The 60,948-nt window shown below is 39.6% G+C and overlaps 1 protein-coding gene across 2 annotated transcripts; it reads right to left on the bottom strand.

The window, feature by feature from the left end:
• Nucleotides 1–20,831: 20,831 nt before the first annotated feature.
• Nucleotides 20,832–59,759, bottom strand: TMEM161B (transmembrane protein 161B). Of its 2 annotated transcripts, XM_072359809.1 has the most exons (13): nt 59,610–59,740; nt 53,494–53,597; nt 49,655–49,735; nt 46,520–46,617; nt 45,424–45,580; nt 43,595–43,746; nt 42,921–42,981; nt 41,052–41,192; nt 37,107–37,220; nt 35,327–35,501; nt 33,143–33,239; nt 32,131–32,335; nt 20,832–21,025 (listed from the first exon to the last, which is right to left on the bottom strand). In XM_072359809.1, the coding sequence occupies exons 1-13, from the start codon at nt 59,610–59,612 to the stop codon at nt 20,962–20,964; spliced, it is 1,452 nt and encodes a 483-aa protein (XP_072215910.1). In that variant the 5' UTR covers nt 59,613–59,740; the 3' UTR covers nt 20,832–20,961. The 2 variants fall into 2 exon arrangements, with proteins under 2 accessions (XP_072215910.1, XP_072215911.1); XM_072359810.1 differs by lacking the exon at nt 20,832–21,025 and having other exon boundaries at nt 31,956–32,335; nt 59,610–59,759.
• Between the last annotated feature and the right edge of the window lie 1,189 nt (nt 59,760–60,948).

The raw sequence follows: 60,948 nt of genomic DNA on the forward strand, positions 1-60,948 counted from the left end.
ACCTATTGCATCAGTATCTGTCACACTGTAAACTGTAGGGAAGTGGGATGAATATGAGGCTACATGAGATCCCTTCAGTGCAGCGGACAGAGTCCCTGCATGGTGGTATATTTAATGAAATTTTTCTGAACTAACTGAAATCACATCAGAACTTCTACCACGTCCTACATAGCATCATGTCTACAGTAACCTCTTTGAATTATGCATATCTGCCATTTATTCTTACAATGATGTCTCATCAGATCACACTACACAGTTCACCCCTGGAAACATCACACATACTTGATGTTCTTCAAAATTTGCAGTGTTTTACTCAAGAATTGTTAGAAATGACTACTTGGAAAACAGCAAAATAACATACCGAATAATAGTAAAAAACTTTGTCTTATTGTCACAGAGCTGCAATCATTAATTTGAATGCAATATTTAAAAAAAATAGAAAGATAATCTCCATCTACAAAAAAGATAAACTGTGTTTATTTAAACTTCACTTAAGCTGCTCTGCTTGATGTTTCCATCACCTGTGAGACAAAGGGTACTGAAAAAGGAAGAACTTTTCAGGGGAATCTAACTGCATGTTACTTTCAAGAGAAAAAAGGAAGCCCAGGTTGTAGGTAAAAGAGATTTGAGGGATTGTGAAAAGCTTTGAATGAATCAAATCACCACATTTCCAGAGGCTTGTTTATCATTTATTACCAGCATTTGACTTATTTTTGTTTCATCTTAATATCTGCTTTTAGTTTATTGTTTCTTCCCAAGGTAAACCTACATTAAAACACCATCAGTCCTTGTCTTTATTTTACTTTGACAGTCCTCTCACCTGCCTCACATCTGCTATCACCATGTTCCTCAGTCTAGAGAAGAGAACACCTTCCACCAGCTTCTAATAAATTATCTTTTTTAATGTGTTTGGCATTGAGGAGCTCTTTCACTGCCTCCTGCCAGCAGCCTGACCCAGCAGTGCTTTTTGCGCTGCCAGAGGCACACAAATTCTTCATGGCCTCATGACTAAGGGACAGTATCTCCAAGAATTAAACCATTTGAGGATCTTTTTAGTCAATTTAGCATTTTCTCAAGACTTTTTCTATTGTGATTTTTTTTCATTAAGAAGAGGTTGCAATTATTTTCTTCAGTTATTCTGCTCCTCTTTTTGCTGCAGCAAGATGTAGTCAGAATCCCAAACAGACCTCACCAATACACCTCGAGAACCATTTTATGACCCTCATGTAACACTTTACATGACTGTTTAATTTCCTATTTAAAACAAATTAACTGTTGCATGCTCTAATCAGGACACAAAGGACCCTTTTCTAGCCGAGGAACTGTCAGGACTAATTGACAGGTGTTTAAACTAGGTACGAAGGGGGAAGGGGACAAAATGAGGGCCGCTGGGTCTGAGGCGGCAGTTCAAGGCTCAAAGCAGAGCGTGTTGGGTGCTGACAAAGGGGTTCAAAGGCATGGAGAGAGGTGGGGAGATGCTCCTTCTCTCAAGTGCCTGTATACTAATGCGCGAAGCATGGGGAATAAACAGGAAGAATTGGAGTTTTGTGTGCAATCGCATGGCTATGATCTCATTGCGATCACAGAGACGTGGTGGGACAGCTCGCATGACTGGAATGTTGTCATGGAGGGCTATGTCCTTTTTAGGAGAGATCGGCTAGCAAGGCGGGGTGGTGGAGTTGCTCTTTATGTGAGAGAGCAGCTAGAATGTATTGAACTCCACCTGGGGGAGAGTGATGTAGCAGTCGAGAGCTTGTGGGTGAGAATCAAGGGCCAGGCTGGTAAGGGGGACACTGTAGTGGGTGTGTACTACAGGCCTCCTGATCAGGAAGAGGAGGTTGATGAGGCCTTCCGTAGCCAACTGGAAGTAGCATCACGCTCCCGGGCGTTGGTACTTTTGGGGGATTTCAATTATCCAGATATTTGCTGGACGACCAATATGGCCAAGCATGCGCGGTCCAGACAATTCTTGCAGTGTATTGAAGATAACTTTCTAATGCAGATGGTCGAGGTACCGACGCGGGGCGGGGTGCTGCTGGACCTTATTCTCACCAACAAGGAAGGACTCGTTAAGGAAGTAAAAGTCGGGGGTAACTTGGGTTGTAGCGACCATGAGATGGTGGAGTTCGAGATCCTGAGCGGAGGAAGCAAAACAAAAAGTAGGATTGCTACCCTGGACTTCAGGAGAGCCAACTTTGATCTCCTCCGGGACTTACTTGGGGCCATCCCGTGGGCCAGGGTGCTAGAAGGCAAGGGGGCCTGTGAGAGCTGGCTAGCATTCAAACGGCTCCTCTTCCAGGTTCAGGATCGGTGCGTCCCTGTAACTAAGAAGTCAGGAAAAGGTGCCAGGAGACCTGCGTGGATGAGTAAGGAACTCATGTGCAAGCTCCGCAGAAAGAAGAAAGTACACGATATGTGGAAAAAGGGTCTGGCCACTTGGGAACAATATAAGAATGTAGTCAGGGACTGCCGAGATGCGACCAGGAAGGCTAAAGCCCACCTGGAGCTGAATCTAGCTAAGGAGATAAAGGATAATAAAAAAGGGTTTTTTAAGTACGTTAACAGCAAAAGGAAGGCTAGGGAGAATGTGGGCCCCATACTAAGTGAGGGGGGTGTTCTGGTAACGGGGGATGCTGAGAAGGCGGAAATACTGAACGCCTTCTTTGCCTCTGTCTTTAGTGAAAGGGCTCTCCCCCAGGAATCCCAGTCCCCGGTGGTTGATGAGAGAATCTGGGGAATGGGAGATTTCCCTTTAGTCAGGGAAGAGGTGGTCCGTGAGTGCTTAGGAAACATTAATGTCCATAAATCCATGGGACCTGATGGGGTGCACCCGCGGGTGCTGAGAGAGCTGGCGGAGGTTATTGCTAAGCCGCTCTCTGTAATTTTTCAAAGGTCTTGGAGAACTGGGGAGGTGCCTGAAGACTGGAGGATGGCCAATGTCACCCCAGTCTTCAAAAAGGGCAAGAAGGATGACCCGGGTAATTATAGGCCAGTCAGCCTCACCTCTGTCCCAGGGAAGGTGATGGAACAGCTTGTGCTGGATGCCATCTCCAGACAACTGGGAGAAAAGGAGGTTATCAGGAGTACTCAGCATGGGTTCACCAAGGGGAGGTCGTGCTCGACCAACCTGGTGGCCTTTTATGAAGATGTCACTAGCTGGGTGGACGGGGGGAGAGCGGTAGATGTAGTCTACCTTGATTTCAGTAAGGCTTTTGATACGGTCCCCCATGACATCCTTATAACAAAGCTGAGGAAGTATGGGATAGATGAGTGGACGGTGAAGTGGATCGAGAATTGGCTGACTGGCAGAGTGCAGAGGGTTGTCATTGGCGGTGCGGTGTCTGGCTGGAGGCCTGTGACTAGTGGTGTCCCCCAGGGGTCTGTGCTGGGTCCAGTCTTGTTCAACATCTTCATCAACGACCTTGATGAGGGGATAGTGACCACCCTCAGCAAGTTTGCTGATGACACGAAGCTGGGAGGATTGGCTGACACGCCTGAAGGCTGTGCAGCCATTCAGAGAGACCTGGACAGACTGGAGAGCTGGGCAGTAAGAAACCGGATGAGGTTTAACATAAGCAAGTGTAGAGTCTTGCATCTCGGTAGAAATAATTGCATACACCAGTACAGGTTGGGGGAAGACCTGCTGGAGAGGAGCTCTGCTGAGAGGGACCTGGGCGTCCTGGTGGACGACAGGTTGGCCATGAGCCAGCAGTGTGCCCTTGTAGCCAAAAAGGCCAATGGCATTCTGGGGTGCATTAAAAAGAGCGTAGCCAGCAGGTCAAGGGAGGTGATCCTCCCCCTCTACTCTGCCCTGGTGAGGCCTCATCTGGAATACTGTGTCCAGTTCTGGGCTCCCCAGTACAAAAAAGACAGGGATCTCTTGGAAAGAGTCCAGCGGAGGGCCACAAAGATGGTGAAGGGCCTGGACCATCTCCCCTACGAGGAGAGACTTAGGGAACTGGGTCTGTTTAGCCTTGAGAAAAGAAGGCTGAGAGGGGACTTGATCCAGGTTTATAAATACCTGAGGTGTGGGAGCTATAGTGGCGAGGCTGGTCTCTTTTCAGTAGTGCGTGGGGACAGGACTAGGGGCAATGGGCTGAAACTCCAGCATAGGAAGTTCCGCACGAATGTGCGCAAGAACTTCTTTACAGTGAGGGTGACGGAGCACTGGAACAGGCTGCCCAGGGAGGTGGTGGAGTCTCCTTCTCTGGAGATATTCAAGACTCGCCTGGACGCCTACCTGTGCGACGTGGTGTAGGGAGCCTGCTTTGGCAGGGGGGTTGGACTCGATGATCTCTAGAGGTCCCTTCCAACCCCTATAATTCTGTGATTCTGTGATTCTGTGATTCTGTGACCCCAGATCTTGTCTGGAAGTATGTAGAGGTTACTGGGAGGTTTTCTAGATTGATGGCTGCTCTAAGTGTATGACCTGAGGATGAACTTTAACTAAACTTTGCTCTTTGTGCATTTGGCAGTCTGTATTTGGAAAGCATCAGTAGTCTGCATTCAATGTATTAAATGTAAGACATATACTTGCCACAGACTTGGAGATTCTTTGTTTTCACAGAACCAAAAAGCTTTGTCAATGTTATTTATTTCAGATATATCAACTGCTCCATAATTTTTTCAGTCTGCTATAATAAGCAGTTATTTCATTAAAAAAAAGATGTCAGTCACCTCAAACTTTTTCATCATGGCCTCTTCCAGATTGTGTATCCTCCTTGTCACCACTGTGGCAAGGATGAACAGCAATAATTGTGTCCTGGTTAGTTTAAAATATAATATATACAAAATATATTCCGGACAAAAACTGTTCCACAAACTATTTGGCAACATTGTAGGTACAGTGAGTGGTATTAATACAGTTACAAATTGAAAAGGGATATACATGCATGAACAACATAACTACACTATAATATTCTTTCATTCACAAAACTCTCAGGCTAACATAAAATTTGAGTTACCACAGGCATGCTTCTTATCTCTGGGAATATCAGACTAGGACTTGAGATCTGATTTCTGGGCATTTCAGCATGTTAATCAGATGACTAATACATACCTTTCCATGAAGTTTCTCAGTTGAAGGAGACACATTTATCCTCACTATCTCTTCCAAAACCCCAATTAATTCACCTGCCCTGTTTTAGGAATGACCCAAGCATCCAGTTTCATTTTCTAGGGTTCTGAAAGTTCACTGAACCTGCCTGTGTCTGCTTAGAGACACTACGTAGATGGACCTGAAAGAGAAGATGTAGGAAAGCAGATCACAGTGGACAAGAGTACTCAACCTAACATTTGCAAGTAAGCATCCTCCCCTGCAATTACAATCAAGCCATGTGGGCTACACAGCATGTTGCAGACATTCCTAGACTGTCCAAGTGCTTGATGATATTCCACTTTCTCATTTCACTTTATAGCATTTTTTAAATGAAAAACATATTCAATACTTCAGTTCTTGCTGTACAGCTCTGTGTGTGTGCTGAAATTTTCAGGTTTTTTGTTCTTTTTTTTTTTACTTGCCACCCACCTTACCATGACACCATAACACATTTTCTGCTATCTATGTTTTGTGCATCTGTCTATAAAAATTGCAGTTGCAACATCATCAGTAATCTACAGTTGTAGCTCAGTGACAGAAACATATCAAGGCCATAGCAGAAGAACTGTGTATTGACAATCATTCACAGAAATCCTTCAATGCTATAATGGTAGTGCTGAGATAGCCACAGGCTAGATTATTTTATTTCTGTTCTGATCCAGACACATCATTCTGCAGTGAAGAATGTTTGCATTTTTCTAGTCTCACAAAAAGCAATGCATTCTCTCAAAAAGTCAATCAATCTTCTGACACTTCTCAGACAAACATGGAACTGCATGAAGCTCATCCATAAAGGAATAGCCCGTTGTAAACAAATGAAGAAACAGAAGATTTTCTATGCCCACAACGTGCAACAATACCTTTTCAATCAATTGCTTCCCTATTGGTTAGTCAAACAGATCAATGAATGTCCAACAACAATCAGTGCTTGTGATATTTTTTCAGAGTAAATGACATATAAGTGCAATTGCTTTGCTTTAACTTCAGAGTCCTTGAAGAGTTTAATTTATCTCCTGTGAATGATGCATATCTAGTTCTTTAGCAACTCAAGTGTGTTCTTCAGTTACCCCTTGTTAACTTCATAGGTGAACTGTGGAGGCATGTAACTTCAGCTTTGCAGACACACCCCTAAACAGAAACTCTTTTTTCTCTTCTCAGGGCATGCTCTTTGTGGCTGCTCTTCAGAATCTTTCTATACTAAAATTTTAATGTTAAAAGCATTTGCTTCATCTGACTTCTTCTAGCCAGGAAAGTATACATAAATGACATCCAATTCAATGTATAATTATATTCCAGAATTTTTGTCTCTGAGTCAAGCTGAACTGAATTCTCCATAACTTCCTCTGGTGGAGCAGTAAGGATCTCTTTGAATAGATCTCTAAACTTCGCTGTAGCTTTCTGTGACATTTGCAAGCATCTGGAGATTAGAAGACTCCCACTTGAATTTATGTTCAGAAAGTGACTGCACCTTCCTGGTGAGCAAGCCCCTGTGTGAACTCCCTTCTTGCTCCTGGACCAAAGTTAGGCATACTTGCAGGTTAATGTGACTGTCACTTTCCACACACTAAAGGTCCTTCTGTCTGTGCAAGTTGGAGATGGGAATCTTCCATTCTGAATACACTCAAACCATCACTTCTTCAAAACAGTATGGACAATATTACGCTATCACGTGTTTTCATCCAAGAACACATAACAACTTTAGCTGCATATGACTTAACGTTTTCCTGCTTCTTTTCAAAATCTCAGCTCTCTCTTATAGGGCTATGTCAGCTAGATAAGAAGCACTGCATATATGAGACAGGGATGAAACATAATTAAATTTCTGAATAATATAGTAGGATATAAAAAATACTGTTTAAAAGCTTTAAATGGATGTTTGTTTTAACTGTCACAAGGTATTTTGTATAAGTTGATGAAAGAGCAAACATCTCTGACAGGGAAGAACATGTTTGAGGTTTGAAAAATACATGAGAATAATCCTCAGTCTCACACCAAGATCCACATCACTGTGACTTCAAGCACTGCTCATTTCCAAGCATATGGAAGCAGGAGCTGGGGAGAATAGTCTCACAATGTGCTGCAATTAGGGCAGGGGCCCATTCCCAATCCTCATTTGGAAAGTCCTACACAGGAGAAAAATATCAGTCATCAAGCAGCAGGCACAAGGACAGCCTGTTATTTTAATACACACTCCTCTTCATTAGCACCATGCTCAGTGGACAGAGATGGGTCCTTTGTGGCTTCCCTGCAGCCCAGTGTTGTATAGAGACTTGAAATGTCCTCCCCCATTAAGGTCAGAAATGAACTTATAGACTTAAGCCAACATGTTCCCGCACAGGTTTCAAAACACCCAGACGGCACATTCGCAAGTGCAGCATCCTCCCAGGGAATTTAAAAATAGTATCAGTCTCCTTGGTTCAGGCCTTAACCTGTCACTGTGCAATCTCCTCATCTGACCAGGAAAATGACTCTGTTAATATACTAGATTAACACCTAGACACCGTCTGAAATTGGCCTCATTGCCACTTATGCCCCAAAGGCTGAACCTTTTAGATAGGTCATTGCATTATCTAAAAATGATTGCTTGAGGAATGAACCAGAGATTTGCTACTCACTGCCTCTGGAAAGCAGATATCTCACCCCTAGAATTGAGAGGCTGGCTATCAACACAGTCTGTATACATATAGCAGTTTCATCACCCAAACAGCTGACTGCTCTTTGTAGGATGAAGCTACCTTTTGAATAAGTCACATCCAGCCAAAAAGACAAGCATTGCATCAAAGTCTTTTACTATATATATATACATATATATATATATAGTTATTATTTTAATCCACAGTTACAAGTGAGTAGAAAAATTAGTCATTCCAAACTGAGAAGGAAGGTAGAATGCACGGCTGTGTTTTGAAATCATGACCGTGTAACCAAACTGACAGTTTTACTGGAAAAAGACACTGCTGAAAACACACAGAACAGTTCTCTGAATTGTGACTGTCTCACAACCTGAATATCAGAACTGCAACTAACACAACTTTTTACTTTATTCTCCACCTTATTCTCAATTTTCTTTGGAGAAATATTCAGAGGAAATAAAAAACGCACTGTTTTATATTTGAATCAGTACAGACACCTTATGATTTTCAAATTATTCTCTGTTAGAAATGACCTTTCTAAAACATATCGTGTGAAGAAAAGCTGCCTCTTGCCTTCCTTCTTGTTCTTCTCTTTCACCCTCAACATACGTGGAGGGGCAAGAAGCTCCAGCTTCTCTGGTTCTCCTGGAGGTAGGTTTCAGAGGTGCAGTCTGTCAGCCTGACACAAAACTTAAAGATCAGAAAGTGCTTAATCTTAACAAAGACCATTGCTACACACAAGTGTATCTTATGCACTCGCCTTAAATAACTTAGAAGAAAATGCAAGCAAATAAAATATGTTACACAGTGTAGTAGAGGTAACTCAGGACCACTGGACCACTGGTACTTCTCTCATGACAGTGCTATGAATTTTCCAGTCTGCAGAGGAGTTTTCTAACAGAGGCCTGGATTTTGAATTTATAGCTTAAATAAAATCCAAGAGGAAACATTTTCATCTAAAATTCTTCCCTTAGACACACCTTGTATATCATTTTTTAAAAAGAAAAGAAGTGATCAGATACATTTATTTCCCTTTTCAGGTGGTCCTTGAGACAGATTTCTGCACCACTGAACCTTACCAGTAGCCCAGGTTTGCTCAGATATATTTTATGCTCCACAGAAGATACGGTCATCCCACTCCAGCTCTTAGGAAAGATTGAATAGTGGAAGCCACAGCATACCACTAGAACGATTATTTCTATTGTATTTTCTGGAGTTTTCATCCCATTCTACAATCCACTGGAAGAATACAGAGGCAAAACTCAGTTAGACAAAGTGCATTTCATGATTCTTTAATTGTATCAGATCATTTACTCACCAGTGAACAGTGATCAGTCGTTTGATTCACATGCTGAGATGCAAGCTTGTGAAGTTTCCGTGGCGCACGCATAATAAAGATGCTCAAATGAGAGCAGTGGCCAAAAGGTGACATTAGAGACTTTGATTCTGCTCAGTATTCTACAAAACTCCATACAGATGCAGGTAAAATGGGTGAAATTCAACATATTGTGATCAGCTCAGCAAAACGCTTCAGGGTTGCATTAACCCTGAATAATATAAATTAAATGAAATACATCTATACTGATTATGCAATCGTACAATATTAAGGTTGGAAAAGACCTCTAAGATCATCTAGTCCAACCATCCACCTACTACCAGTGATTTCCACTAAACCAAATAAACTGAAAAGTTTGAAAGGAAAGATATCAGAAGGAGAAAATTAATTTAAAAAAATAAAAAACAAACAAAAAAAACAAAAAAACAAAAAAAAAAAAGGAACACGAAAGAAAATAAGATATGCATAAACCTACAAGTAAGACTGAATTATTTAAGTGGCACATGTTTTTAGGAATTTGAGAAGTGTGTATAGACAGATAAGTAAGAAGGAAATGTAATGAAGTAATAATGAAAGCTATTACTTCCTAGAAAAGTGGGAACTAAAACTTCATGTAAAAGGCATATATATATACATACACATACATAGATATGTATATATATATATGTATGTATATATGTATATGTATATGTATATGTATATGTATATGTGTATGTGTATGTGTATGTATACACATATTTTGTAGTGAAGCTGCCACATCTTAGCATCAACCCCTTTATTAATTCTGACATGAGTGTTGTTTCCACCATGTGAACTATACTGGTAATGCATAAAAATCCCAGATAGAACCAAGTGGATGGCACAGAAACAAACTGCATGTGAAATGGATATCTTCCAGAGTCTGCACCAGGGCAGGAGCATGCGCACCATGATGGCACTGGCAGTTTACAAAAGCTCCCCTTACTTGTGGTTGTGCTTCAATTCAAGAAACAGACGGTTTCACTGTTAACAGGCACCGCAGCCTAATGGGGGGGATCTAAAGCAACAAGAAAACATGAAAGGAGTAAATTTTAAATAGTGTTAAATAATTCAGCACCTCAATATGGGTCTTATACTTGTTGCTACCTACGATGTGGAGGTTGTTTAGGGGATATGCACTGATTAATATAAATAAACTAACAAATAAATAAATGTTACATTGGGATAGGTGGACAGAATAGCTATGCACCCCACATTTCATAAATGTTAAATAGGAATTAATATAACTAACAAAAGCAGTGCTGCAGCAGTCATTGCATAACACCTTACTGCTCAATCACCAGATTTTGCAGAAGAATTTTCTGGTAAATACTATGAAACACACACAGAAAACATGTGAGGGTTATACGTGTTTGGGAGTAGCAGCATTACTTGGTTTGATATTGACAGAAACTGATTACTGTCTAATGTGGGTTTTTTAATTTATTTTTGTTTTTATAACTTTACTTGTGCATGCTTTAGTCTTCAGGAAAAGAGTGATTTTCATTTTAGTTGCCTTTCTGACAAAATGAGGTACAACAAACAGTAATGTTCTGAGTGAGCTTGTTTTAAAGTCTGCTGCCCGGTTGCTTCTGCTTCACAGTCTAAAACAGAAGATCAGAAAACTAGAGCTGTGAGTTACCAAATCTCAGAGCCATTAATTTAGTACCCGAAATTCATCAGTCAAAAGCTGAACTAGCACACCCACCTGCAAAATTCCCAATGTATCGACTTTTCAGTATACACATGGGTATAATCTGCCCTACTTTTAGACACAGAAAAGATTCATATCGTTTTGCAAGTGTACTAAGTGGCTTGAGAATTTTGCAAGACCTCAATTTCTGGTGAGCAGAATGTCTTAAATGAGTCAGATTGCAGGGGAAATTGCACTATATTTTATTTCCCATATAACATGTCACCTAGACCTTGTCTACACAAAAAATACTGGATTTGCTTAATACTTTAAGTCCTCTCTTTTCACTGGAAGGGAGCCCATATCTCCCACTAAATGTAACCATTTAATGCTAGGAGCTCTCCCTGCAGTGTGGTGAAGGAGACTGGAGGGCACAGCTGGGTGGACCAATGTGAGTGGCATTTGAGCTTGTTCTTTCCAAGGAATGGCTTCCCCACTTCTGAATGTAAGGCTCTATGAGAAATAAAATTATTAAGAGTTAATTATTAAGCCTGTTACAAATCACAAAGAAATCAATATTCAGTGGTAAAGAAATGCATCCGTGGGGTAGAGGCACTGCTTCCCCATTCCCTGTTGAGATCAGAGTTTGTTCTGTGCTTTGGCACATCAGCCAGTGATACTCAGACACTCTCGCACATGTCAGATCCCTCTTGTCTTGAAACTCACTATTGACTTCAGTGGAACTGCATGACAAAATACAGCCTGCAGAGACTCTCTGGGCAGCTCTCCACAAGCTTGTCATACTTTCTCATCTATTGTAGGATATAAAAATATTTTATTTCATCCAACACAGTTGAATTGTGCTGTTCTCCCCCATCCTTACAGCTGCCAGTGAAGCGACAGTGTCAGTGATTCCTTCTGTGAGTCATCCCCTTCTAGATGTCTCTGGTTGGACCAAGGGAGACGAGCAGTGCTTTGAGAGGAGGCTCACCCACACACCTTGCCAACAGGGAGAAGGTGTGCGGTGCTATTGTTCCACCCTCGTGAGCTCTCCATGTATTGAAAGTTTTTTTCCCAGGAGGCTTTTTCCACAGGCACATTTTGAGCTTCCTTATTTTGCATGATGTGCTTCTGAATATATTCTCGTGTTTTCAGTGATTATCAGCTTGCAGGGTGCTGTAGGCTACCAATCGCATGCAAATAGCTTCAACTATACAACCCCGGTGAACACTGAGAGCCTTTGGATGATTAGGGTTGCCCAAAAGAAAGAGAATAAAACCACTTCTGACTATATATTTTATTTTCCAATGATGTGTTGAGGATATGGAAGAGGTAATAGGGGTGAGGTGTGAGAAGGGAGGAACCTTTATCATTTCTGAAATTAGAGGAAAGCCTTGAGTTTAGCTCAATCATATGCAAGTGGAATGCTGCCTTGCTTGCTTGTTAGCTTAAACATGCAGCAGAGTGGCAGGCTGCAGTATGACACATAAGATGAGGGGTTGCTAGGTTACCCTGGGCATCAAGAATTCAGGGAACAATGTACTTATATCTTTTTCAATTTTGAAAAATAAAATAGGTATTGACATAAAATACAGTGTGGCACTGAAGTAATTTGGTAGTGTAGACATCAGATGAAGGCAGCCCTTCACCTCAGTGACAGCAGTTCACTTCTGGTTGTGGTTCACAGAGGGCAGCAGGAGGAGGATGTTCCTGCACCCTAGCAGCTTTTGCCCCAGCCTCAAAGCCCAAAGCCATCAGACAGTTACTTCCCTCAGTAACAGTGGCTGGTCCTAAAGATACTGTGATTTATGGACCTCAGATAGGGAGTGGAGAATCCTTTTCACTCTGGAAACAAATCTGACAGCTTCTAGAGGAGGATTTTATCCCACTGGTGTTGTGCCATGGGTGCCCTGAGTGTATCTGTTCATAGATAATGCTGACGCAGGGTGCATGTGAAGAGCTGCACGCTGTGTCTTGGTCCATAAACCACTGTGTGCTCAGCAGGGCACGGCAGGAGGACTTCCCTGAGACAGATGGGGATTGTCATGGGGTCACACAAAACAAAAATGAGATTTGTCCATAGTAAGACAAGTTAGAGTTGCATTACTTTTCTGTATCTTCCCCTGTAATAGCAGTTTTGCTATAAATACTTCCTGCCTCGTGGAAATATTGACAGTCAAGGCAATTTATATCACTTAATTCTGGGACACTAACCCAAAACAGACAAACAATAAAAACATCTATTTTTTAATCCCATGACACACTGTCTTTCTCCATTACTGTCTTAATCTTTATCTGATAAAACGTAACTTAAAAATATTTTCCAGCATATTGAACACCAAATTATAGCCTGGAGTTCTATAAATTAAATAGACTTTTAATATTTTTAATTTTATAATGATTTTAATTATTAAAAACCCAGATTATCATGTAAAGTTCAATTTTCAGTAAGATTGAAGGGGGAAAAAATCAATTTTTAACAGAAAATGAGATTTGTATTGCTTGATATCCTTCTATTTATTTATTTATTTGATAGTTTTAAAGTGTCCTTTAAGTCTTTTAAAGTGTCTTTCTACTCTGAGAAGAGCATTTGTAAAGTGTTATCATGCAGTGCATATTTTTTAACTCCCCATGATTTCCAAATCCAAAGCTGATAACTTTAAAAGCAGAGATTTCTTTGTAATTCCTGCTATGCTCTTCTGTTATGGTCCTTGTCTGCAAAGTGCTTCACTTATTATTTGCAAGAAAGACGTTGTTTGAGACAGCTGAAATAAAGCAAAATCTCTCACAGTATGTTGACTACTCATTGTTCTGTCTTTTATTTCCTTCAGCATTTACAGTTTGTGATGCAGCTCTGGAAGACAGATTAATCTTTGGCATACATAGGTGTTTTTGCTATTTGCAGCCATGTTGGAGCACTCAGTGTTCTTCTTCAGAGAGATCTTGGGTTCATGGTGAAGGCTTTGCATCATCTGAAGGTTCTCAAAGCCTGTGTGGAGCCTGTTTCTGAGGTGCACTCTACCAGCAGGTTCCCAGTGCCTTTGTTTTGCTGTTGCAAGAGGCTTTGGATCACAGTCTTCCTCTGATAGAACAAAATGCCTACACTAACCATATCAGGATGCTGTGTCCTCCATGCTGTATGCCTAAGGCACTTCTTCACCTCTCCTTCTTTCCACAGCTTCCCTACCCATAAAGACAGGCTTTGCTGGGGAAGAGCTCTTCTCTGGCTGAGCTGAGGCCTCTTCTCCCCTGTGCCAATCACCCATTCTCATCTATATAAATCTATATCATATATGATTCTACAATTCTATGACTGGTCCCAGCACCAATCATGCAAAGCCAAGAAAGCCATGCTCTCCTTCCCAGGCAAATTTTCCATCACGGCGTTTTCAGAAGCTGCACTGGGGCTGGTCTCCCCGCACTGTGCTGTGCAAATGCATGTATCACAGACCAAATGAGCCTGCAACAGAACAACTACTGAGAAGGCTCAGAGCAAAGTAAGAAAGCAGAGCCTAGAGGGACACCTGGATGTGTGTGTTGGGAAAAGCTCCACCTTCCTCTCCTGCCAGGCCCAGGCACCCACTGCCCATCAGCCACCTGCAAAAGGTGCTGTGATTGTTCTGCTGCCAGACCCTATCTCTGTGTGGGACAGCAGTGGCCAGAATTTGGGTGGTGCTGCATGGAGCCAGGAATTTGACTCAAATGGTCTTTGTGGGTCCCTTCCAGCTCAGGATATTCTATGATTTAGTTTTTCCCTTATGGTACTTAATTCCCTACATTCTCCTTGCAAAAGCATCTAGAAGCTTACCTAGCAATAACAACATGCTGTGAATGCTCAGAAAGCAACCAAATTCAGCATTTCTAAGGTAAGCAATTACAGCATTTCAACTATTAGAATGTGTCACACACACTCAGCATGATTGCCCTACGGAGAAGAGCCTAAATACTTTCTTGCATCCATCTGGCTGCACAAGGTGTGCATGAAGAATTCGCTCTTTCATTTCTGAAAGAGAGTTTCGTAATGCTATGTATCTGCTCCTGAAGATTTTCATTCCCTTTGCTTTTTGGATTGCACACATTGTTCCTCCATTTAAGAGGCATATGTTACAGTCACAACTGTGCCAGCACTGCACTAATACGAGATCCTGTGAAATAGGCTTAAAAATGAAAACCCAGAAAATATAGGAAAAAAATATGCATGAAGACACACAGTGCAGATCTCCTGCGGTGAGTTTATTATTTTTTTTCAGAACCAATAGAAGATACAGAGTAATAGATGGCCCGACAGTCACTAAAAAGCAGTAACTGATGTGGAGGTTCTGCTCATGTCATTAACAATGAAAGTGCAGCTTCAGAGCTGAGAATGAAATCAGCTGTATGGCTCAAAACCAGGGATTGGTCCCCCATTTGAATTACACTTGGTTATGTTTCCCCATTCTATCCCCCAGAAAAAAAAAAATGGAAATATGAATAAATAAATAAATACAATATCACAATATAAAATAAAACAATAGGAAGGAGATTGTTCTGTTGCACTTTCCAGTTTTGTTATTTGTGAATCTTGTTTCTGGACCACTTCTTTGCCTGTAAGTGAAGGAAAACACCTTCAGGACATCTTGCAGCAAGACAGAGCTGATTGACATCATTGACTTCATGGCACTCATCAGTAAAAGCACCCATAGCAGCTGGCAGAAATCAAGTTTCCACATCCTTAAGCATTCTATGTTCCTCTAGGTGCTGTAGTTATTGGGAAATATGATTTAATTGTGAACAGATGTAACAGATCTATTTAAGAGAAGCATTTCTTATTATCTTATTATCTTTCTTATTTCTATTTACAACTATTTATAAACAAAATTCCACATTTCCCAGATCCACACCTTCCTAAAAAGCCAACAAGTGCAGCCCTCCCATGGACTACTGAGGAGAGGAGGGGAGAGTCTGTTGGATGCTCTTAATTAATGAATATATATGACTTTCTTTTTTTTTTTTTTTTCCCCTTTTCTTTCTCTGTTTCCTTAGGGCTCTTCGCTTTTATGCAGCAATGTTTTCTAACAGTAAACCACTATAAGCTGGCTTACATACTCTTCTATTTATTTTATTTCTGGAGTGATTGCTTTGTTCAGAGCTCACATACAGCTAATTTCTCAAAAAGAGTTGCAATTGACTGAAGTTAGACTATTTAGAACATCCTCCAGTATTTCCACTTTAATCAGTCAGACCTTGTTTGAAACGATCTGGCTAAAAATGTGAGTACAAGCACAGAAATACAAGGATATTAATTATCTTCTACTTCAGAAACACTTTAGTCTGACAAAGAGCATCTTTAGTAATTGAGCACACTTAATTATGTTTAATTAAAGATATTTCAATTAAGCATAGTTAATTATACTTAACATAAAGCATGTGAGCAATCCCATCACCTTCAGCTGCACATAGGCTGCAGGAGCTTACTGGCATAATGTTAGCACTGCCACACCCCAGCTATCTAGTAAGTTGGATAGTTAATTAGTTAGTTAGCTAGTTGGTTAATTTATTGCTCACCCACCAGTGTGCAGTCTTCAAAACCAGGCGGGGCAGAGGCCATTTGGATGATATCGAAATGGTTTCAAACTAAAAGTGGGGACATTTAGATAGGATGTAAGGAAGAAGTTTTTACAGTGCGGGTGAAGAGGCAATTGAACAGTTTCCCTAGAGGTGATGGATGCTTCATCCCTAGAGACACTCAAGGTCAGGCTGGAAGGGGTTGTGAGCAACCTGATCGAGCTATAGGTGTCCTTGTTCATTGTATAGGAGTTGGTCCTTTAGGGCCCCCTTCCAACTCAAATGGTTATATTATGCTATGAAAAAATGACAGAAAAAGTGATTAGGAGGTCACAACACGAACAGCCCATAAGCTTGTTAGAGCAGCCCAGAAGGAGAGGGGTGTCTCTGGCTTGTTGCAAGGCAGCCTCTCAAGTCAGCCTGGAACAGCCAGAGCAGAAGCCTTTGCCATTTATCCTCAACAATAAGATCTCATTGACTTCCTGTCACTTTTCTTTCCAGGTCCTGCACCCCCACCAGGGGGTCACATAAATGCCAGGTGTTGAGGGTGCAGCCAGAGAAAAGGTGAAAAAGAGCACACATCCCCAAAGAGATAAACAGGAGACTCCTTTGCAATGGAATTCAGACCAGCTATCCTCATTCAGAAGACAAAATGCAATTTATGCCCAATCACAACCAAGCAAGAGGTCAAAAGTAGTGTGTGAGAGGGACTTCACAGGCCATTCCAAGTGTGTGGTACCAAAAAAAGGTCAAGTTTTAAAAAAAACATAGTGTGAATTTGTACTGAAGTGAAATGCTGTATTGACAGGATATGTGAATGTTCCTCATTATTTTAAGGCAGAACCTCTGTGTTATAAAATGACCATTCTGCTGCACTCTTGCCTGACTGGGATGAGTAATTGCTATTGGCAAGCAAACTGAACTGTCCTCGTGATGCTCTGAGAAATAAGAAGGAAAAAATAATGAGGGAAAGCTGTGATTGATGCTCAGAGTAACCAGAACATGCCATCATGTAAGGAGACAGTTTAGAATACCTAAGATCATTCTGAATAACAAACTAATTTAATCAGGGTTAGTAAGAAAGTGAGGACAGGGATTATTATTATTTTTTCTAAATATGCTAAGATGCTTTTTTTCCCAACAGCAAATTTCTTTTCTGATGCCAGTTTTGCAAACTGTACAGTCTACGAGCATGTGATGGTGCAGTACACCCTCTGTGCACAGCAGAGCTGCTCCCTTAATGCTACACCCGCATTGACAGAGCTTCAAGGATCCCTCCCCATACATTCAGGGCTATGCAAGCATCTCTTGATAAGCAGAGATGTTGGTCAAGCTCAGGTGTGAGACTGTCCTGTATTTTTCTCTTGTCCGTTGCGTTATTCACTAAGTACAAAAAATAATAACAAAAGGAAGGTCACAAGGACTCGAGGGTAAATGCAATTATTCTCCTGCATTCCTTTTGCAATCAAAGTTCATAAAACTGTTTGAATTAAAATAACTTCAGTTTTCTTTTGCAAGGCTGACAAAGATATTATATTTAGCTCCCCACTCCCTGAACACAAATAAATCCTAGAAGGGCACCACAGTCTCCAGGGATCTCCCCCTTAACTGTGAAAGTGTCTGCTGGTCAGAAGAGTGAGAAGATGCACACACTGTGTTGGGTACTGAAAGTAACAGAGAAAGTGTGTTACAGTTAGTATATGTCCAATAACTCGTACCACACAGCAGAGAGCAGTATTGAATTGTCTAGGTCAGATGTTCGTAACCATCAGTTGTGTGAGTAATGGGTGTCACAATTTAGCTATTAAGCCAAAGGAACATCAGTGCACAGGGGGAAATTTCATTGTGACTCAAATACGAGTGTAACTGACAAATATTTTAGTTCCTTGAGCAGTGTCCTATTTTGGCTTTTCCTTGGATCAGAACACATTTCCTCTCATGCTGCTTATCACTGTAGCTAGCAAGTATGTGTGTTTCTGCTGTTACTGCAAAAAAATTCTTTTGCCCTTGTCCATATAAACAGGCCTGCAGAGAGACAGCCCATTGAAGCTTGTTATAGCACAGCAGCATGGTGTGCACCCTTACACTTAAAAGATACAAAACAACAGAGATGTCTGCAAGGACAAGAACTGAGTTCTAAAAAGGACTAGAGTAGTGCTGTGCTCATCAATGCAGGATGTGCTCAATTGTGGTTTGCAACATGAGCTTAAAGCCAGTATTTCACTCATTTTGGGACAGTATTTTGTATCAATTAACACAATACATATATCACTTAATCAAAGATGCTTAAATTAAAGTTTCTTTGCTTTTTAAAATTAACCAAAATCTATTCCTTTTGATTCAGGAGGGGCTGAAAAAGCATTGATGCTCACAAACTTCCCATGAGCATATAGTGTAGAAAATACATTGGTATTTATCCCTAAAATACAGGTGAAAAGAAGGATGGTGCCAACTCAAGCCATCAGTGGAAACTCACTCAAGGGGCAAGAAAAGCCATGGGAAGGAGCAGGACCAGAACACAAATCCTGTGGGGGCTTGCCTAAGAGAAAAACACAGGCAATACTATTTGTCAGGCGTCCCCTTTCAGCCTTAGCAGTCCATGTCGCAGCAGGCATCTGTCAGCATTCAGCTTACACCCTTCCCTTGCATCTGCTTTTCCACTGGAAGGACATGGACTTATGGAGATGCTGCAGGATCTCAATTAATTTTATCATAAGTTTTAAAGAAGAGTTGGAATGTTTGCACCAAAGTATTCTGCTGCCTTGTTTATTTGTGCTTGCTCTGACGTGACATTGGGGAACTTCCCCAAAATGGGCTTGCCATGGAACAGTGGTGGGGAGGATTTGGGGGCAAGAAAAGCCTATGAAAAGCTTCATGGAGGACAGGGTGGTAAGTCCTGCATGGCTGAGGAGCGGAAGCATGCTGCCCCAAGTCGAGTGACTGAGCAAGGCTTGCTTATGTTCCCAGCAGTTTTTTGGTAAAAACAACTTGTGTTCTACCAGTACGTGGATAGCCAGATAGCTGGGGCTAAATCTCTCAGTAGGTGCCCGTGCTGTAGCCTTGTTATAAAGCCTCATTTCACAGAGACACAGAATAGCTGAGGTTGGCAGCAACCTCCAGATCCACACGGTCCATCCCCTGTTCCAGCAGAGACACCCCAAGGCCAGGTCCACATCTAGGTAGCTCGTGGAGATCTTCAGGAGGAGACCCAACAGCCTCTGGGGTCCCTGTGCCAGAGCTCCATCACCCACATGGCACAGAACTGCTGCCCCACGGTCAGACAGAACCTCCTGTTTTCCAGGTTGTTCTCAGTGCCTCTGGTCCTGGCACTGGCCACCAATGAAAATATACCTGGATCCATCCTCTGTGCATCCTTCCTTCAGGGATTTATGGACACCGATGAGATCCCCAAGAATCAGCCCAGCTCTCAGCCTCTGAGAGGCTGCTCCGGGCCCCACAGTGTCTTGGTCATCCAGCGTTGGACTTTCTGCAGTATGTCTAACTTTCCCATATACTGGGAAGCCAAGAACAGCACTGGTCTCTGCGATGAGCAGAGGGCAAGGACCACCTGCCTCGCCATGAAGGCAGTACTTTGTGTAATGGCAGACTAGATATTGTCAACATTCTTAGCAGTCAGGGCAAATACTGGTTCACATGCAACTTACTGCATCCATCAGCATCCCAAGGCCTTCCCAGAGCTGCCTGGGGTTGTTCCTCCCCACGGGCAAGACTTTGCACTCGGGCCTCTGAGACAAGAGGCCACCTACAGACACAGAGTTAAACCAGAATATCAATACTTAGAATATTTTCATTATTTTTTCCAGAGTTCACAACACTTCCTTATCACGTGGTGCAGCCACAGGGCCTTTTTATTTGGATACAGAATGGCAAAACCATCAGTAAATAAATACGTTTGGTCTCTGCCAGTTGCACTGTCTCCTACGGCAGAACATGCTTTGAAACACACAAGCACTGGCAGACAAAACTTCTTTCAGTGTTTTGACAACTTTATTTCTTACTAAGTATACAAAATGTTTTTGCGTGAAAGGCTTACTGCAGTCATTTTCTGAAACATAATGCTCCCCTCACAGCAAAGAGCTTGCAAAATATATATATATATATAAATATACATATGTATATGTATGTACACTTTTATGCAGTTCAATCAAAAGAAACAAAGTGGAAGTAAAAGCAGAATTAGAAAGCAAATAAAATTTGAAGAAAGACTATTTTATATGAGCAGGAAATGCCTGGGCAGTTTAAATGGTTCTTTTTTTTGGTTTTGTTTTGTCTTGTTTTTGAGAGATCTTAACATTACCTGATGTTTTAAAAAGCAGGAGCACTACTAAGTCAGGTAAGCAAATATGCGGCTTCCAGGACAGGTCTTCTGACCTGCACTGCCAGGACAGCGTAGGAAACTTTGGGTATATTTGTTCCTGCTCAGCCTTCCACAAAAGGCTGCTTCCTTCTCTGGCACACGTCTGCAATGGAAAGAAAAACTCCTACAGCTCTTCGTGTCGTCAACATTTTTGGAGCACACAGACTGAAATTATAATCAAAAACTTGTTTAAAAAATAAAATAAAATAGTATCCCACTAAAGGCAACCACTGATCCAGCAATAGGATGACTTTTTTTTCAGAATAGCTTTGTTTTGTGCAGATAAAATCAGGAGCGCTGGGGGCTGCAGACTTCAGGGTTTCATAGAAGGCAGCAGTGTGACTTCACGTGTTTTGTCCGGGGGCAGCCTGGGATGACAGCAGAGCTGAGGACATCCAAGGGATGAGGGAAGTCAGAAGGAGAAATGAAAAGCTGTCTGCTGCTTCAATGGCAAATTAAGCCTTAACCTTTCTATTTACTAAGGCCTGTGAGGAAATGTGGCATAAAATTTTTTAAGCAAACCAGAACATATGTACAAAACAGGTGCACACCAACCAGAGCACGACGCAAAAGAGCTGTGATGAGCATCTTGCTATTAAGGCAGGGGTATGGAGCAGGATGGTATGTAAAAACATATACCCGCATACAAATACATATGTGCTAGTCATTTATACGCATGTGCACACGTGTTCCTCTAAGGACAAAATGCTTCAGCATTCCCATTACTGTTAGCCTATTTGAACAGAAAACACAACCAATATCTAATGGGCCCAAGTTAGTGTTACTCTGAGTTTAAGGTAATAAATAGATATAGAGAAACAGTCTGAACAAAGTAGTAACCACTAAATAAATGAGCCAAAGTGCCAAGTACACTCAAGGAGAGAAGACAAATACATAAATACAAAACCAGGAAATATTTGTCTTGCAACAGCTCAGGAGAAAAGCATCTCAGAACCATCCAACACCAAATGGCAGCTGGTACTGAGAAGTATTTTTGTTGTTGATATTGTTTTTTGCTGAAAATGTCGTGTCATAAAGGTGGAACCTTGGAACAAAAAGTTCAGGCTTCCAGTGCTGTAAGAGCAACATTCTGCTCCGCTCTTGGCATCCAGGAAGATTCAGCACCCTTTAGAAAAGGAATCCCCAAGACAGTTTTCTATTCAAGGACATTCACTATCCTACTACAAAGACAGCACGTAACATACACATGGCAACGTGTAGAGCAGATTTCAGATGCGGTAAAGAAATGCACATCCCTTCTCAGTCACATGGCATCCAGCTATAACAGTCCCAATGCAGAAGTCCCCAGATCCCAGTCTTTAGAAAACTAAAAGTCATTTGCCTTCTTCCTCTGCCTTTCACTGATAATCCTTGCATGAACAGCAATAACTTCTTTACCTAAGGCAGCTTACAGAGAGGATGTCTGAAGACAACCCAGGGGAGAACTGACCCCATCAGGACGTGATGCAATTAGTGACTGCTACAATTGCACTGTTTACTGCTCTAATTTACCTAGCATCAGGTTTCAGCTTCTGCTTCGTGTCCTGTCCTGCTCTAAGATGAAAGAGCCCTCCCTTAAGCAGCTTTTATTCTGCCTCTGGGTATTTTAGCCTCTGACTTCTCCTGACGCTGAGAGTTCTCACCTTTCTCTCTGTGTCCTGAAGTGCACAGCAGCACCTGTATGCTTTTCACAGCCAGATCAAAAAGCCCATTTTCTCTTGCATCCTTCTGGCTGAGCTGATAGCAGAAAGATGGTAAGGGTACAACAGTATGGGCTTAGACAAGGAAGAGAAATGGATTTCAGGACCAAAACTTGCAGTTAAATCCTTCTACCAACATAACCCAAATGAATGGGAAGCAATAGGGGAGCCATGCTCATTAAAGAGCAGGTACGTGTATCGAACCAACAATCTGTTTGCTTTTAATCTGTGATAATTGGAGGACTATTCGTGCTACACATCCACAAAAACATAAATCATACTAGTCCTGCACTCACTGAAAAAGCAAGCTCAGTTCTAACAGGTGGAAAGAAACGCTAGGCATGAGTTACCTATCTATCCAGGTCAATGAAATAAGCCTGTCAGATTGATAACTCAGAAAGAAGGATGCTATGTTCTCCTTTCAGCTTTCAACAGCAACAGAATTGACCTGTGGCCCCATATGCCATGAACAAAGGAGCCTTGCCCCCAGACCCATTAAAACTACACCATGGGGAAAGCAAAATGCTGGTCCTCAGCAAACAGAGTTCCAGAGATGACTTTGAGCACTCAGGACTTACAATCAACATGAAATATTGCAGAGCTCTTCCAGAGCTAGGATGATGAATTACTTCCTGTTAACATGAAACAGCCCATATATGAGGTTTGGGAGAGGAAAGGGCCCTTTTCATCCCCTAGGAAGGTGAGTTGATAACACCACAGAAATACCATTTTGGCCACCATTCTTCCAAATAGCTCCAGCGGTTGGAGCTCTTCAAGCATCGCCCTTTTGTTGTGCAGAATGTTGCTCCACAAAAGCCATCTCCTTGCCTCCACTGAGTTCCAGCTGCTGCTCTTCACACAACAGTCTGACAGTTATTGTAACTTCCTTGCAAATTCTTCATAATCTGACTCAGAGCAGAAGCATCCTCTGCCACTGCTTCCCCAGTCCTGCAGAAAGCATGCAGCACTAGACAGGAATTAGATGCTCGCCCTCCTGTCTGGAGTATGCTTCCACAGAATACTGCTAAAAGTAAGGCTTTAAGGAGCTGGGCAATCCTTCAGCCATTACAGTGAGCAGTGGGCAATGCATCATTTGCATTTTACAGCAGAGGACAGCTCTGCTTGCCTTCCTCACTTAAGTCCTTTCGGATCAGCTGTGCTTTGGGCAATGTGACCCTTGTGGGCTTAGAAGGGCTTCATTACGCTCATGAAAGCACAAGTTCCCATCTGCTGCAGGAACACGCTGCAGAGAGTCCTACAGCAGCCTTTTGCTGCAGAGCAGGGAAAGAGCTGGAAGAGCAGAGCATGCACAACTCCTGTTCTCTTGAACAGCAGATGGACAGATCTTCCAGGCAGCTGCTTGGCTGTCTATGCCCCACAGTGCTACAGCACTTATCTTACCTGTGGTGCACACAGGTGAGATGCTGTGGAGTTAACAGCCTATGTTACCCATTTGGGCTCCAGCCAAAGACATTCTGAAGGTTAAACACAACAGACTTCATAAGGCACGGACACCTTGCCTAGAGTAAACCTTGTGAACCATCTACGCTGCTTTGGTGCTCACTGATAACTTCAAGCAGCACATGAAAATCAATGCATTATGTGGACAGGGTTGCAAAACACCACTTCAGACCTGCTGCTTCTTGGTGCTATTATCACAACACAATTAGAAGAGACCACAGTGGTTTTTGGAAATCCGAGTGGTTCTTCATGGGTAAATAGCGACTCAACTCACATGATTATGGCAGTCTGCATTTATGCTGGTGGGGTAAAATTATTCTGCTGCACCCCAAGCAATGAGGAGAGAAACAATATACCAAAGTATTTCTTAAGAAGATAATTTAGGCCAGTAGAGAAACAGGTAAGTTTGGTTACCATACTTGGCAAGTCTAGAGATGTACAAAATAACAAGTGGGATGTACAAAATAGGAAAAAACCCACACTGATAGACAATAAACATTTATTGATCTTTGGCTTCAGAAATTGTCCTATTTTGGATATGGGGAATACTATATAAAATAATGTAAGCTTTTTTAAACCTAGAGTAAGTACTGAGAAACAATTTATCCTTCTACAGTGCACAAATGCAAAGACATGCAGAGTACATGTAGGGACGCTAAATACTGTGTTAGCATAACTGTAGTAGACACTGAATGTCTCACACGGACCAATGCTTTACAAAGGCGAGTTGATGGGGCACTCAATACACAGCAGATATCACAGTTTTTTCTTATTTGCTGTGGTATTACCACTAGTACCTAACAAACACAAATTTAACTTTAATAACGTGTGCATTATAAAAACAAATATAAATTATAGTATTTCACCAGAATTACTAGAGGAATAATAAAGCATGATCTTGCTTCAACTCACAGCATTTATTGATGTTAATGGTTTTAGGTTTCTAGACGACAAACCAACTTTTACTTACTTTACTTTACATTAAAAAAAATCTGCCTGGTATGCACTAACACTTACAAACAAAACAAAACCAGCTTCTTAACGCTCTGCAGTAAAATAACAAGCAACAATCTCTTACACACAGTGTAAGGAAATGTTTAGCATGCTTACTGGAGCAAGTGTTCCCCAACAGTGTACTACATACAGCACAGGTTACTAAAGCCACTTCTTGGAGCTAAAAGCTCAAAATGGTTTTATAAGGCTTCCTTGGAGGAAGGCTTCCTTTGGTAGATTTAAACCTATAACAACATTTCAGCTTACAAGCACTTCACGTTTAGAGATAATTTACTCAAAGGCAGGCTTCTCAGTGTTCCCCCCGCCCCCAGCTCCCCAGTCAGACCAGATGATTTACCACTGCTCACCATTTTCACAGGCAAGGAAGTAGCTGACAGCTACAGATGAGTTTGCTATTCAGTTACTCTAAAAGCGTTCTAAAAATTGGCCCACATAACTGGAGCCTCTTCTTTCCTCAGTCCCAGTCACATCACAGTCCACCTCTGTTGTAGCCCAAAACCATACAGGTGTGGTGAAATTCAGTGCGGCCTTTTTGTTCTCGAGCAGAGCTACTTACCCAAGTCAAAGCTAACTGCAGAAGTAGGGCATGAGCAGTATCAAGGGTGCCACTAAAAACTTTGCTAAAGTCAACTGTTTCCAAGTTGTGCCAGTTCTTTCCTTGAATCACAAAAAAGGATGAAAACTGAATGTGCATATGTGGGGTGTCACATTATATCACTAAAGTAATAAAAATGGAAAAGATTTCTTCAAAATCTTATTTGCCTCCAGTGTACAATGACCTGTAAATATACGGACATTCTATATACCAAAAGCTGTATGGAAAGATTTTTTTTTTTGTCATATCCCCTTTTTTTAGGACTAGCAGTCCGTGTATTTTCTTTCCAAACACTGACCTGTTATTTAGCACAATGACCACAGAGATACATGCAAGAAGTTTAATGCATGTCTTCTACAGACCCCACCCATGTTTAGGCACTTTAGTCTACGGTGCACAAAAAGAATATGACATTTCTTCAGATTGTTTATTATTTGTATTGCACCGAAGTATTATCCCCACTGACTTTAAGAGAAAAAATAAAGTGCCAACAATCCACCAAATACAACATCTCCTCACCTTTTCCAACTTGCGTTGCACTCTCCTGTTTCTAAGTCCTGATGAACTCCAAAAGCACACAGGAAATGAGAACTTGTTTTTAAAACAGCAGGCAATGCAACACTGGTCAGAAGAGGTCTATACAACGCAACGTCCATTTGATAACACCTTCACTATGAGGCATGCTAATCATAATACTCTGCAAAGATCTAACTATGAAATCATAGTTTAGAAGTAATTTAGCAGTAATAGGAAACTAAAATTTGCATTAAAAATACAAGAGTCTTTTCCACTTGGCAAATTCTGAAATGGTGGATGGCGAGACCCTCTGTTCTCAGATTTGATCAGTATCATACAGTACTATGTATGTGCTTTTCACTTAAAAAGACAGGAAAATACTCTTTAAGACAAAACAGAAACACAATTTATGCGTGAACCCAGCAACAGAGACACTGAAGTCAAATATTTACAACCTGGAGGGTGTTTCCTGTGTAATTTGTAACAAGTCTATCTTATAGGAATTTTTAGGCTTAAATCGTTTAATAGTATGTTTACATTAGTATTCAGTCACATAAATGCAAAAGTTGTAACGTTACACAAAGTGCCCTAGCATTGCTTATACAGACTTTTTTTCCCCACGTGGATTTTTCCTAGGAAACCGCATGGACTAAGAACACATAAGACTGATAACGGTGGGACGAGAGAATGATTGAAGACATCAAAAACAAAAGGCTGTTCGTTGGCACATTGTGACACAGGTATGAACTGCAGTTAGACAGTATATATTTTTTTTCTGGTTTTTAATCTAAAATACAATAAATATGCATTATGGAAAATTAGGGCATAGAAGGGAAGCAAAGTTCCCTTTGTGAACAGACAAAATGAAGAGAGGAAAAGAGAGAAAAAGTTGACTTTACGAAGATATATTAAGACAGGCTTTAAAAACTATTTAGCACATCACTAAAATAAAAACTACTAAGGAGTTTATAAAAAGCTACTTCTAAAATCTACTTTTTTGTTTGCCTGTGCTTTTGTGTCTGCTTGTTTTAATAGCAGAGTCATAAGGACACGATGCGATTGAATACTGCAAATCCAAACCTCCTCCTCTAGTCTTGATTGATGTTTTGACAGCAGGTGAAAACAGTTTGATATTTACAGGTGGATTACACAAACCAATATAAAACTGCATACTTGCTAGCACTCCAGTCTGGAAATCAAGTTTTAAAAAAATGTTGAGTGTAGAAGTATTTGACTTCTAGCTGCAGGCACTGATATTAATAAACAATTAAAATATGACTGATGGTAACAGGATTTAAAAATAATTTCCATTAAAAATGCCACTTAAATCAAAGCTATAAAAATACATGTACACTGGCATGAAGCGTCCAGTGTAGCGTTAACTCTCCTGGCAGTCCACAGCAAGAGACTTGAAAACGTTAAGTGCAGCATATACAGATTTAAGTAAAAGCAGCCTTAGAATAACATCCTGGCCTCACGATCTCTCTCCCACAGAGCAGAAATCCTTTCAGACTAGTGGTGGGAGCGAAGGTTAGATATAACACCAATACAGGACTTGCACTACCCGCACCATAAAGCATAGCAGTCCTTTCTACAGAAAAAGTTGCACAAAAATCACTCTGCAGTAGACTGCCGGCCCTGCATCAGCCTTCTTAACTAGATCAGGCATTTGGTACGTGTTGCCTACATGCTCTTTAGAACAGATACCAGACTGCTCTTATCATCTGGGATTTAGGACTTGGAATGCAGATGCTGAAAATAACAGTCTTACTTAGTCATTATGATAAGCATTTACCTCCACTATATGATTTATGATCCTAGGGACCTGCTAATGACTTCCTCTATTAGAACTTGCTTAGCCACAGTGCAAAGACTTCTCCATGAGAAAAACCCATTTTGTGTGGCCTGGTTTTCATTCAAGATTGTCCATTTGTACTATGAACTTAATTCTTCATCAGAACATTCTACTTACTTGCTAGGGACAACATTAACTGTAGGGTGAATTTCTGTGGCACAGACTGAGTTATATGCCAAAACAGTGTGTAACACTTCAAATCTACTCAAAATCTGTTTTCGGGGGAGAAAAACAACAACAACAAAAAACCAACACAAGGCAATGTCCAAAACAATCCTTTGAGAATAAAAACACACAAGGTATTTTACCTTGTACAGCCTTCAAAAAGACTTACACGCTTTCACATCAGATACTCTTACACTTTCTATTCAATCCAAGACCTCGATTAGAATTTATCTGTACATAATTTTAATTGCTCCTTTGAAGTTAGTTGAAAACTGTACCAACTACCTATCCATACATTAAAGTTATGCTACCTACTTGCATAGCTGATGTATCTTGACGGTGTCTTTTGTAGTATGACTTTACAATTCAGGTAAGTACACATCTCTATTCACTTTTCTTCTTATTTGTGGGTAGCAAGAAGTTGAAGAACAATTGCCATAAAAATGTGTTTTCTAAAGCATGTCTTTCTGTACAAGGATCTTCGCCTGTACTGACTTTATACTTATTTCTCATGTTTGCTTCTTGTTCAAGAGAAGACAGGGAGAGAAAAAAAAACTGCCAGGGTTCCTTCAACACCTGGGAAATCCCAGAGCCTCTCACATTATCACTGAAGGTCAAGTGCTGCCTGAGAATACTGCCTGCAAAGTGGAAAAGCAGGCTCGTTACAGTCCCACCTCCTCTTTCTACTCAACTTCTCTAGCCCAGATGTTACATTTGGACTATCCTGAATCTTGCTGGAAGACATGGATTTAGTATTATCCTAACTTTGTCTAAAGGGACAATTGCAATAGAAAAAGAGTTTTTAGCCTACTAGCAAGCCTGTTCACATTCCAGCTGGACTTTGGAGTCACTTGAATTATTTACAAGAACGAATCCTGCAATGATCAATTAATTTAAACCCATAACAAAACAAAAATCAAAATACAAATATTAACTAATCCAGCCAGGTTTGTTCTTCATAGTTCATGAAAGGAAAAAGTTGTGGACAGAAGAAAAAAAGAAAAAACTCCAGGCCAACATGTCACATTACCAGAGTGATAAAGGTAGATCTGGACTTCAACAAAGGCATCTTTCCTTCTGAACCCTCTCAAAAATGAAGTAGGTGGTGAAGAAAAAAGCAAGAATCCTAAATAAAAACTACGAGCTATTCGGTCTTGTTTTACCTGTTTTTTCATTTCTGCAAGCTACTTTTTTCCTCACAAAGTGCCAATGAAGCTCTCTGGGGATGGTGGTGTAGGGGGGAAGCATTTGCCAGCTGCTGTTTTAAAAGGACGTCCTGAACAAGTGAGCAGATACTACTTAGTTCACATAATATACATGGAAGTCAGAACTATCAAGGCTGCTATTTTATTCTAAAAGTCACTTCTGAGCATATCATGTCAGGTAGTTATAAAATGTGCTGCTTGCTACTACAGCAATTTACTTCCTCCCATTTCACCATCACCGAAAAGTTCAAAGATGTTTATTGCTATATTATAGTTTTTAGTAAGCCTCATGTAAGGATTAAATGGAACCAAAGAAAACCACCTCCTATTCAGATCAAACTGCTGGCCAGAGGGTCATCCTTCCCACTCCATGGAACAACAAAATAGCAACAACCAGAAGCACTGATCTTAATGCTAACATCATCCAGTGCATATTTCACTGTGATCAGTGTGGTATCTGAAACATAAGACAGCGTGATTCCTCATCAAAAGCCCTGCAAAGCTGAGCTATACACAATCCTTTTCGGAAGTCAGTACTATGTAACCATCCTTCGATTTCTACCTGGGAGCTTTCAAGAATACACACTATGCCAAAGGAAACAGTTACTTAGCATTATTTTGAAGTCGTCTTCAGTATCTGAAGTTTATTCCTATCCTTCAACCGCAACAATCTCATGCAGTGAGCTTTTTGGGTTAAGTTCACAATCAGGATCAGTTTGCACTTCATTGTTTTAGCATTTTCATGACTGAAACATTAAAGGTGGATACTACCTATGACTTAGAAGCTTGCATTACTCTTATATTAATGAAATATCTTGAATTAACAGAAACTGGATCCAGTATTACTGGACCTGTTATAATTTCTCATTCTAGTCATCTGAAATACAAATCCCAGGAATACTTCAAGACCTGAGTCTATGAAGTAAATTACTGTAGTCCAATTTACATAGATGAATCTTTGTCCTTGTTAGTCAGGGAAAGCTGGTGTGAAAAAAAAACCACAAAGCTTACAGCACCAGTAGCACTGAAGTATTACACTGCAATGAAACCAGTCAAATCATGCAAGGTGTTCTCAAGACATCCGAAACACATGCAGTAGGTACTACCTGGTGTACACTGATATTTTCCTAGTATTACTAAATGCTTAAAAGGTATTTGTCATAGCAAGACAGTTTGTCTCTGAATTTTCGGCATTCACTGGCAGTTTGCTTTCCCATGTGGTAAGTTTGCAACATATTTAATTTTTGTTAAGCTCTTTCATTTAGAAATGCTGATTATATGCTAAAGTGGCACACGAAGTCATAAAAAAAAAATAAATAATAAATTAACATAAAAATAGCCAATATTAGTCAAAGAACTGAACTCTGCAGTGTAATATTAACTTTTTTTTTTTTTTAAAAAAAAAAAAAAAAGCTACTGCATATGAATTGTTACTCCTCTTATCCCATCACACAAAATATCCAAAGCTTTACCACTCATTGTTTCTCAGTGGCTTGATATGTAAGCTCCATCCCTCCAGTTAAGCAAAACTTGTGAAGTTAAAGCCTGTTCCTCCTTACAACAACTCTTTTACTACACAGAAAGTTTATTCCTGAAGCCAGGAGATACTAATTGTTACTACATGGCCAAGCTAACACAAATTAGACTGGTTAAAGGAAATGATCTGACAGAGAAGAAATTTCAAGACTAAGAGATGAAGCAGATCTCTTCTTGCAGAACAGCCTAAGTTCTTTAATATAGCTAAGTACCTTTGTAGAGGCACCAAAAACAAATAGCCCTTTCAACTGAACTTTCAAAAAAATTTAATTTTCATTTCAAATGGGTTCTTGAAATTACTAGATACATATATATCCCTCTCCCATGGCCCTGTAATATACATTCAGTAATTTAAAATAAAGATTCCATATTTTATAACTTCATATATATTATATATTCCATATATAATATATATATGTACATCACAGATACATACACTCTCAGTCAGCAGGATTAAACTGTATTGTTTTGAAATGTTTGATTGGCATCACTAGTTCAATTCTATTATTCTGTGAATTCAATGGAATTTATCTATCGTCTAAAAAGAAAAACTTTAAAAGATCCGAATGAAATCTGTGGATCAAAATTAGCACCAATACAGATGGCCATTACTTCAAAATGACTTAGGGACTGAAATTATATATATATACATACATACATATATATATATATACATATATATATATATGTATGTATATATATATAAATTTTTTTAATGTTTTTTTTAATAATTCCCCTTTCACTGTGCAAGCATTCCTGCATAATATTTAGGCAGCAATACCTGCCAGGTCCATACACTTCTCTCATGTTAAATTGAAATTTTATACAACTTTCCTTACTGTAATATACAGCATTGCTTTTGTCCTGTTGGATTATTTCATTTTTCGTGATGAAAAGTGATCAAAAACTATCCAACAGAACTTTTTAAAATCCCCTTTTTCTGTCCATTGTATGGCTCAGTTTCAATATTTTACTCAACAGGTAGCCACCATCAGCATGACCAGTACCTACTCCACAGTTCAGTTACTGACTGCTGATTCTTTAAGCGTTGAAGGCGACTTCCTCTTTATGGAAACCAAGATTCTCTGAAGTTGTAACATTTCAACATGCACACCAATGCCTGCCACATAATATCAGTCCCACCACTATAATTGAATTAGTTACCTACCATTTGGGTAACAAAACTAACAAACCCAGTTGTGATTTTAAGAATATTCACCCTGAGAACACAGAGGAAGAGTTTAAAAAATATGATATGTTTTCTCTTCATAAATATCTTTCTTCTTTTTTTTTCTTTTTTTTTCTTCACCTCCTCTTGGGTACCTGGGTTTGTATCTAGAACTTGACTTCAAACTTATCAGTTGATCTGTTCATGCCACAGTCAGGTACTGGTGATAGAAAAGCCCAAAAAGGCTTGTAGAAAAGAGGCAAGCAGCAACCCACCAGGTAAGGAACGACAGGAGTCCCCGAAACAGGAGAGGAGTGAAAATATTCTTTAGGCTTCCCAAAGCCATTGTTATTTGTACTACGGTTACTTTCATCTTTCCATCAGCTGGTAGAGATTCAGAATAAGCTGAATTGGGAAGCAAACTGTTTTCTACTGGAGTGTTGGAATTCAGTTCAGGGTAGATGCCCCAAGAATAATTACCTGTTGAAATAAAAAAGTAATAGATTTTTAAGGAATGAAGTTCTCTTAATCTATGCACTGTTTTTTTAATATTTTTTTTAACACACACACACATTTATAACTTAATAAATACTATCTATTTTCATCCTCATGGCTTCCTGATAATACTAGCAACCCATCAGGGTAGGATTCAACCTACTTTTTGACATACTAACATCTACATGTGAAACAGTGGCCTTGGGACTTGCCACTACCTGGCAGGATTAATCTCACTAGATATAGAGGTCTGCTTCAGGATGAGATGAATCCAGCCTAACGCTCTCTCTCTGCTGACATTTTGCAAAAAGAATGCCACGTTTGCATGGCAGACTGTGAAAGACATCCCTCATAAGGAAGGGAAAAAAAACAGTGATATCATGTCTCCTTTAAGTGAAATAAAACTTCTATCTCCATTTCTTTTCAATAACCCGCTGAAAATTGAGGAAGTGGAAAAAAAAATAAAATCAAATAGTAGATAAAGACTGTATGAACACTGCTTTATGCAACTCATTTAAAATACTTCAAAAATAAAAATATTTAAATAGAAATAAAAAGCTTCACTTGTACAATTTCTCAGAAATAAAGCAATCAAATTAGCTTATCACTGACAGATATCATAAGCAGTAAGGTAAGAATATAACTTACAAACTGTACATCAGCATGTTATAAATGACAGGAAACAACAACATATTTCTGTATTACAAGTACTCATAAATTCTAATTCTCTACAGCAACTTGAAAACGTAAAAATCCTGTACAGAACAGATTTGACCATCAAATTTTGCCTACCTAGTGTTTTCAAAAGCAGAGTTGTGTGAAGGAGCATTACCAACGGTGCAACATATTGCAGTGCAATTACGCAAAGGTAGTAGAATACTCGAGCCACCTGGGAAGAAAGAAGAAAGTCACTGATGAGTTCAGTGCAAACCTACATGAACATGCAATTCATTAAGAACAACACACAAACATAAATACAATTTTAAAAGTTTTCCAGTGTGCTTGAGTGTACAAACCCAATGTCTTCAAAATAACTAATGAAGAAAAACCCTAGCTAATAAGCTCACCAAAGCACTCGGAATTCTAAGAGGAAGCAGTGAATGGTAGTAAATAAAAGCCTTTGTTCTGTTACAAAAATTGGAAAAATTCTGCTTATGAACATTGCATATTATTGTACAAAGATTCCAAGACACTAACAAAAAATTAGTTTTGATTGTAAGTACCCAGTTATTTACAAAATAAATTCCACTACACAAACAAAATAGTTAAAATCCCAAATTTCATCAAAAGTAAACAAAAATTTGGTTGAAAAACAAGACTCATCTAGTACTTCCCAACGTAAAATGCCAGTTTTAAAAACAATGACAAGAGGATTTTTCATTAGCAGGCAATCAATGACAAAGCACTTAGAAGGTCTTTATTTCATATATACATTATTACTTTTTGAAACCTACTCAGATTTATCACTCTCTTCTCCCCATAATCTGTTCCATCTTTCTCAAGATTTTTACATTACGTATTTCATATAAGCTTTTGACCTAAAAGAATATATCAGATAAAGAGGAGAAAAAGTCATAAAATCAATAGAAAGCAAGCAATGAATTAAAGCTAATCAGATTTCAGAAAAGAACAGAATACAGGGTGGCAAAAAAGATGAAGGCAGACGTGACATTTTTGGAAATACCCCTAAAACATCTCAAAGGGCTTTGAGATGAGCAAGCATCAAAAACTAACATGAGAAAAAAATGTAAAAAGCTCAGAAAGGAAGTATGGAGAACACTGTAAGACACATAATGAAATATGATAAAATGAGCAAATGAGAAAGTAATGGTCATTGCTACAAGGTGTATTAGGAAAGATTTTACTGGCAAGAGTTCCAGAAGAAGAAAAAGCTAACGTGGTAATAAACAGAACTGTATTTAGTGGCCATGAGTTTCTTAAGGAGAAGATATGATGGTACTGGATAAACACACTTAGGAAATAGAAAACATTTTTGTTTAACAGATAGGATGAAAGCCCTCAAAACTAAAATTATGCATTCACAACCATCCTTTAACATACAGTTCTGTCATAACCAGTCGTTGCTACCTCTGTTTCCTAACGTTTACTTCATAGCCAAACGCTTTGCACTAAAAATGTGAAAGGACTACAACACAGTTCTATAGTAACAGTAAGATACCCAGTGGCAACAAAGACAGAATTATTAGTGAGAGCAACAACTCTAAGAGAGAAGTCCTCATCCTATGCCATATTTCAACATTCCTCCTGGAATACACCTCGGATCAGCAAGATCATAAGAAAGCACTATCACACAACACTGAAAATCTAAGTTCAATTTACAGGTAACACGCGACAGTGTTCTTCATCAAGCTTACAAACTTCTACCTTCTTAGTTTGCTCTTTTTCATCAATCAATCAATAAATAAATAAATGATTCAATCTTTCCTATCATTTTTGACAGTAACAAAACAGGCAATTCTGCTGCAAGGCTGGTGCATTTCAGAGTGGTCTTACAGAACTAAATTTACATAACCCAAAATCTATCTTACATTTTGACCTAATTTAGAAATCACAGTTCTGATTAGGTAACAGCACTTTGCCCTTCTTTCTAAACTCAAATTCTCCCCACTCCTCCCACACTACCACAATAAACTGCCACAGATCCTTTGCACTCCACAGCTTACGTCCATGCAACACAAACAAGAGAAGCATACCATCTGCCACGGTATTTTTAAAGATCACAACAGGATGTCTTCCAACAATGCATGAACAGTTTAAGATAAAGCATTTGCATAACACTGTTGACACCTCTGCGTATTTTGGTTTACAGAATTTCTCAGTTAGTGCCATTTCTGTAGAAGAAGGCTTCATTCAGATTTCAGCCCTGGTGCCACAGAAGACACAACAAACTGGAAAAAAAGCAAACTAAAAAGAGCAAGCACTCCAAATGCGTAGCCTCGGTCCCACTGTACTTACCATTTTCTGTAAATCTACTGTGCTTATTCTGCCAGCTTCCTTTTTCATCTGATCCACGCTTTTCTGTGCTAAATTCAGGTAGGCCTGCAAATGGCTGCGCATCATAGCCAATCGTAAAGCACACAGCAGGATTATAATCCACAACCTCATGGTGTCAAATGTATCTTCTGACATTCTGCAGATTAAAAATAAAAAGTAACACATCTTCTGTAAAGAAATCTTCAGACATATGGTCAGAAATACTTTATGTATAATCCACAGTTACGAAGTTAATGTGCAAATAAGTGATCATTGCCATCTATTTCTCTCTGTACTGTAACTTCTTAGCAGCCCCAACACAACATTAAATTCCCTTACTTCAGTACATCCGTGTGCAAACAATAACAGCTCTTGAATGACTAAATTTGAGTAACATACACAGAACATCACTGGCTTTCAGGTCACTCCAGGTTTTGAGATACACACAGTTCTAGATAGCAAATGGGAACCTCAGTTGCCTTAGACACCTTGTTACAACATGACCAACTATCATTTCAAGACAGACTCAAATGTAAAATGGAAGCAAAAAAATCAGTATTTCCAAATTTTATGTAATAGAATAATGGTTACAAAATTATCTTTAGAGCATCTATTAGATCTATAAGGACTGCTCTGAAATTCATGTCTCCTGTCTTACTACATTGGCTCACGATGTCAGAGGCAGATATTGGTGACATGGAAGTACAGGTTGAACCTTCCCACCATATTCTGTTATATTTTGATGCCATGAGACAGACAGCAACAGAAGGGCAGTCTGCCAAAAATGCACCTGATACAGGAATGCATATGAAGCAAAGATGTGTCACTGAATTCCTCCAAGCGAATAAAAAAATGACCCACTGACATTAAGTGACACCTGCTGTATGTTTATGTAGACCAAATACTGGAGGTAGCATGGTGAGACAGCAGTTAGTATGCTCCAGCAGTGTGAAAGACTAGCCATGTTCCAGTCAGTCATGCAGACTTTTTATGAGAACAGCATGCCAGCTCTCATTCATCAACCATTAAAATGTGCAACTGATGGTAGTAACTACACTGAAAAAGGCTGTTATGTAGCTGAGCATTTGCTCTTCTAAACAGTGTTACTGCCATCTTTTTATCTGTTTTTAGTTCCCATGGAAATAAATACAAGGCATCACTTTCAGAGTGACCTATGTATTAAGCAATAAAACTGACAACCACACATATCAGTTATAAACCTACTGAATAACTATTATTCTGATCTTCTTAGACTAAAAGCAATAACAACCATCTACGCTACTGAAAACAGTATTTTATAGTACAGCATCACTTGTGAAAATTCTTCCATCTTTATGCTTTTACATATTGTATCTATTAATGAAGCAAAATTAATATTGAAGCTAGGCACTACATCTATGCGTAGATTTTGAAACACTTCTCATAGTACTGAGAGCCTTAGGCCAGTTCTCATGTCTATGCATCCCATTTGTCTTCAATGCAACTACTCATTTCTTAAACCAATGTGAGCTGTAAGGCTTCCAACAGCTGGTAGTAGGGTGGTACTCCAGACCTAGGAAAAACAATCCAGCAGTCTGCCAAAGAGATGCCACCACATAGTTGCTCTTCTAGAACCATCACCTCAGCACTGTGATTCATTCTCCCCGAGACAGCTGAGCTCAAAGACCAGACTTTCAATGACAAAAGCTGTATAAGAGGGCACTATTAGACTGATAGCTTTACACTCAGTAACCCCAGAAATAGTTCTTAAAGAAAATCTTACAAAGGTATGCTCTCTTTGCCCAAAGGTGGGTTCATAATGTAGTCCTTAGTGATTGGTTTCACCCATAGAAGAACCATAAATAAAGGTGCCAAGAAGTTTATATGTAGAAGTGTTCTGAAAGAAAAAATAAAAGGGAGGGGGGTGAAGTTGTTAAATGCAAACAATTAGCATACTGTTGAAATTGGCGATACACACTCAAAAAGATAAGTCCAAACTTTAATAAAGTTGAGTGAAAGGTAAACAATAAGATTACTTCACTATTTTTAAAATTATGACTAACATTTCAACAAAATAGCAATACTGCATACCGTGAAACCACACTGACTGTGGTTTTAAAAGTGCTCTTTGAAATGATTCTTCTTCCAGACACTTAAACAATCCAGTCAAAGGAACTAACTACACGCACTGTATCGCACTATAGAGAAGACAGTTGTTAAACAGTTCTATACTATAGCGTAACACCAAACTGCAGTAGCTTTTACAGTTTTAATCTAGGCAGTCAGCATCTTAGATGGGTAACATGTCATTATTTTAAGATTTTTTTGTTTTATGAAAAAGGTACTCAGATTAATTTCCAATACCCTACGCAAACCAGGGGAAACTTGCATTCAATTAAAGATACTAAAAAAAAAACAAACATTGCTTCAAAAGCACAATACAAACCTACACTGTCTACATTGCTAATTTAGAAGGAACACCACATATAGAACAGTAGGTTTAAAAAAAATAAAATATTATTCTGGAGCTTTCTCTGAAATAAACATATTTCTTTTATTCCTCCCTTGGAACAGTCTAAAGCCCATATCCCAATCGGTTTATATTCTCAAATAAAATAAAAACAGTTGACAGTTCATCCTGTAATCTGGTATTTTTCACAAGTGCAACGCTTCTGCTCTAACAGAACTGGCTCATCTGCAGAGCCATCTCCAACAACAGTCCTTCTAAACTATTAAAAAAAGAACGAGGTAACCAAAAGTTATTCCGAAATACTGTACTGATTTCAAACAATCAAGCTTGCTAAACTCGTTCTATACTCACTAAAACGTTGGAATGTTTCAGAAGCTGTGACTGCCTCACATAAATCATTGGCTTCCGATGAAGAAATATGCACTGTAAGTTTTCAAGTATTGCTAGGAAGCACAACAGCACCAAGGAGCAGTCCAGATCATCTCGGTAACTTGTGAGAACATTTCACTTCAACTTCTAACTAAAGACATCCTACTGAGTAAATGGACTGGAATGTACTAAGTGGTGGCAAGATTCCCTTTCTGCTTATCTGAGCAGAAGGTAAAAGGCTAAAGGATTCTTATAACGGATTCTGGAAAATGACTGTAGGAAAATAGTACAAATTAAGGCAACTCCAAAATACATACAAGGAAGGATATTGCTCACAATTAAAACTGAACTAACAAAATTAGAAGTATAATATAGAAATATAACTATTTTTATCCTATTTTTCTCTAAAATTTATTCCCAGCATATACATCTGTGGACAAATAATGTTAATTATTTCAACGACACTGTTCAAGTGGTAGCAACTTAATCTACTTAGGGGGATGTCACTGTTTTCTATAAGTCTCCCATTTTATAACTATGGCTTGTCCTATCAGGTTTTTTTTTTAACAAGTATAATCTTATATTTGACTGCAAAGAACAGCATTGTTTTTCCACACCCATTTTGGAGAGTTTTGCATCAATTACAGTCATCCTCATTTACTGTTCCCTTTAGTCACTGCCAAACAACTGCAAACACTAAGGAATGATCTGCTCACTGACAAAAAATACATCACAAACAGCAAACATTGATCTCTTCAGGCCCACTGAAAACTACCAGTGATTACTCTTTGTTTTTAACTTCATTACCTATTTACAGTGCTGACTGATCAAGTTTTGATCCATTCCAGAGTATGAGATTTTTGTTTGTTTTATATTTTTTGGCTTGAATAGTCAAAATATAGTAGACTTATGAAAAAAAATTGCTTGGTGCTGCATAATGTTATCTTCAACAATCAGATCTAATATCCTGTAAACATCAAGTTAGGTAAGATTCATTTTTCAAAACCTCATCCCAATAATTATCAATTGACCTTTTAGATCTTATTAATCAAGTTCTATTTTAGAGATTTTATATTCCTGCAGAGAATCTCACAATCACAGAGCAAGGAATATGCTGGAAAATTACAATATAGTTATAGAAAAGATACATGAAATTGTAAAATATTTATACACATAAAAATGAAAAAATGCACACTTTATTTGCCTGAAAAGAACAGATTAAGAGTTGGCCACAGCCTACATATAGACAGAAAATTAACAGCAGATAAAGCAGGAGCCAGGAGCCTGCAGCCCTAGTTACATGCATTCAACTACAAAGAGCTCAAATCTAACACAAAATACTTAGTTAGAAAATTACCAACAGCGAAGGACTCAGTTTAAACGCAACTAATTTTTTATGTTGAGCACTTTTCAGAAAAAACAGATTTCAGTTTATACCTAATTATTATATCCAAAAACAGAATCATAGAATGGTTTGGAAGGGATCTTTTTCAGATCATACAGCCCCAATTCCCTAATGTAGGCAGGGACACCTCTCTCTAGCCCTCAGCAACCCATGAAGCCTGGCCTTGAATGCTTCCAGGGAGGGGCCATCCAGTCTTGCTGGACAACCTGTTCCAGTGTCTCATGATCCTCACAGTAAAGAATTCCTTCCTGATATTGACTCTAAATCTACCCTCTTCCAGTTTAAAACAATTGCCCCTCTTACTGTCACTACATGCCCTTAAAAAGTCCCTCCCCAGCTTTCCTGTAGGCTCCTTTCAGGTACTGGAAGGCTGCTATGTCTCCTTGGAGCCTTCTCCTCTTCAGGCTGAAGAGCCCAAACTCCTTCCACGTGTCCTCATGGACAAGATACTCCTGCCCTCTGATCATCTTCGTGGCCCTCCTCTAGACCCACTCCAACAGCTCCACATCCTTCTTGTATTGGGGACCCCAGAACTGGATACAGTACTCCACGTGGGATCTCACAAGAGCAGATTTAGAGGGGCATAATCACCTTCCTCAACCTGCTGGTCACATGTTTCTCTTAGCAGAGGAGCGAGACTAAATAATCACAGTGGCCCACGTTGTAACATCTATACATTAAATATCGATGGTCAAGACCTATGAAAGGCATTCATTCAACAAAAGAAAGATGGAAAAAAAAAAAAAAATGAACAGCTAAATCTAAGAAAATTGCTAGTAAGAGCAGCTGCAAAAAAAGATGTTCCCCTAAGGTCACATTAACATCTCACTTTTTAGAATATTCTGGGTCATCATGTAAGAAGCACAGAAATATGGGAAAATGAAGTACTCTATGCTAATTTCTAAACCTATTAACAGAAGTTTTCATTGTGTTTTAGATTCACTTTAAGCATTTTTCCAGTTTATTGCCTTTCTGAGGCTATTGCTTCCTTCCTCTTCTTTTCTTTTTTTAGCTGTATTTTTTGTGGGTTTTTTTTGTTGTTGTTGCTGTTGTTGTCTGTGTTTGCCTCTGGATCTTCCCCTAAATTTATTAACAAGAGCATGATGCTCACCTATTGGGCTACTGAAGAAAATAAAAAAGTCTATGGCTGTACGTCTTCTTCCAGTTAGCTGAACTTCCCAAGAAACATGACTAAGGAAAGAAAGCATTATGTAGAAACATTCTTTATGGTGCTCTCACAGGAGGAAAGGAAAGAAATGTTCCTGTAACTGGGCTTCTAGTCACAAGGCAAAGAATGAAAGACTGTCAGAGTACAGTATGATCAGAAAGAGGCAGGTGGCAAGTCTGCTTGAGATACAAAATGCAGGCAGCAGCAGAAGTCTTAGTCACTACCTTCATGTTGGAATTGTTCATTTTGTTTATTTCCAGACAACAAAGATTTAAGACTGAGTAGCATATACCTATGTGCATATATTTTTTCTTACTGTGTTATTTTTTCTGTTGCTAAATTCAGAGCATCCAGATGCATTTGAGCCAGTCGCAAGCCAGGGAATGTCAAAAAAGCACCAATAAGTGAACACAAAACAGCCAGGAACAATTTGAAGGTTAGTTTAGACACAGGACCCCTAAAAGAAAAGAGAGGAAATGAGCATTTTCTTGAGGAGGAAGTGAATGGGCAGGGTATCAGTGATTACTTTCAATTCAACAGTATCTAATATTTAATCAAAAAGCAAAAAGTATTGTACAGTTTTATTCTGGAATACCAGCATCATTACAACTCATCCGGGCACCAAAACAAACAAACAAAAAAAGTCACCTGTTTATTTAATAAAATCAACAGAAAACCTTCCTATTAAAAAACTTCCTGCAGCAAAAAAAAAAACTCCTGTAAGATGTTAAATTTGTTAGTACAGTAAAACAAAAATAGAATAACTTTATATTGCAATTTACAACTAACTGTATCACAGAAAAGCTATCAGAATGGTTATTTTTTTTAAGAGAACAGATATATCACAATTTTAAATTTTCAATGGTTTTTAAATGATATACTAGCTGCATTCTTCTTTTATCCATTAAGAAGCTTTGGCAAACTTATTACTTCAGTTTTCCCACATGTTTATCAAACACATACATGTATCCAATTAGTTATGTCTCTTCCACGTAGCCAATGTTGTTGTTTTTTTTAATTAACTATTCATTACTTCACAATTATTTTTAAAAGTATCAAGGATTAAATGAATTATTGAATTAATAAACATACACACATACATACACACCAATAAAATAAAATAAAATAAAATGACGTAACAGATTAAACAGGAACAAAAGCAATTCTAGTTATCCATTTAAGCTTCAGACTTATTAGTCCACAACCTCAAACTACCAAAAGACACCATCATCAATTCAATCACTCCTATGAAAAGCCAAAGCACTGCAAAAGTTTAAAAATAAAGGAATTTTAACAGGAAAATTAATAGAAAAGTTAGTAAAGTCATAATAGCTTAGCTAAAACAAAGTGAAGAAAGGTTAAGAAATACATGGGATTCAGTTAAGGGTTTCTCTGATGATCCTACCTAAAAGTTATATATTTTCTAAGTAGGCATATTAGAAGTAGGCATACAGAAATAAAGAAATTCCATAGTTTTGGCACAATACTTGAGAACTCTCAAGTCAGAAATTGAAGGCTTATCCGTCACAGGAAGGATACACCCCATAATACATGTGACAGTATGTGTGTAAGGAGAGTTGTACTAAAAGTCCATTTTACGATACACAAAGGCTATCTATGACAGTGACTGTGTATACACATAACGTAACAAGCAATGGCACACCTCTTGTAGCACATAGAAAACTTGAGATATCCTGTAGCAAGCAGATGTATCTGTGTAAGAGGAAAATACTACACAACTTGAAGATGTGACTAAAAAGCCTTTTTACTCCTAAAGCCAACTTCATCACAAACTCCATCTGAAGTGTCTGAAGCTTTTTCACTCATTCATCCTCTTACATACCATAGGAATAGCAAAAAGATACTTTTCTGTTTAGAACAGTCCCTTCAGTGTTGCAAAGACTGCTTAAGAACTGACATGAAAACTATATTTATACTTTTGAATTTATTGTTTTAAATGCTACAGCCAAACTACCAGGGCAGAAACTATATCTAAATTAAAGAGAAAACAAAGACACTTTTAAATATTGATGGATTATTCTCATTAATACACCTCTTCACAATTTTTGGAGTTTGTAAGCACGTAAAACAGCACAATATGCTAGACAAATGCTTGCTAAGAAAATCCAAGTGGTTCAGTTATAAATGCAAACACAATGTAGAATAGTGTATTTCCAGGACTTACTGGGATTCCAAACCCTGCTTTTCAAGAAACTGCATAGCACTTTCTGAGAAATTTGAGAATCCTGCGAAGACACATACATTAATGTATTTTATCACAATAAAATCAATCCTTTCCTTCCACCCCGCACCCCCTCTATAAAATGCTACATAACATTACATCTTTTGAAAAGCATTAATATGCTAGGATAATTCTTTCACATGCTAATTACTATGCCACAGTGCAATAAAACCTGGATGTTAACAATCTTTGAAAGTACCTGCTTGATACTTGAACATTTCGTGAACATTAATGGAATTACCATGGACTCTTACAGACCAAGTACCTATTCTTTTATTTATTTATTTATTTTCAGTAAAGGAGCTTCACCTCAGAAAGCAAGGCAAAACAGGTTAAAAATAAAACTGGAAGGCAAATATAAACAAACAAACAAAAAAAAACAAAAAACAAACAAACAAAACAAAAAAAACAAAAAACAAAAAAAAAAGAACAAGGCATTTTATATATCTTAAAACAAAGCAAGGAAAGTAGGCAGAATATCCTCCAGAAACACTGTATCACATAACAGTGTTAACATTAACAGATATATTCTCAAAAGTATCTAAAAGATGTGAAATAAATCTTTCTCGTGTCACATAATAAATAAGACTGTTGCAAATACTAAAGAAGGGAGTTACCTGACTCCAGTCCAAACTCCAGATAGTTTTCTGTCACAATCAAAATTGCCATTGCTTTCACAAAGAAGAAAAAGCCAAACGTGACACAGACTGATCTTTCACCTCCTTCCTCTACTTTGAAATAGTGAGTGGTCAGTGAAAACAGTACCTTACTACATGAGAAAAGGGTCAAGGAAAATAAAATTGGAAAAATGACAATATTTAAGAATTACCGAGCTGTATTCTGATCATCTACAATAAGGCTGTTCTATGATGTGCTAATTCCAGGTTAAAGGATATTGTAAAGTAACAATAATATATATATATATATATATGGATAGGAACACGCTTCTCTGCAATATCGTTTTTAGGCTTACTTACTGTCAATTTCAGCAATATCCCCTACCATGGGTTATCATCTTAATAATAAAAAACTAAAAATATCTTATCAGGCTGAAATTACCAGAGAGGTGGTGGATGCCCTATCCCTGAAGACATCTGAAATCAGTCTGGACTGGGCTCTGAGCAACTTGATCTAGCTGTAGATGTCCCCATTAATTGCAGGGGAGTTGGACTAGATAACCTTTAAAAAGTCTCTTCCACTTCTAATGATTCTAGGATCCTATGAAAAGAGCACAGTAGCAGTATTTGATAGAGCATATTCTCAGCTACAAAACAGTATTTTTCAACAAAGTCACCACCACTAGTTATGTATTTTCGCCAGCAATGAAACAGCCCACATGCTATGCTCAGAACAATTTGCACCAGCAGAAGTGATGGCTGTGGCTGTCACCACTGCTAAAACACACCATCCACCCCTCCCTGTGCTCACATCCACTGTTTGGACTCCATAAAAATTCAGCAGTCATTAGTTAACATCAGTGGGTGCCATTTGTTCTGCAGGAAGTAATTCACTGACACACCTTTGCCTCATAAGCAATTTCATAGCAGACATCATTTCTCAGACTGCCCCTCTGATGCCCTCTGTCACACAGTAACATGTTAAGGGATGCTGGTACCAACATTCAGCCCCCACCATCATACCACCACCATCTGCCTGTGACACTGTGGACAGGAGTAGCCCAAATAATCAGTGACATCTTTTTGCACCCATGTTCTCAATTGAAATCAGTCATCCAAACATATGTCATGATGAATCATTTCTGGCCCTGACATACTAAACATCTAAATACTTTTTATAGATTTTAGAAGAGTTTCAGCAGCACTGAGGTCTGATATCAAAACACAAGAACACAACAGTTTCATCAGTATCAGAGTGCATCACTCGTTGCACAAACTCCTTTCAAGCCGGTAAAGCTAGGAATAAGTCACATTAGTATGTTTATGTAAGTGTTAATTTCACTTTTCCTAACTCCTGCAATCTAGAGAAATGCTTAACAATGATCTCCAAAGTATACTATTACAAAAATCTCTTTGCTCTTTAGCTAATACACACCCAGGTACAAAACTATTAAAACATGAAATTAACTATTACGTTACTAAATAAAATTTAGCTTCTAGCTTATGACTGTTTGCTTTTAATACTACCCTATCTGATCTCACAATTTAAAAAGTCAAACTACTTTTGCACATTGTGTCAATATCTGCATCAAACTTAAGTTTTTCACCTAGCACAAAAGGATCTTTCACACAGAAAAAATTATTTGCTTCCAACAATGGACAAGAATCACCTGTCCAACTCCACAGCAGAAGAGCTTATACAGAGCTTATACAATTCTTTTCCAAATGGTAAATACTTAAGTATTCTCTAAAACAACAATAGAGACCTTTCTGTGAATTGCAGCATGATGGAACTTGGTAGAACAATATAAGAAAACAGAAAAGGATACACTGCAAAAGCCAAGACAAGTAGACACCACACTACACTGATATTCATTTCTTGCGGGGGCTTCACAATGCTGTAATATGCTTCAGTCACCACATACACAACTGTAGCTGCAACAGTGAAATCCACCAACCACTGGTATTCAGGAAAGTAATGTAAAGCTGAAAAATACAAGTTTGCAAACATTACAGCTGTGATATTTTTAAGGCAATTATTGTCATATACAGAATACAATAAATTAAGCTGGGCTATTTACAAAGAGGGAGCTGCTGGGAAGTGTGAAGAGCAGTTAATGATAAGAAAGCCAAGCCTGTCCCTCCGAAGAACCTTACCTAGATCAAGAGAGTTAAAAAGCCACAAAACACTATGCAGCACTTGTCTGCTGACTATGAGATACCTGACAATAAACACGGGACATTGGTTAAATACAGGTATTTCCAAGTCTTACTTAGAAATAATAATTTTTTCAGATTTAGCTTGCTTGAATGCATAGCTCTTTAAAAACAGCTAAATCTTCAGTTGCATTCATATCCATAAACACTCAGGAAGACAATGATGCTTCTGTATACAGCACATGCATATGAATACGTAAATAAGGAAATATATAGCATACGTGCACAGAAAAGTCTTAAGGTTACATATGTAAAGGAAATTCATTATCATTAAGGAATCAGAAATCATGATTTTAAAAAACATGCAACTTTCAAAACATTTAACACTCCTTACTTCTGCACTGTCATTTTTGGTACCTAAGCATTTTAAGCCAGTTTCATCTCTGTAGGTCTAGGTTTCTGTGTAATAGTACATTTCCTATTCCAGGCCAGCCAAAAGCGTATGTTTCAACATCTGTCAGTTACCATTTTCTCATCCAAAGCTATGACCTCTGTTTCTAATACGCCGTGATGTGATCCTTTCTACATGGCCTCATACTGCTTTGGATGCCTGGTTGCAACATTTTTTGCAATCTCATTTAACACTCTTTACATTGGTTGTCAATAAAAAAAATAATCCAGCATTTGCTGCAAATAAATACTTAATAGAAAATACCAGGACATATTTGATACATGACATCACTGTAGTACCAGCATCTTTGTTCTTACCAATAGTGTCCCTCTCAGTCACAGACTTTGTTTCCAGATGAAGATCGATATCTTTTGGAATGGTTAAAGGTTTGTTTTCAATGTGACCATTATATTTTCTGTAACAAAAAATACATACGTAGATAAATAAAATAAACGTAAATTCCACAAAATCAACTTTTTCTTTGTATGTATAATAACATTTCAAATTTAAGAAGAGTGCAGACTCCTTTTCCCTTAAATGCAAACACTTCTATCTAGTTTGCTAAAAGCAATAATTCCAGTTTAAAGAGTTAAGAAACAACAAGGCATGCCAGTAATTACAGGGTATATCTTGTAACATTCTAATGCACTATGACAGTTATGCACACTGGTCTAAGTAGCTTCTACATGCTGTATCCTAGTCACACATGAAGACAGAAGCAGGTGGGTACCGTTTACTCCATCCCACTGTTAGACAGTAATCTGTAGTGATCTAAGAAGTAACCCCAGCCTCAACAGTTCAATTATATGAGTACCACTGTAGAAAAGAATACATCTGCCTTGCCAAACAAATCTCCTGAAGAAACCTGAAACTGAAGTGATGCTTTCCAGATGAAGTCTGAGCAAGGTTCCAAGCCCACTCCCCCAAAAAATCAGATTTCCCGAAATAGCATCAGGCTTTTAAGTTTGTCACCTAAGCTAGATTAACCTAGATCCTTGAAAGATGTATCCGATCAGCCATCAATAAAATAACTGTTAGGCAGTTTTCTAATTTAAAAGGATGGCTGCAGAAATGGCTTTTACCTATTTCAGCTCATATCCTGCTTGTGAAAAAAGTAAAAACAATTATCACCGTATTAAGAGCAATCCTAGAGATACAGTAGACCTTGAAAAGAAGTAATATACCATGCTCCTTTGGCTCCTGCATCTTCAAAATCTTTTCATGGGGCACATTAAAAAGAACGTGGCCAGCAGGTCAAGCGAGATGATCCTCCTGCTCTACTCTGCCCTGGTCAGGCTTCACCTGGAGTTCTGCATCCAGTTCTGGGCTCACCAATAGAAAAATGACAAGGATCTCCTGGAGAGATTCTCTCCAGAAGGGGGCCACAGAGATGATAAAGGGCCTGGAGCGTCTCCCCTATGAGGAAAGGCTGAGTAAACTGGGTATGTTCAGCCTTGAGAAAAGACTTGGAGGGGATCTGATTAATTTTTATAATTATCTTAAATGTGTGAGTCAAAGAGACATAGCCAACCACTTTTCAGTGATCTGTGGGGATAGGACTAGGGGAAATGGCCATAAGCTGGAGCATAGGAAGTTCTGCACCAATATGCGAAGGACCTTCATAGTGAGGGGGATGGAGCACTGGAACAGGCTGCCCACAAAGGCTGTGGACCCTCCTTCTCAGGAGATATTCACGCCCGCTTGGTGCCAAACTGTGCAGCCTTCTGTAGGGCATCTGCTTTGAAGGGAGATGACCTCCGGAGGACCCTCACAGACCCTACAATTTTGTGATTCTGTGAAAATAAGCCATATTACAAGTTCAAAACCCCTTAGAGGACAACAATAAAACAGTATACTTAGCCAAATTTCAAAACAGCACCTCTGAAATCAAAAAAGGAGAGGCAGATTTTCCAAAGAAAAAAGAGCTATTGCAACATCAGCATTAAAAAGAAATCCATTCAACTATGAACAAGTTTTTAAAGAGTAAGGCCCTCTTAGTTAACATGTGACCTGAGAATACAACCAGAAAGAGTCAATAAATATTATTTCTTTCATGTGATACTAGTTTTTAGTATCACTCAAAGCACAATAATTTTAATGAACATACTGAAAAATGAGGACTAAAATCTAAAGCACCACTCAAAAGTATGTCCAGGTCTAAACAAGGACTTGCCAATAACACCTTACTACAAACAACTGCCTACAACTATTATGACTCTATTTTCCTGGTTACGTATTAATGTATCATATCAGTCTTATAATAACTGAACAATATCAACAAAATTTGACTGCATAGACACCAAAAAACACTGCATCAATTTGAAGCATTACATGCAGTATTTTAATAGTTGAAAAGTGATTTAATGTATATATGTGCCTTGTGATACAGTTTCCTGCTACTTTTCACAGCACAATTTCCAAAGATTGCAAAGTTAAGGCTTACAATTCAGTATAAATTAATATGCCATGTTTCTACACAGCAGTGAGTATGCAATTGCTTTAGTGAAAGTGAACACATGATTTGGAAAGCAGAAGATTGGCAACACTAAGAAAACACATACACAAAGTAAAATTATTTTGTATAAGGCTCCTGTTTATGAATTTAAACATTTAGTTCTGTCCTTTATTTTACGTATAGATATTACTGATTAGATGAACACAAACTGTAATGCTATTCACAATTGTTTTATCAAGTTGAAGGAAAACAAGAATGTTGTTAGACAATTCCCAACTTTAAGAGTACTGTGACAAATACGTAAAATGAAAAATACTTATGTTAAGGAAACAACTCATTATCCCAAAACACTGCAAGTAAGTATCTCAAAAACTTGGGAAAAAAAAAATACATGAAGAATAGAATATACATGAACTTCAGGGATTCGTACCAGAGTTAAAGGAAAATGATTAAAGGAAATAAAAAGAAAGCCATAGTGTATTTTGCTGTTTATTTTAAACACAGACAAGTCCAATTTTTTTTAATTTATCTTTTAATCACCACAATAAGCTCCACCACCTCACCATCAGTCTTGGCTCTTGGTGCAGTTCTACTTTTGGTAAGTATGTTGGAGACCTTCATGATTGAACCTGAGAATCTTGTTTCCAGCTGAAGCTGATGGACAGCTATCTCATCACTCCCTGTTTTTTTTCTGCTAGGCTGAACAAGCCAAGCTGTTCCAGACGGCTCTTGTAAGACATGCTGTTTCCTGCACGATCCTAGTAACACTTCTGTTCACCTACTCAAGTCTGAATTTATATTTCTTGAACATGAGTGAGCAGAACTTTTCATAGTAATCACAGTAAAGTACTACACCAGTGCTTTGTGCGAGGGGAGTAATACTTTCACTGGAAAAAGCCAGAAGTTGGCCAGAGCTGTAATACAGATCATAACAAAAAAAAAAAAAGGGGGGGGGGGGGGGAGGGGGGAGAGGAGAGGAAGAGAAAGTAATGCTTACCTATCTTTTTTGCTCTTCCCTCTTTGTTTCCCTGCAAGAATCCGTAGTTCTTCTTCAGTAGGATGTTGATACCATCGTAAACTAAGGGGAAATTGCAAGTAACATATTGTTAACACTAGCAATATACAATGATTTAAACCAACCAAACAAAAAACCACAACAACATAACTATACATCAAAACAGACCTATATATATATACAATAGCAGTTATTTGCAACACCTAAACAACATACCCCGCTTGGACTGAACAACAACAGCTGACCTTCAGTTCTCTTCAGCACAAATTACTTCCCAGATACCATATGAAAATTTTACAGCTACCCCTTTGCAACATGCCCTTCACTTCTCAAAGCAAGCAACTGTCACCAAACTTACTAGGAAAAAGAACAGCAGCTTACAAAAGCACAGACAGGTAAATATTAAAATATGTAAATGCTGTCTACAAAAATATCTGCATATTTTACTATCTCAGTTATGGATTTTGCACAAGAGTTAAAAAACAAAATTAACTGATTTGTGTGTAAACTGTACAATCCTCTACTTTCACACATAAACGCACCATCCGTTTACTCATTTATCTAAAAGGCAAGAGAAGGCGAGGAAGTTCCAAAGTGGAAAAAAAGATGGTTCAGTCTCAGTAATTTTATTCAAATTTTTAAGCAAGAACTTTAGTAGCTCCAGCACAGTCATTCCTACCCAGCAAAAGCAAGGTGCCCTTCAGATTTTGGATGGCTGTCACTCTGATTCTTCTGCTAAAATGTTAAGGCAGAGAAATCCAACTATAAACAGAAACATACTTGGAAGATTTATCTGTATTAATGCACAAGTTTTGTTTTGTTTTCTGGAGAAGGCTACTAATTTATGATATAGTTTAATACAAGGTAATAATGAAGAGGGAGCAATGGTACCCATAACTATTATTATTACTCAAGTTAGGAAAATCTCACTAAGTAAGACCATCCAAATCTACATCAAAGAATCTGAAATGCCACAGACAAAATTCTGGTTCTGTTTAGTATGCTAACACAAATAAGAATACTTAAAACCACAACTTGGACTTCATTACACTACAAAATGCGCTGCAAGTAATTCAAAATTACAAGTAACAGAAGTAACAGTATACAAAAGGAGTTTGGTGGGGTTTTTTTTCAGTTGTTTTTTAATTTGATAAAGCTAACAGGTCTTCAATTTAAAATCGCAAAAAAAAAAAAAAAAAAAAAGAAGTGAACACATTTTCATTAAGGTAGAGGTTGGGAAAAAAAAGAAAAAAAAAAAGATTGCATTTGCTTTAGCCTGCTTAAAACTGAGATTCTGCAACTGATTAGTCTGTAGCTTTGATAGAGTTTACAATGAAGACCAGCACAAACATGCCTCAGTTAATTTGAATGATTGCCTTTAATGACTGTAGAAAAGAACATCACTTTTCTCCTGAAGTGGCTTGGAAGTAGGACAAAAGCTACTGAGAAAAGCAACATTTTGGTAGAGACAGGCTTACTAGTTAAAAATGCAAATGCCCTGGTAGATACTTGGGCTGCCAATTCATTGACTTCAATAAATTTGAATGTTCATATTCTGTTCAAGTCCTGAAAAGGTTTGTATACCTTTTTGAATATAAGTAAATTATGTTTCAGCGGTTAAAGATAGCCATCCACTCTACAAATGAAAAAACAACTTCTGTCTGTCCATTCTAACAACTACGTTAAATTTTGAAATGTCTATGTTTCCTTTTAATGGGCTTTGAATGTACACATATGGGCTTCTTGAAACCAGCTGGTCACTTGAAGGTTCTGCATTTTCTCATAAAACGTTTACCTTCCATCCCCTCTGTCTCCTGAAGATATTTCAGATTATTTCTTTAGAAAAACCTCCCAACACTTCCAAAGAAAAACATCTTGGCCAAATAACTAAAACTTGCATTGGTGATCACAGTCTAGTTGAAAATAATACGTTGACAGGAAAGGACACAGAGGAAGTAACTTTTCCTAGGAAAGCTGGACTTCACTGTGTGTGTAAAACACACTCCAACACCCCACTTACAGAAGTCCATCTAAGAAAACACTTTGCAGATGGATAATGCTTGGGAAAATAGGTTTACATATGCTTGTCAGATAAACTATTAAAAAAAATATTTTCTTTCTGACATAAAAATTCAGATTCTTGTTTTAGTAAAGCTCCCGATTCGATTTTATTTCTGAAACACAGATGTATTCACATCTCTTTACAGAATTCTAGTATTTGGCATGTTACTTATAATGACTGAAATGACAACACAGTAGATCATTTACCTTATAAATAGAATGCTGAAAAGCAACAATGAGATTTTCAAGGTTACTAACATGAAAGGCAATGAGACACCCACTGACCTCCATGGGAGCAGAACTCCAAAGTGCTAGTGCAGAAATTCTGCTTTATGTACTTATCTGTACATGTGCAAAGATTAAAAACAAGAAAGGGTGACTAAAAATATATTTGAACAGCAAATCTTTCACTGGCACATTTGCCTTAGAATATGAATGCAGAGACTACAGAGAATGAAAACTCAATAAGAATGAAGGACACAACCATAATGCTGAGCAATTCTTAAAAAAAATAATTAAATTCTGAAATGGACATAAAGACGAATGTTTTAAATACAATATAAAAAGTAGAAGATATCATTTGAAATATAACTGATACAACACTATGATACTAACATAGTATAAACAATGAAGATATGAGGTTTCAAATTCATAGCAAATTTTCTATAACTCACAATATCATATTCTTTTTAGAGGAAAAAAAGAGGTTGTCAGTACCCTGCAAGAGTGGTCAACAGTGAATCTGCTCAAAACAGCTAAGAGTATGATTCCCATCTGTATCATCTGCCCATTGATAACTCTGTTTTCCATTCCACCTCACCACTGCTGCTGTGATATTTATCACACATACATCTGTGTTTTAAATGTCACACATTAGTGGCATTTTTTCTTGGCAATCATTTGGGAATTGAAAAAGGAAAAACTGAAAAACAATTTTAAAAAATTTTAAAGTGTCCAAGATACTGAGGGGGAAGAAAAAGCAGTGGAAAACTATACAAGACTGGTTAAGACTATCATGGAATATGCTATCATTTAAGGAAACTCCTTCAGAAATCAAGAAGCAGAGATGTAGCATTCTCCAAATTTCAGCAGTTCCAAAAGACATAATACTACCTTCTAATCATTCATTCAAGGTGTTTTTCTTCCGAGAGGAATAAACAAAGCATCTCTGTTTCTTTTAATATTTAATATACTAATTCAATTCAAAACAGACGCTGTTTTCAGTTATTACGGATATTGCCACACAGGGAATACCCCCTTTGCAACACACTGTCTGTCTGATCTATCATAATGAAGAAGTACTATATTGAAATGTATAGTAATCCTGTCCTATGAAGCTCTCAAAAACACAACTGTTAATACATACCTAAGCACTCAGTTTATGCAAGGTTAATCAGTACAACTGTCAGAAATAATGAAGCACTTCAGAGAAAGAAGTCCTTTGGTTCTCAACAGTATTTAACTTAGCTTTTCAATATAAAATTATGTAGCCTGTTCCTCTAGTAAAGTAAGAGCTGGAAAACCGCTAGCTTTACGACTAATAAAATTAACAGCAAAAAGTCTACTCTTTTACAGCAGCATTGCCTTAACACCTTGAACCTGCAAGTCAGGTGCCATCATGCTGTGCAAAGCTCAGGAATAGCAAGGAGATTAATTACTTTTCAAGACAAACTAAATTAGTTACATTCTACTGTTTCTACTGTGATGCGTAATTGCTTTACCACACTCACACACCATGTATAAACAGTTTCTTATCTTACCTGCCACTACAGAGAAGCCAACGAGCAAGAGAATAGTGAGGTATGATCTTCTGTATGACACTAGCCATTACCATGGTAACCACCAACTGTACACCTATTACACCCTGTAGAGGAATAAGTTAACAAGAAGTCAGTATGTGCTCTTCAAATCTGCTTCAGTACCTTTTTGTTTCGTTCCCATATTTTGAAAACACCCTCAAGTAACAGGGATGATCTTTTTTTTTTTTAATCTAGAAGGTAAAAACACCACTCTGCATTAATGTTCAAGAAATCCCCTGGAACCTGCAGTAACCAACTACATCCTTTACCAAAAGAAAAAGGCATCACAAGGCCAGCAGCATCAGCGCCCTGCCAGCTCCCAACAGAGTCCCTCAGCTGAGCAGGTTGGGATGCCACATGTTGATACGGCACTCCACAAGATATTCTGCTGTACAATCTAATCACTCGTCACAATCTTGCTGTTTGTGGTCTCTTTCTCTTCAGCATGATTTAACACTGACACCCCCAAATACACCGTAGTTCACCATTTACAACAACCACCTCTTGAAATTTCAGCCTCCTGTTAACACAGAGCATTTGATCCTTCCTGCACTAACGGAATAGATGGTGAAGGGAAGTTACACAATAATCAGTGTAAGTTATATACTGTAGTAAGTTTTTATCTTTTCTCCCTTCCAACAATTCTTTGTTTGTTTGTTTAAATATATCAGAAATTGTGCAGTCAATTCTGCAGTTACAAAAATTACAGTCCAATAGAATGTAACAGGTGATGTCCAGTACCATCCTTAATGAAACACGATTTAAAATTATCAAGATAGCACAACGTACCGTTTTCCATTAGTAATCACCTAAAATGAATATTACCAGACATCTCATAATGAGGTTTTAATTATCAATTAGAAGTACCTGTTACATCTTTACAACTTGAAATAACATGTTTGGGTTTTCTTCAGCTGTTCAGGCCTGGAACTTATAAATAGAAAGGAGAACAAATTTTTACTCTATCTGATAGCACAAGGATAAGGGGGATTGATTTTAAACTGAAAGAAGGAAGATCTAGACTAGATATTGTAGGAATTCTTTATTTATTTTTTTTCTTCAGCAGGCAGTGAGGCCCTGGCACAGCTGCCCAGAGAAGCTATGGGAGCCCCACTCCTGGATGCGCTCAGGGCCAGGTTGGATGGGGCACTGGGCAGCTGGAGCTGGGGGGGAGCAGCCCTGCCCACAGCAGGAGATTGCAACTGGGTGGACTTTAAGGTCCTTTCTAACAGAAAACATTTTGTGATCGGAGTTTCTGCAGTGCTCTTGCACAACCGCTTCTGCCTTCTTGAAATTTCAACTGTTTCCATAAATTCTTCTACATACCTCAAAAGAACTGACTTTCACTAAAGCTTCCTTTCAGCAAGACCAGGGATCCCTGCAATAACTTTTTTTTTTTTTTTTTGCAAGAAGCCAATAATAGACAAATTGTGATATGTCCATTGATATCACACTATATGGAAAAAATAACATTTTGCTAACACTCACCTGTATATATTTTTGCACTACTTATTTATATGTACATTAATACATTCTGCAATATACACCATCCCAAGCTATCTTAAGATACAGAATTGCTGTTCCCCAAAGAAAACCACAAAACAGAGGGATTGTTCCAATTCAGGTTCTAACTAATCAAATCTCCCACACAACTTTGGAGGCTTTCCCTTACCACAAATATTAGTTTAGCTACTCACTTCAAGAATACAAAGGCAGATTAGGTACTGGTTCCAATCGATATCTTCTGCTTTACTTGACATACTCTAAATTAGTAGACATGGTCTATCCCTAGTTAATAGAATATTGTTTAAAGGGGAAGACATTAAAGGATGAAGCTCTTTTACAAGACAAAATCTTCTGTAAGAAACAATGAGCACAAACTGGAACGCAGATGTTCTGTCTGAAGACCAGAAATCCACTTCTGTGCTGCGTGACAGACTAAAGAAACATTAGAAACAGAAGCCAGTGCCTTTCAGATCAGAGAGACACTTCTGTCTGTGTACTGCTGAAAATCCCTCAGCCCCAAGGTAAGAAGACTGTGAAAGACAGTTAAACCAGTCTCTGTGCAAAACAGGAGTTGACTAGTAACCACATGGTCAGCGCCGAGAGCAACACAGAACAGCCAGACAGTGACTACAATGCCTGATAAGTTGCAGAGCTGTTTTTCCATAACAGAGAAAGATCTTTGGTCAGAGGTCTTTCAGTATCTTGATCTCTCAAGTCCAGGACCTTGAAGTACTTACGGCATCATTACTTCTGTTTGTGCTACAGAGAACATATTTTATAAGAAAGCTTTGAATAATACATAATAAAGAATTCCTAAGTAGTCTACAATAGAAGTGTTTGCAGTTATATTGAAGGATAAGACAGACACACTCTTAAAATAAAAATGACAGGCCCAAAAATCACTATGGTAAGTACGAACAAAGTGCAACCTAGATTTTGGCCTTCATAGTCTATACCTCTAGGGCTACATAATTAGAGACATTGTTACTGATAAAGACCGGAACAAAAAGTAAGAATAAGTACGATAAAGCTTCCATACTCTTATCTACAAATGATGTGTGCTGATAACACAAACACAGCTACCTCGTAATATTAACAGACAATATGAACACTGTTAAAAGTACTACTTCCTAGAGTATATTTTTATATTTACAGAACATGCAGAGCAAGAATAACCAAGGTTAATAGTTTTATCAAAGATAAGACTTCAGCCCTTGCATTCTGACCTTACCCAAGGTTACTCTCCCACTCTGACTGTGCCATGTAAAGTTTTTTCCCTTGCTCTATCACATACACAGATGCTACTAATATTCAATACCTAGGTTTACTTGGGGCTTCAAAACTGCTTCGTCTACAACAACCTCTATAACAACCACTGACTGCCGCACCCCACCCCCAACTCACCCCACACCTCCAATGCAGGATGAAGGCAGTGATTTGAAGCCAGCAGTTGTATGCACTGGGATTACTTAGAATAGCACACCAGCTGAACAACTACATGCTCGAGAAAACAGACAGGAGAACACAGCTCCATGTTCAGAAACACAATGCCAGCTACTTATTTCTGAAGTGACAATTCTTGTAAAAACAAAGAGTTTGTTTTACAGAACAAATGAAGCATCAAGTGGCAGGAAGAACACACAAAGGAATTCATGTCTACCACCAACAGCTCACCTCCATGTGCCACTTCTGCTTTGGCCAGTGCTCTTCCCCAAGCTTCCCAAGCTCAAAGAAGGGTCATAAACTGGTAGATAGGAGTCACAATCTGCATGACTCTCTTTGAATCAAGGTATGTTATTTAAAAATCAAACTACAGTCTTGTAAGCCAACATCATTTTATCCCCCATGAAACAAGAGTGCTCCCTAACCACGACTATTACAGAATTAAGGATCATTAGGAAAATCAAACTACTAATGTAGAAGTCTCATGACTGCAACCCAACCACTTTTAAAGTCACAGAATTATCATTACTACTGAAGTAATCAATAGAGAATGCGCCTCAGGCAGAAAATCAGTACATATTCAATGTAGTATTACATTACAAGCAAAACCAGTTCAGAGAACTGATCTACAATAATGAAGAAATAGAAGGTATGAGATTATGTTAAAAGATTTTTAAAATCTACCACATCTATATTTACCTAATTGACACATTAATGGTGGGAGCTCTCACCCTCGCAACCATTAACTCACTTTACAGAAGGCTTTGCCACTGCAAGAATCATTCCAGGAACAAGAAGTAGAAAATATCTAGTGCCTCTGCAGTACAGCCTAAACACTATGGCAGTATTAAGATGCTTGCACAGAACTGTGAACATAATGTGCATTACAGCTAGAAAGATCAGCCCTGATAGTCACAGCTAAGAGTTGTACAGCCAGTCAGTTGTTGAGACAACAGTTTGTGAGCCTACTGATATAAAAGAAACTGTTGTACATTTCATTCTGCCACTGAGTAAGAACTGGAGAACGCAGCTTTCACATAAGGTACAGGTAGACTACCAAAGACTGTATTTTCATGTGACTTAGAATCCTTGCTTCTGATTCCAGAACATTTGTCAATACAGCCAGCAACTCTCAAGGAAAAGCAGAAATGATTTCTCAAGCCTATTAGGAAGCATTTAATGGATTGCGCCCTAGAGTGCTGATGGAGTTGGCAGATGTGATTGCCAAGCCACTCTCAATCACCCTTCAACAGTCCTGGCTAACCAGGGATGTCCTGGCAAACTGGAGACTGGCAAATGAGATTCCTACCTTAAAAAAGGGCCAGAAACATGACCCTGGTCACTACAGACCTATCAGAGAGACCTGGATATACTGCATCGATGGCCCAAAGTAAACTGTATGAGTTTTAATAGGGCCAAGCGTTGGGTCCTGCAGTTTGGTCACAGCAACCCCAGGCAACCCAACAGGCTTGCAGACAGACAAGTGGCTGGAAAGCTCCCTGATGGAAAAGAGACCTTGGTGTACTACTGATGGACAGTCGGCTGAATATGAGCAGCAGTGTGCCCAGCTGGCCAAGAAAGTCAACAGCATCCTGGCTTGTATCAGGAATGGTGTGGTAAGCAGGAGTAGGGAAGTCATCCTTCCCCTGTACTTGGCATTGGTGAGGCCTCACCTTGAGTATTGTGTTCAGTTTTGGGCACCTCAGTACAGAAAGTACATGGAGGTACAAGGCAACATGGAGGTACAAGAAGGGCAACAAGGCTTGTGAAGGGCTTGGAGAATATGTCCTATGAGGAGACTGAAGAAACTGGGGCTGATTAGTCTCGCTAAAAAGAGGCTGAGGGGAGACCTTATTGCTCTCTTAAAATACCTGAAAGGTGCTTACAGTGCAAGCAGGGTTGTTCTCTTCTCATTGGTGACAGGAGGAGGGGAAGTGGCCTCAAGTTGTGCTAGGGTAAGTTTAGGCTGGATATCAGGAAAAGCTTCCTTATAGAAAGGGCTGTTAAGCACTGGAATAGGCTTGCCAGGGAGGTGGTTGAGTCACCATCCCTGGATGTGTTTAAAAACCATTTGGATGTGGTGCTCAGGGACATGATTTAGCAGAGGATTGTTAGTTAGGGTAGAATGGTTTGTTTGTGGTTGTACTTGATGATCTTTAAGTTTTTTTTCCAACCTGAGCAATTCTATGATTCTAGTGGTATTCAAATAAGGGCCTCATTGAAAGGAAAACCTGTATTTGCTTACAACTTTCCAAACTAGCTCCAAATAGAGCAGTGGGATAATGGAATCCTAAAAATAACAGGAATATTTCAAGAATTTTAGAGTCAACATTCTACTCTCAAAGGAAAAGTAGGGAAAAGGAATGAAAAATGGAAAGAGGCACAGTAGAGAAGAAAACAACACAGTTCCTTTCAGGTTCCAAGATGCACATAATTAAGGAACAGATAATTAAAATCAGCTTGTTAAATATTTCAGTGTTAGAAGAGTTAAGTATCCGATTTTACTCAAAGCGTAACCTCAAAGTGGAGATGCTAAGCAAGATCTCTGGCAATTGGACAAATGCTGTCACTACAGCTAAAACGTACTGACATATTTACCAATACAGAAGAGTTTGCACCAATGGGACACATCATACAGCACTGTGGTGCCCATTCATATGTAGAATGCAAATCTCGAAAGCAGACCCACTCAACTGGGATAACTCGGGTGTTTTGTATTGTAACTAAGGCCCAAACACAGGGCCCACCCCATCCTTACAGAACAGGGTTGCAGTCACCAAACACTCACACCTCTACAAACACCCGTGCTGCCTGCAACACTAACACTAACGACGCCAACCAGACTTTGCTCTTCTGCTGCTGTCCATCGAAGCTCATTTCCTGTGTATTATCCCACGTGCCACGTCCGTACTACGAGTTATAAACGCAACCTGAAGCAGGATTTTTCCATAAACCCAGCGTCGCAGCACGCTGCCCCACACACACCACGGCCCCGTCCAATCTTAGGGCACTAAAAAAGAGGGAGTGTTAAAACCGACTGAAGCAAAAGTTACCAGATAAAGCGCAGGTAACGCAAAGTCCCTCCTGCCCGCCCTCCCCTTGGCGCCGCGACCCGCCGCCCCGCTCACCATGCTGCTCCAGACGGCGCAGCCCGCCGCTCCAGCCGCCCGCCCCGACCCCGCTCGCAGCGCATAAATCCGCCGCCCGGCCCCGCTCTGCCCGGACCGGCCCCGCTCCGCCGCGGCGGCCCAGCGCCCGCCAGGCCCCGCGCCGGCTGCCGACAGCCGAGGTCACGCAACGGTCCCGCCGGCGCCAGGCCCCGCAGAGCTGCCCGAAGAAACGCCTGACTGAAAGTGCTAACGGAGAGCACGGGCCGAGACGCAGAAACGGCCCCTCGCTTCGTGTCCGGCTCCTGCCGAAAACGAAGATGGAAGAGGCGGGCTGAGACGCCCGGCGAGGCGCGGCGTCGCCCAGCCGCCCGCTCCCGGCCCGGCAGGCACGGCGCGGGCCCCCAACTCCGCGCACTGAACCACCACAGCGCCGCCGGCACCGGCAGGGAGGGGCCGAAGAGTGCGCGTGTGCCGCTTTCGCGCCTGCGCGGTGCTCGCCGTCCTGAGCGAGGCGGGCCGCCGGCTGCTACACGGCGCATGCGCGGCACGGAGCGCGGCCGGGAGTTGGGCGGGGGAGGTGCGAGGGAGCTCCGCCCCATCAAGGCTGCGGTGCGTACGGAGTGTGCGTGAAGGGCGGGCGGGCTGGGAAGCTGGGCCTGGGAACAACGCGTGCTTCTGTGTTTTTATCTTTTATTGGGAAGCTGTGAAAGTCCCGCTAGTGGCGCCGGGGGCGCCGCCTCTTGCGGGGCGGAGGAGCGCGCTGGGCGCTGCCGGCCCTCCTCTTCGTGGGGCGCCGGGATCCTCTGCCGAGGGCCCCGCTGGACGTGCCGGGGAGCTCCTCCGCTTCGGGACCCCCGGAGCTGCCGGAGGGCGCGGCGCTGGGGGCGGCGGAATCCTGCGGGGAGGCGGCGGGACCGGACGGGGCAGCGGGGCCGTCCTCGTGCTCCTGGGCAGCGCCGGGGACTTCAGAGCCGTCCTCGTGCTCCTGGGCAGCGCCGGGGTCTTCAAGGCCCAGCAGCCTCTGGACCTCCTGGCCTCACAGTCTCTGAATGGCTTCAATGGTGATGTCCAAGAACTGTCCTGTGGTGGGTCCCAGGATGCCCTCTAAGTGCTGCACCTGGCACAGGACTGCCATCAGATCATGCTCTCCAGACAGTTGATTTGCCACCAGTGCAGCACGTGGGTGCACAGACAACTGCTGCTCCAGCCAGGGCAGCACTGGGTCAAGGGATGTCTTGTCCATCCCTGAAAACTGCTGCCCATTCCTCCAGAAAGAGGCTGCCCACCTTCTCTGACTCTTTGGCCATGGGGTGGAAGAAATTCCTCAGCAGTGTAAGGGTTGGCAGCAATGCCAAAG

This window comes from Excalfactoria chinensis, chromosome Z (genome assembly GCF_039878825.1).
Source record: "Excalfactoria chinensis isolate bCotChi1 chromosome Z, bCotChi1.hap2, whole genome shotgun sequence".
NCBI lineage: Eukaryota > Metazoa > Chordata > Aves > Galliformes > Phasianidae > Excalfactoria > Excalfactoria chinensis.

Excerpts from the sequence above, each read along its gene's own strand:
- TMEM161B (XM_072359810.1), bottom strand. Across the intron at positions 33,240-35,326 it reads CAGTAGATTTACAGAAAATG|GTGGCTCGAGTATTCTACTA; the intron begins GTAAGTACAGTG and ends CTTTCTTCCCAG. Across the intron at positions 32,336-33,142 it reads TCTGCTTTTGAAAACACTAG|GTAATTATTCTTGGGGCATC; the intron begins GTAGGCAAAATT and ends TTATTTCAACAG.